The sequence below is a fragment of the Carya illinoinensis genome, chromosome 5 (assembly GCF_018687715.1).
Source record: "Carya illinoinensis cultivar Pawnee chromosome 5, C.illinoinensisPawnee_v1, whole genome shotgun sequence".
In the NCBI taxonomy this organism is placed as follows: domain Eukaryota; kingdom Viridiplantae; phylum Streptophyta; class Magnoliopsida; order Fagales; family Juglandaceae; genus Carya; species Carya illinoinensis.
Genome location: NC_056756.1, coordinates 21,600,428 through 21,658,979, shown reverse-complemented (window position 1 = coordinate 21,658,979; position 58,552 = coordinate 21,600,428). Strand labels below are relative to the sequence as shown.

General features: G+C 38.3%; 1 protein-coding gene across 10 annotated transcripts; it reads right to left on the bottom strand.

Moving 5' to 3' along the window:
* Nucleotides 1–34,054: 34,054 nt before the first annotated feature.
* Nucleotides 34,055–37,392, bottom strand: LOC122309297. Of its 10 annotated transcripts, XR_006242398.1 has the most exons (6): nucleotides 36,956–37,391; nucleotides 36,783–36,823; nucleotides 36,297–36,372; nucleotides 35,126–35,297; nucleotides 34,514–34,546; nucleotides 34,055–34,301 (listed from the first exon to the last, which is right to left on the bottom strand). XR_006242398.1 is itself a non-coding variant. In XM_043122723.1 (3 exons), the coding sequence occupies exons 1-3, from the start codon at nucleotides 34,949–34,951 to the stop codon at nucleotides 34,113–34,115; spliced, it is 471 nt and encodes a 156-aa protein (XP_042978657.1). In that variant the 5' UTR covers nucleotides 34,952–35,119; the 3' UTR covers nucleotides 34,055–34,112. The 10 variants fall into 10 exon arrangements, 2 of the variants coding, with proteins under 2 accessions (XP_042978657.1, XP_042978658.1); XR_006242395.1 differs by having other exon boundaries at nucleotides 36,783–37,391; XR_006242397.1 differs by having other exon boundaries at nucleotides 34,055–34,231; nucleotides 36,783–37,391.
* Between the last annotated feature and the right edge of the window lie 21,160 nt (nucleotides 37,393–58,552).

Here is a 58,552-nt window from a genome sequence, read left to right as displayed (position 1 = left end):
TCATGGTTTTGAATCTTGGAGGTTGGTGAGCTATTTTTACACTGGTCTCACTCCTGAATGCAAACAGTTTGTTCAGACAATGTGCAATGGGGAGTTCTTCAGCAAGGAACCTGATGAAGCACTATCATTTTTTGACTACCTTGCTGAAAGCGCACAACAGTGGAACACTCGTACTGATCAAGTTCCATTAGCAGCACAACCATTGAGGGCTATTTCTGGAGGGGGTAGATATGAGCTTAAAGAAGACATTGATGTTCAAGCCCGAATAGCTGCATTGACTAGAAGACTAGAGGTCATGGAAATGGAAAAAGTGAAGGCTGTGAAAGTAGTAGAGGCATGTTCTATATGTGTTGATTCAAACCATAAGATCCAAGACTGCCCGATTATGCCAGTATTTCAAGAAGGTGGGTCTGAGCAGATGCAATCAACTAACTGGGTTAATAGAGCACAAAATCAGCCTTTCTCCAACACATATAATCCGGGGTGGAGGAATCACCCAAATTTCTCATGGAGAAATGATCAGCCTGGTCGGTCCCTACCACCTCAGCAGTAGCCATTTAATCAGGGTGCTCCTCAGCACCAGTATCCGCCATATCAGAATCCTCAGAGCTATCCTTATGTAACTCCTCTTGGATTTCAGCCTCATGTAGCTGCACAGAGTTCTCAGCCTTCATCATCTGCAAAGAAGACTCTAGATGACAGTATGGCTCAAATGGCCAATACACTTCAGTAATTCATGCAGATTCAGGCCACCACAAATAATCAGAACACTCAGGCCATAAATGAGTTGCAAGGCACTATTAATAAGATGAGCACAACCTTGAGCACCCAAGAGAAAGGGAAATTTCCAGCACAGCCTCAGCCTAATCCTCAAGTGTACAGGCAGCAACAACAGCAAGTGCATAATGTCTCAGGGGATGTTATTGAGACAGCGAAGGCAGTTCTTACTTTGAGAAGTGGGAAGGAAGTTCCCCAACCAGAGATGCCTATAGACACATAGGTAGTTGGTCCTACACCTGAAGATGTAACAGAGACTGATGAAGTTGAGAAAGAATCAGAGGTAGTGAGACCAGAGCTGAAGAAGCCTGTGAGTGTAGATGTTGAGACTAGTAAGGGATACCAACTTGTGGTTCCCTATCCTCAGAGATTGGCAGCTGGCCAAAACAGCAAGTATCACATGGAGATTCAAGAGATTTTCAAGCAAGTGAAGATCAATATTCCACTCTTGGATGCCATACAACAAGTGCCTTCATATGCAAAATTTTTGAAGGACTTGTGCACAGTGAAGAGGAAGCTGAATGTGAAGAAGAAAGCTTTCCTAACGGAGCAAGTTAGTGCATTGATATTGAGCGAGACTCCTCAGAAGTTTGGATATCCCGGTTCTCCCAACATTTGCATTATGATTGGTGAATCACGCATTGGGAGAGCTTTACTTGATTTGGGGAGTAGTGTGAACTTGCTACCGTTCTCAGTATATGAGCAGTTGGGATTGGGTGAGCTGAAAAAGACCTCCATCATGCTACAGTTGGCTGACAGATCAGTTAAGGTACCGAGGGGTATTGTAGAGGACGTGTTGGTCCAGGTGGACAAATTCTACTACCCAGTAGATTTTGTGGTTCTTGACATGCAGCAGCCGGTCTCCACTATTTACCAAGCTCCTGTCATTCTAGGAAGACCATTTCTAGCCACATCAAATGCATTGATCAATTGCAGAAGTGGAGTTTTGAAGCTTACCTTTGGGAACATGACACTTGAGTTGAACTTTTTCAATGCTTGCAAGATGCCATCACATTTTGATGACACAAGTGATTTGAATGCTGTGGAGAGTTTGACACCTACAGATTTTATTTGCTCAACTTCTCCCTTATCTGATGATGATTATATTTTTCAGACACCTGAATTTTTACTTGATGAGAAAATTGATCATATCAATGAAGATGACTTTGATTTTTTTGATTGTTTTGCAGATTCTTCATTACCACTTGAAGTACAGTTTGCGGGAGCAAGATGGAAACCCCAGTTTGAAGCTCTACCACCACCAGACATGCTTAAATCTTTAGAGGAAGAAATTTCCTAGTTGGAGCTGAAACCACTTCCTTAAGATTTAAAGTATGTGTTTCTTGGTCCTGAAGAAGACACTTTTCCAGTGGTGATTTCCTCAAAACTAAATCAGAAGGATGAAGCCCAGTTGATTGAAGTATTAAGGAAGCATTGAGGCGCAATTGGTTAGACAATAGCTGACATCAAAGGCATTGATGCCGCTATATGTACCCACAAAATCCATCTTGACGATGATGCTAGACCAGTTCATGATGCTCAACATAGGCTTAATCCTACCATGAAGGAAGTTGTGAAAGAGGAAGTGCTTAAGCTACTCGCAGTAGGTATCATTTACCCTATCTCAGACAGTAAGTGGGTAAGTCCAACTCAAGTGGTACTGAAAAAATCTGGTTTGACTATCATAAAAAATGATAAAAATGAGTTGATTCCAACTAGAATGGTTACTGGCTGGAGAATGTGCATTGACTATAGAAAACTTAATTCAGCCAGTAGGAAGGATCATTTTCCTTTACCATTCTTGGATCAAATTTTGGAAAGAGTAGCTGGTAATGCATATTATTGTTTCTTGGATGGCTATTTTGGTTATTATCAAATTGCTGTAACGCGTGAGGATCAGGAGAAAACCACTTTCACCTGTCCTTTTGGCACTTTTGCTTTTACTAGAATGCCTTTTGGTTTGTGTAATGTTCCAGCTACTTTTCAGAGATGCATGATGAGTATTTTTTCTGACATGATTGATGACATTTGTGAAATATTCATGGATGATTTCTCTGTTTTTGGAAAATCCTTTGAGAGTTGTTTGCATAATTTGGCACGTATTCTCCAGAGATGTGAGGAAAAAAATCTTTTACTTAATTGGGAGAAATGCCAATTTATGGTCACTCAGGGCATTGTATTAGGGCATATTGTTTCTTCTGAGGATATAAAGGTTGACAAGGCAAAGATTGAATTAATATCTAAACTTCCTATTCCTAGGACGGTTAGGGATATTCGTTCTTTTCTTGATCATGCTGGCTTTTATAGGCGGTTTATTCAAGGGTTTAGTTCTATTGCAAAACCTTTGTGCACTCTTTTACAAAATGATATTGAATTTGTTTGGACTGATTAGTGCCAAAAATCTTTTGATACCCTTAAGAAATCGCTTACCACTGCACCTATTGTGCAACCTCCGCAGTGGGACCTTCCCTTTGAGATTATGACAGATGCTAGTGACTATGCCTTAGGAGCTATTTTGGGGCAGCGGGTGGATAATAGGCCATTTGTGATTTATTATGCTAGTAGAACCTTGAATGATGCCCAGAAAAATTATACCACTACTGAAAAAGAATTGCTTGCAGTGGTTTTTACACTTGATAAATTTCGGACTTATATTCTTGGTTCTCCTGTTACTATTTTCACTGACCACTCTGCTCTTAAGTATTTGTTGGCTAAGAAAGATGCAAAACCACGCTTGATTTGCTGGATTCTATTACTTCAATAGTTCAACATCAACATTAAGGACAAGAAAGGAGTTGAAAACATGGTAGCTGACCACCTCTCTAGATTGTCATCATCTCCCTCTTCAAATGTCAGCCTTCCTCTTGATGATAGTTTCCCGGATGAGCAGCTGTTTGTGGTTAATAGAGCTCCCTGGTATGCTGACATAGTCAATTATCTGGTGACTGAGCGAATGCCTTCTGAATGGTCCACCCAAGATAAGCGTCGGTTTCTCTCTGAGATCAATGAATTGGATGAAGCTCGTCGGAATGCTTATGACAACGCTCAGATTGCAAAGGAACGCATGAAAATTCTGCATGATCAGAAAATTCATCCAAAGCATTTCACACTTGGCCAGGAAGTTCTTCTTTACAACTCTCGCTTGCACATTTTTCCTGGAAAGTTGAAATCCCGATGGAGTGGGCCATACATTGTAAAGACCATTCATCCTCATGGTGCGGTAGACATTGTCAATCCGAAGAATGGTAATAGCTTCACTGTTAACGGACAACGTTTAAAGTCATTTCTGAAAGTCTTTGATCCACATGAAGAGATCTTGCTTGTGCAAGACCCCAGGGAAGTGTTTTGATTTGCTTCTCCTTCTTTATAGTTTTCTTTACTTGCTTTGTTTTTATTTGTTCTTTTGCTTTGATTTTATATTTTATGTTGATTGTTTGTTTTGCTTGCTTAGTTCTGTGCACTTTCTTTTCTTTCGTTCGACTCATTGAGGACTATGTCTCTCACTAGTTGGGGGGTAGCATGTGTGCACAATTTAAAAAAAAAAGTATATATAAAAAATAAAAAAATAAGATTTGTGAAATTTGAGCATATTGGTGGAGTAGTTGAGCGGGATCATTTGTGAAGATTTATTTTCAAGCTTAAAACATAGAGCATGATTTTTGATGCATCATATTTTGTTGATATGTGGCTTGAAACACTAGGATGTTATGCTTATTGAGATGAAACTTGATAAAAGTTTTGTAGAACGAAAGGCAAATTTTGAAGGACATTTTGCACATGCTTACGCTTGTAGTGTTCCTTATTTACTATTCATTGATTTAACACTGGAGAAGTAAACTACAGGACTACCGAGCCATGCCAAAAAGAAAAAAAGGAAAAGAAAAGAAAAAAGGATTTGAAAAGAAAAGAAGAAAAGAAAAAAAAAAGAGAGAAAAGGAATAAAGGCAACTTAGTGAACTTTCCTAAGTATAAAGGGCTAGAAACAGTTACCCAAGACTTTGGGGGTTGAGTTTCCAATCTTTAAAAACAGAGCTGGCGTGAAAACTGCTAGACCCTTGGGCTTTGAGGTAGTTAGAATCAGCAATGCTTAATCCTAAGGTTGAAAAATCCTATGGCAAATCATGGCTAGTAATGAGGAACACACAACCGGTCTAGCTCCATACACACATTTGAGTTCTGAGACATTTGCCTTAATTCTATGTGAAAGATTGTTGAGATAGTCTTGGTGGGTATAACCCTTGGGGGTTGAGTAGTAACCTGTCACTTTTGTGAGAATTCAGAATTGTGTTTGATTGTTTTTATTTGAATTTCGATCTTTATGCAATATTCATCTCAATTAATTTTCACTATTTTGCTTAAGGATTAACAAAATGCTAGTTGGGGGGTGTGATTGAGCTGAATTATTGCATTTTTAATGCTTTTGGAACCAATATATATTAATTCTTTCATTACTTTATCATTGGTTTTATATGGAAAAATGAATAAATCAAAGTTGTGATTTTAATTGATTAAAAGCATGAATTTCTGCTCTAATTTTATCAACTGTTGATTAATATGGTTTACGGTACATATCGCTCGAGCGGCGGCTTCTGGCTGCTCGAGCGAAGTCAGGCAGATTCAAACGCTCGACTTCCATTCGACAGTGGGCTCGAGCGAGTTGCGGGAAAAGAGATCGCTCGAACGGAGTCATTTGGCCGCTTGAGCAAATTCAGGCAGAGTCGAATGCTCAATGTTCGCTCAACAGGCCGCTCAAGCGAACTTAGGCAGAGTTGAACGCTTGATGTTCGCTCGACACTCCACTCGAGCGAATATCGTATTTTACAGATCAGGGTTTATTCTGCCGTCAGAGTATATAAATGATTTTTTATATCTTATGGCCGACTCTGGGCTGGGAAAACTCGGTTTTGAGTAGAGAAACACTTAGAATTCATTATTTTCCATTGATTTTCATTCAGATTCGGATAGGAGGATTCATACAATCAATCATTCACGCAGCTACAAAATTTCCACTAGATCATTCACTTACATTGCAGCAGATTGAAGAACTCCTTGAGGGGTCCAATTGCCACTGCAGCTCAGCCTCCTCCACCGCTTCGAATCTTCAGCTCCATTCAATTGGCTTGATCTTTTCAATTCCCTACTTGCTATTTCATTTCAGTTTTGAGTTTCTGAATTATTTTGGAGAATTTTGATTTAAACGTTTGAGTAATTTATTTGTTATTCATTTAATTCTTGTTATTTATTTTTATTGTTTTTTTAAGCTTTCATTTTAATAGTGATTACAATTATGGTGGTTTAATTGAGAATTTGTGATTTGAATACAATGATGAACCCTAGAACATTGATTTTGGAGATTTTCAATTTTCAGTGCATGTTTTGTCAATTACTTCCTAATTTAGTTTAATTCTTAATTTAGTTTTATTAATTTCTGAGTTTAATCTATTAGTCCTTTACATTCCGATCCGACAATCAAAATCCAAAAATATGAATCTAGTCCAAGCCTAGTGTCCTCTCCCATCCATTACACATACCATCATTTTATTTTCTCTTTGTGAAGTTTTTCACCTTTTTCAAGGAGTTTGATTTCTAAGTAACTTTCCCTGAGGAGACAATCTAGGAATTTATCCCTAATTATTACATGACATCCTCCTGCACTTGGGATAGCTTTAGTGCTACTCATTTTTGAGTGAGTCACACGTTCACAAATGTAGCCATATTTGTAACTGTTGTACGTGATCCATGCAGAATGTTCCTAGCTTATTCTCTTCTCCTGCAAGCCATGTAGCTCACGTTCAAGCCTCACTCTTGATACTTGGAGTTCGGCTTTGGGTTTCTCTTAGACTTACATGGCCTATTAGTTACCAATTTGTAACATCATAGAAGGCTCATAATTCACCTAATCTGAATTTCAGCCTAAGTGCTACTCGACCGTTGCAGGAGTATCTGGGCGAGCCCAGCCTTACATATTGCTCGACCTCCTCTCACCAAGCGTGAGGGTCAATGAGGCAAGTTCCAACCTAAGTGCTGCTTGACCTCCGCATGACTATCTAGGCGAGCCTGGCCTTACATGCCACTAGGCCCATCTCACCAATCGCGGGGTCAACGAGGTTTCACAGCCTAAGTGCTACTCCACCTCTGTAGGATTATTTGGGTGATCCCGGCCTTATATGTTGCTCGACCCCTCGTTAAGTGTGAGGGTGAACAATGTAAGTTTCAGTCTAAGTGCTGCTCGACCTCAATAGGAGTATCTGGGTAAGCCTGGCCTTACATGCCACTCAAACCCCTCTTGCCAAGCACAAGGGTCAATGAGGCGAATTTCAGCCTAAGTGCTGCTCGACCTTCATAGGAGTATCTGGGCAAGCGTAGCCTTACATACTGCTCAGCCCCTTTCTCGCCAAGCACAAAGGTCAACAAGGTAAGGTCTGCCTTGAGTGCTTCTTGACCTCTGCCTAAGTGTCGAAGTCATCATGGCCTTACATATCATTTGGTCACCCCCATTCAATGGTTTGAGAAACTATCAAGGCGGGGGTGACTTAAAATGCTCTAACCTGCTCCCGCATCGTAGAAAGTCACTCACCCAGGAGGGAAAAAGAAAGCCAAGACTTTAGCACTGATAGTGCCATCTTAGGCTCAACACTTATCCTCTCCGCGGGGCAAGTAAAAGATATGTGCAAAGTACAAAGAGATGATAATGAAGTGAAGACAAAAGAACATGGGAATACAAGCAAGGAGAATACTTATTCATTAACAATCAAAGACTTTACAATGAGGAAGAGTACAAAATCCCTGCAGGGAACCTTACAAGAAGAAAAAATAGACATGTACATCTGAAAAAGGAAAATAATCCATCGTTAAGATCAAAGTCAATGGGGTCGACTAGAGGCTTACACCCTCTCGCACCATCCCAGAAGTATAAAAAAGATACGAGCCGGAGGGCCCTTTCACTCATCCGCCTCAAGACCCTTCAACTTCTGGATTTCCACCAGAAAAACTGTTGTCAAAGCAAATCATTTTCTAGTAGAAGTTGCAAACAGAGATCCCCGGAGCACGATCATCGCCACTATCAACGATGTCAACAATGTGTCAAGCTTAAGTAGGGCCCGATAGGGACCCTAGACCTAGACCAAGGCCCCCTTTTCCTCCTCCTTGGTTGGAGAAGGTACATCCAAACCTGAATGGTTTCGAGGCCGGAGAAATCTCCTACACCAACCAAACTTGAGAGAGAGGCCCTAGTTGACCCAATCAACAAATAGGTCATGATGTCCTAACGAAACATGGACTGCACGACATGTCTTGAGATAGAAAAGACCATCAAACAATGTGGCCATGAAGCCTAGGCCGCATCGCCTCTACAATGCAGCTCCAAGTGATGACAAGGAACAACACAACCTTCCAAAAAATTCCCTCTGAACACCACAAGGAGTCACCAAGCATCTGCTTCGATGCGAGCTTGTGGTAAGCCTTCATACAAGAAGCCTCACCCAGAGCCAGAAGGCTCATCAAAATTAGAATTCACATAATAGAACCCACACAAGGAAGACAGAAAGGCCCTAAACACTTGAAGATGAGGAAGGGAGATGTGATGATTACCAGCTAGGGAGGAAGGACTTTTATAGGCAATTCACAACGGTTCATTCCATTAGCTTTTGGGAACCTGTGTGATAAGTGTACGAAAGTGCACTCTAAATATTTTATTATTAGACTAGAATGCTAAAATGTAAATAGAAATCATAGGAATTAATTTATATTCTTGAATTTAATTTTAATTTATTTTGAGATATTTCTAAGCACATTTTTTTTTTTTATAATTTCAGAGTCCCTGAAAGAGTGGGTCTGTTTCAAGTGCATGCGGGACTTTATCATATTATCTGCCTTTTCCGCTTGAACAAAACTAAGGGAAGATTTGAATTTAATCAAATTTGAGAGCTGCTTTTAGGTGGATGACATCAACACAGCAATGCTAGTGGGCCCCTTTCATTCGGACTAAGGCTCATCATCATTATCTTATTTTTATTGTTTTGAATGAAAGGCAAGGAAAGGAGTTCACATGTGAGACACGGAGAAGCTTGCAATGGAATTACACACAAGGGAAGGAGTTGACGCGGGACCTGTCATCAATCGTTATTTTTTCTTTTGGTCTTTTGAATGAAAATGACAGTTTTTATCTTTTCTTTGTTGCGTTTAGATGTAATAGGAAGCAAGTCTTTTGGCTTGGCCTTTGGGGTCTGGGACAACAGATCTAATTAGAAAGAAAAGACCATTTTATTTGTACTTTTTTAGTTCTCCTATGATGTAATAGGAAGCAAGTCTTTTGGCTTGGCCTTTGAGGTCTGGGACAACAGATCTAATTAGAAAAGAAAGACCATTTTATTTGTACTTTTTTAGTTCTCCATAGGAGAACTAAATCTTGAGTAAAGCCTATAGTAGAGATTGATTCGTGAAAATACTTTGACTTGATCTCAATTCAAATCTCAATTCATAGATTAAGCTTTATTGTTTAAGATTCTAGGTTGAATTCTCTATTTTTTTGGATTTTTGTAAGTTTGAGACAATTATATTAAATCTTGCTATGATGTTTTGTGAGCTATAGGATTATGAATATATGATTGTGAGTTAAACAACTGTTTTTCCTGTCATTGATGTGGTCTTTTGCTGCACTATTGTTTGTGAACATAGTGTCATTTCTAGATCTGATATTCATTTTTATATATGAAAACTGTGGTTTATAAAGAGGGGAATAGATTCTAAAATTAAATTTGAGAAAGTACATAATGCCATATCTTTCAATTAGGAATTTGGTGCTATAATTTTTAATTGTGCATAGAGTTTGGATTGAAAAAGTCAAAGTATTGGATCCGATTGATTGAAGTCCAAAGCTTTACTTACCTTTTTATTCATGCCCTAATCTCATTTTAATTATGTGCTTTAGGTAGAATTTTCATATTCTTGTCATATTATCATTTAATTTTTTCCCTTAAGCTTACATCTTGTAGCATTTCTTCCGACTTCCTGTGGATCGACACCCTGAACTATATTATAACACTGCATAATAGATTGGGTGTAATCAGTGTGTATCCCATGACCCCCATCAAATCTAACTGAATTTCTCAACCGGTGTGACACAAATCTCACGACATGCGCTGCAAATGCCATGTGGCTCCATTAATGCGAGAAGAGTGTAACAGGTGAGCATTGATGTCTAACTACTCATAGCCTGTGGGGATTTGCATGCATCACATCAACTGCCAAACAAGCTTTGCTGAGAGGCCCGAGAGTACCACGTGTCAAAAGTGCAAAGTCCAAAGTGCAAGCTCCCCTCCCTTTTCCGAAAGGAGGGCATCTCGAAGCTAAGTACATGCAGCGAGTAGAAAGCCTCGAAAAGTCAGCCAACAAGAGGAAAAAAAGATGAGAAGTATAAGAAAACGGCCATAAAGCAAAGCAAAACAAGGCAAAGCACGGAGCAATACTGCAAGAAGCAAAAATATATACACAAGTGTAATAATGCATTGAACACCATTGTCCTTACAAATAAAAGACTGGAACAAAGGTATTTACATCTTGCCAAACACAAGGGGGAAATGCAAAATCAATCTAGGGAGCGTTGGGATCCAGCTCAGAGTCAACAGAGCCCAACTCAGGTGCATCCAGATCTGCTAAGTACCTAGCAGGGACGACCTCAACACCTTCAAGGCCGTCTCCTTCAAGGTTAGCCCCCCCAATGCTCTTAGGAGGATGACTTGCGGGAGCTTCTTCTGCAAGAGAAAAAGCATCCATGATCATTGTTTGGCCAATTTCGCCATCATGATTAAGGGTAGCAAGATCAGGATCGAGCTTCTTGAGATTGACAGTCCTCAAATGCACCTCCAACGCTCCTGAACTCTCTTTAGAATTTAAGATGACATAGTCCCACATCCTCTTAAGGCTTTCAAGGTACCCATACACCCAAGCCTTATCACGGATGTAGAGGGCATTCTCCAGTTGATCGTTTACGTGAGTGACAACCTCCTACACCTGGGTCAAGTCACTCTGAATGTCTTGGATGACTATATCCTGAGAGATGATCCTCCTCAAGGCTACTCCCAACTCCTTCAGCACCTCCTCTTCACTCGCCCGAGCCATCGATAGCATGCCTTCTTGATCATTCAAGGAGGCTAACAGGGATAAGAACTCCCTCTCCAACAGCTTGAATCACTAGGCATTAGACTCCCGAAGGCCTGTCAGTTCCTCATTCTCTACCTAAAGCAAGCTTAGTGACTTTTGAAACCGGCTCAGTGACTCTTGCGTCGACTCGGCCTGTGACGTCCCCATATTCCATTTGGGATCGGACGGACATCCGAAGCATCGGGACATGCAACACAAGGTTACCTGCTCCCGTTCGAGACATATAAGATGCAGTATTCCTAACATGCATCTAGCATTATGCAATATTCACAGTGGATAATTTTTTTTCTTGAGCAATACTATGCACCAAACTTATAATATCTCAAATAGTTAAAGCGTAATCCATGCATACTTAACAAAATAAACATCCATAATTACAGTACAAGTCTCAAAAGATTATAATCTCAAAACAATATAGACTGGGCTCCATAATTACATTGTCGAAATACACTATTGGGTTAGTTTGTCGAGTAACTCGACTAAAGATGCCAGAATACTATCCAAAAATCTAACTACGGAGGCTGCAAGTTCCGTGTTGCATCTACAGTGTCTAATCAACCTCCTCTAGTATGCCCATATCCTCTTCCTGCTCTGATCCAAACACATCACTTACCATTCAGGAGTGAATGGTAGTCGGGACTCCCACACAAGTTAATGATGCATACATGGTAGTAAAAGCATGAATATATAATTAAAGTCATAAGTAAGCATAACATAACTTGACATATAGCATGGCATATGTCATGCTATATGGATGGTGAGGCGAAGCACTATAGGCGTGCTGAGGCAAAGAGACTCCCCCTCCCCAGACCTGCGAGCAGATCCACAAAAGACACTGGAGAGGCAAGCCTTAGGTGCTGGATGTTGATCGCCCCTACCTGTTGGAGCGCGCGCGGGGGGGGGGGGGGGGGGGGGGGGGACGCAGGATCATTGCCAGCCCTGGTTGCCTCTGAACGGGGTTTCTTTCACATGCCCTCGAGAGGAAGGTTTAGGGAGTGCTTCTTTGGCAAGGCCGCAGGTGGTTAAATGGAAATGCCATGGCTGGTATGGATGGTGTGACGAATAGGAGGAAGATACACTGCGAGGTTATTACTAAGGTGAAGATTTGATAGTAGCATAATACAACTAAAATGATAAAATAAAGAGATATGAAAAACAACTTCAGTTTCAAGGATCCATCTAATAATTTAGAATATTATTTCTGATCAATTTACTTCAATTAAACTAGAATAATGATTCCGTTTAATTGGAAGATTTAGCATTTAAGGCCAATAAAATTAATCACTAAAGATTTGGCCTAAACAATTGATGATTAAAACATTCACAAATCCATTTGAATATCACAAGGATTCTTCAAGCATCCAATGTATCCAGAAATCACAATGGATCAAGATAAATATATAGATAGTCAAAGTTTCTAATAATAAAACCATTCAATCAATCAAACTCACAATAAAAACACTATTGTTGATTGGAAACAATATCTTAATCATTAGAGTTCATCTCTAACCTTAGTAAAATGCAAGAAAATTAAATGACATAAGTTAAATAAGTAAATTGAAATTAACAAGAGCTAGAGATGAGGCTACAGGCAGGGGAGGAATGGTGGACCGTGACAGTGGTGTCACTCAACTGTGCTGTCTCCCTCTCCCATGGCTAAGCTCTCTCAAAATAAAACAAAACTGAGAGAAAACTAAATTACAATATTACTCCTCTTCTCCTTTTAATTGTGCTCCTTTGGTTCCTTTATATAGACGTTCGTCCGATTTGTGTTTTTGTCTTTGTCTTCTTTTTAATTTGTGCCATAGCCCCCTGCATTCCATCTCTTTCTTCTGCATTCCAAAAGTGCTTTCTTCTGTACTTCCTCTCTCATTTTCCTCTAGCCCTGCATTCCGTGTCTTCCTTAAAAGCTGAAGTGCAGTAAAAGTCTATCAGCGTGCAGCTTGTGACATGTCCCCAATACCAAAAAGTAATGAAAGTTTTCTTTATTCCATGCGCCTATCTCTTGATCTTTTGGTCAGTTGGTGGTCCATTTTGTCCCCATGTATAAATGCAATTGCTGTGTGAAATGGGAAGTGTGGTCCCATTGGATTGAAGAGTTAATAGGTTGGTCTGCTGGTGTGTCAGGCGCATGGAATTGGTCCATTTCCATTGAGGTTACCAAGTAGCAACTTGTAGAGTCAAAAAGGTCTGGTTCTTTCATGTGTGATCTGACCAAAACCTGTTGTTGCGTGATCCAATTGGATGTGCAAGACGTAGAGGAAAGCATTCATTGAAGAGCCTACAGGGTCCACAAAACAACACCAAGAAAGCAATCTGCTGCTTTGCATGTGGTGGAGTCATTGACTGATCTGCTATTCTTCATGAAGTTGTCAAGTGTATGGAGATGAATCCGTAAGTCCAAATGTGTGTGGTCCACCTGCAAGCATGAAAAAGGAAAACCCAGAACAACGGAGAGAAATGCGTCTGCCCAGGAAGATAAACAAACTATGAGAGAAAAAAGTCTCTACAACGAGAATGAAGGAAACGAATATAAGAAAGAAAAAAATCTTAAGGGAAAGAAAATGAAAATGGGTCCACGTGTTGCGTGAGTGCTTGTAAAAATAAGAAGAAATAGAAATAAGAAAAATGAAAAAGAAAGATAATAATAGAATATCAAAATATATTGTGCATGTGAGGAAAGATTGCCCAATTAAATCACAGGTTATAAATTTAAGCATAAAACACGATATTAATCAATTTAAATCAAAACTTAGATTTATACCTATTAACCAATTTTTCTCATCTAAAACCAATAATAATGTCATGAACTAAGTAAAATATATTGGTTTTTAAATGTATAAAATATGCAATAATACAGCTCAATCACTCCCCAAGAAGTACCTCTAAGTGAACAAGAAGGGGGCGCTATCATGCCCACTTCTTAATGATGGCAATGCGGCAGAGCCCTTAGGGTGTGGCTGTTGGACACCCAACCTTATCGTTGGGGATGACGCCCCATTGGGCCCTGATCAGGAACTTAGTATAGCTAATTTTCCCAATGGGAACTCCCATCCTAGGCTAGAAATGAAGAAGAACTTGTCAGTCCAGTTCGCGATCTTGCGGTATCGATGCTCCAACACAACTAGGGTGCTTATCACCTTGAAACTGTAGATGTCCCCAACACTCCTCTTTACATTTTGGGTCACAAGGAATTCATGGTAGGTCAGGCCAGCATGCTCTGGGTCAAACTTCAATAGCAAGCCGCCATAGAATGTAGTAACAAATCAGAATCCGCCTAGCATTCAGATGGAGCTAGGCAAGAGCAAGCCTAAGATAGTGCAGAACTTCATAGACAGGGTGAGGAAAGGGTAACCTCAACCCGTAAGAGAACATGTCGGGAAAAAGAGCAACGTGTGACGCCAAACCATCAGCACCGACAGCCCCCTTGCAGAGCATAGGATTTTCAAAGAGCACTTGTTAGGTATGCGGTAAATGGAGATCAACGACTATAGAAAGTTGTGAGAGGCCTCTGAGTGACAGTAGCGACTAGTGTAGCCTAGCTTTGAAACACCGACCTTGGGCTAGTTTTGCCCATCAAAGTTTGCAAGTTCAGCAGACCTTCAGGCGGCCATTTGGAAGCAAGTAAGGTGAGGAAGACGAATAGAGAAAGAGAGACAATGGGGAGGCAAACATAGTGAAATGGGGATGTGGCGAGAGCAAGAAAGAATTTATATAAGAGGAGGGACAAGACACGTGGAAAATGGAGTATGGCCTATCTAATCAAGTGGCAGAAAGAGGTATAAAGACAAGACACGTGGAAGGATCAAAGGGCAATCGTGTCATCTCACCCTGGCCAACCAACTATAAAGCGATAAGTAGTGATAAGAAGATAGGAATGTAAGATAAATTCCCATTGGCCTAACCAATGAGAATTGGTGAGGTATTAGGGGGTTTTTCCCCAGGCCCAAAAGCCTAGTGGCCGAGCCTAATACCATGGGGCTTGTATCCACTGAGCCACTTGGTAACCCTTCCAAGGGCTCTCAACCAATACAAATTGGATTCAGGGCTTTAGAACGGAGGACAACCCACTACCCTAGAAGCATGGGAAATAATCCCTAGCAAAAAGAGAAGAAGAACATAATATCTTGATGGGATTGAACCCTAAGATGAAACAGAGGATCACGCTGCATTAAATGCACTCACCAGAGGATCACATCACATTAAATGTGTTCCTCAGAGGGCCATGCCGCATTAAATGAGTATGGTAGAAGGGACATCAGGAGGACACCCCTCCCTCTAACCATAGGGCATGGCTGCCTGACCCTCAAAGTAACGTATAAAAGGGAACCCCAAGTATCAAAAGGGGGTTACACTCTACACACTCGTTATACTTTCTGAATTCCCTACTTCTCTCTACTTTCCCGCATACTTTCTAAGAGCATTATTGACTTAGGCATCAGAGGCTCCCCCAACCTCCATTGATCTTTTCTCTAATTTCATAGGCCACAAGACTGAAGACCTGAACTACTGAGAACCTAGCCTAAAGGTGTATGAAACATGACGTTAACACGTGTTATGGTTTATGCATGGATCACTTGGTTCTCTAAGGTCTCTTGGCTATCTCTATTCATTTCCTATCACTATGGGTACTCAAATGTTATTATGGCATGCTTGGTTTCATACTTATACTATTCTAGGCTTAGGGCTTATGACTTGTAACATGCTTGGCTTTGTGTTTGTGACATACTCAGGTCTAAGGCTCATGAGATGCTTGGGTTAGGGGCATGTATCATGTAATAGTTGACTCTCTCTCTCTTCCTCCCTCCCTCCTACTTACACTAATATATCATAACACGCTTAGAGTTTTAGTGCATCTAGTGGAGTGAGAGTTAGGACAAACTGAGACCTTTAATAGATGGGGAGGCTCAAAGGTCTAGGGTTACAAACCCAAATTCTTCTTGGGTTGTTGTTGGTTTAGGGAGTGCTTTGCATGCTTTGATTGTTGGGACATACAATAAATGTGTGGTTAAGGGTTTTGGTGTCATGATGGTGGTGTTGGTTGTGGATGGTGGTGTGCTTAGGTATTGGGTGGTTTAACCCATGACACGTGTGTGAGTGCTCGGTTATGGAGTCATTAGCTTGTGATATATGTGTGCGTGCATGTTTGGGTAGGGGTGGTTAATTTTATGACCTACATGTGTGCGTCATGGTGTGAGGGAAAAACAAGAAAAACTTACCTACGGAGTGGAGTGGTGCACGACATGGGATGGCTTGGTGGTGGTGGCTTGTGAAGTGTGTATAGTGTGACGTGAAATGTAGAGAGTGCAAGGGGGTGGTGCGGCACCAAATTGAGGAGTGAAGTGTATATGTGATAAGTTTAGGGTCTTATAAATGGAGTTTGGGGGATGCTGTAATACTTGAGTCCTACTATATGGTTCCTTACGTCATTTTATTAATTCTTTAAGTTAAATATTTTAAGATAAATATTTTTATTAATTTATTATTTTATTTTAAGATTTCTGTGTCTTATTTTTATGTGGGTTCTTAAAATAAATGAAGGGTATGATTTTAAGACCTTACAATATTTTTCTCTTAAGCCCTCTAATTTTAACTATTCAAGAAGTGGCCCAAGCTTTCCCTACCATTGGATGGGTAGGTAAGGGAAATATCTCCTTGTATTTAATCTCCACCATTCATTTTCCCTAGCTTTTGAGACAAGCTTTGACTAAAAGTGATTTAATCCCTTATTTCTTTGAAACCGTCGGTCACTTTCCAAGCTTGTGAAACAAGACTTGGACCAAAAAGTGATTTAGTCCTTATCGCTTGAACCCGTCAGCTTCTAAGGCAAGAAAAGAAGAAAAATTTTCTCAAGCCCACAACCGTGCGACACTACCTTTCTTTCCCTCCTATTTCCTTTGTCCTTCCAATCTTAAGCCAAACAACTATTATTTCTTCTTCTCAAGAGGAAAATAGCAAGGTAAGAGTACCCTTAACCTTTCTCCTTTGTCTATTTCAAACCTAGCCACGGTTTAATCAAGTGAGTTTTCTTTTGTTGTTGATGTTTTGGTTTGGATTTCTAGCCAAGAGATTTGTGTGCTCTCTTGTTCCCTACACCGAACCCACCTCTTCTCTTCTCCATTTTCATGTTTTGGGAAGGATTCACCAAAGGTAAAAAACCTAGCTCGACCCATTTGATTCTAGTTTGATTTTTGAGGCCAACTAAACTATTTTTAGCTCGTATCTTACTTGTAGATAAATCCCTATGTTGTAGATACATGCTTTGTTTTGGCCTAAACTGAAATTGTTAAAGCAGTTCTTGCTATGTATTTTCCTATATTCGAAAATGCTATGTTGCTATTAAACTTGGTTTAATCATAGGTGATGATTTAAGTGAGGCTAGTTTACATATGTTGTTGCTATGAGTCTTGCAAGAAGATGATTAGTAATCTGTTTTTAGGGATGTTAGAGGTTCAGTTAGAGGCTTTGCTTGGGTTTTATAATTCTATATATTGCTTTTAAAAGGTGTTAAATGGGCAAAGCATAAGCTCGAGTGTTTAAAGGTTTTAATGTTGCTTAATGGGTAATTTTGATATACTTTATGCTACTCTAAGTTTAATGGGTTATGTATATAACCTATTTAAATATGGCTTGTGTGACTAAATTATAGCTTGGGGTGTTTGAGTTTAGGAGGTTAATTGTGCACGATATATCATGATATGCAAAGCTGTCCAAGTGCCCCTAAGCCCATGCCATGTCACGTTTTGATGTAAAATCACCCCATTTACATTGTTCCCCTTTTTATTTAAATTCTACTTTACCCAAGAGTCCAAAATATTGATAAGCTAACCTTTTTATAATGAGGGACCATGAGTTGATTTAAAATGGGCATGATTGCTAAGCTTGTTTAGCCTACTAGAGATGCCTAAATCTATTTTTAGCCATTGTTGAGAAAATTTCCAGATTTTTATCTTGTAATGTCCATAACCCAAAGTGAGCTTGAACCAAAGGGACCTTGCCTTAAGCCTATGAATTCTTAACTACTCTTCATGTAAGTTTTTAAAATAGCCTTTCATGGATTGCTAGCATGTCTTAATGTTTAATTTATTGTTATTGTAAGTTGAGGTGAGGAGTAGTCATTGGGTTAACACTAAGGGTGGAAAGGGGTGTTAGGTTATAACGTCGTAGCTTTCTCTTTAAAAAGGGAGGCCTAAAGGATATTGGATGAGTATTAACATGCTTATTATTTATTGGAATAGGACCTATTGACGTTGGAAGTACTGAGACGTATTGAGGTAAGTAGCTATGACCATGCTCTTACACAAAGTTCTCTCGTGAAAGAATCTCTCTCTCTCTCTCTCTCTCTCTCTCTCTGCAAATGTCCTTCTAAAGAAAGGGTAAATAAATCTATATTGTGTACAAGCCTTTCTTGGTAGCCCCTATTAAGCACCCTATCGATTATAATTGTGTATATGTGTATATGGTAATGCATGCACGTAGGTTCTAGGTCATGAGATTTCATACATGCTCTCTCAAATAACTAATGCCTTACTTATATGTAAGCATGATATGAAATGCTCTTTTTCCAAAATAAAAACATATGCATCGAACTAAGAAAAGATAATGAAAATGTTTGATTGCAAAGAAAGAAAAGAAATGAAATGAAGGTTAATGTATGAACAAGCATGTGAACAGAAAGGGTACCAAAGGACTGGGTAGATTGCAATGCCAGGTAAGTAGTACTAATAGTGCACCCAGTGCTGCCCCCTGACTGAAAAGGATTCCTAACCTGTGGCCACAGGTAGAGTTCAGGTCCAAAAGACCACTAACCCCAACACACTAGACATAATAGTGTGCCGGCCAAAGTAAAGTGAAACATGAAAGTAAATGTTATGCATGAAAGTATTGCTTAAATTGTTTATGCATGAAAGCATCGTCAAAATCAGCAAATGTTTATGTATGCATGTTTTCAAAAGAAAAGATTAGATAATTAGTAAGTTAATAGCATGGTGTACTGCTTACAGAGTATTAGACTCACTTTGTATTTATATTTTAAACATCCAGGTATAGATGGATAGGCTAAGGAGCCAGGCACTACCGCGAAGGGAGGGGCCGATGCTTAGTAGTCCCTTGTTGGTTCTATAATACTCATCCTTGTGGTGGGTCCTTTATAAAATGATTTTATGAAAATAGAAGGGAATTACGGTTCCTTTCAAATTTCCTTTCCTTTCGTGCTAGGATACAAAAGACTCAATGTTTATAAATAAAAAGTATTTCTAAATTTAAAAGGTTACGGTGGAAAATATTAAATTTTATAATTAAGTCTCTCGTACAAAATAGTATGCCTAGGCTTTTGTGCTCTTCCCCTTGGGCTGTGTCCGTCCTAACACGTCACGCTCATCTTGTCCTGGGAGGGTACACATAAAAACTAAAATGAGTCAATGACTCATAAGCATTACTTCATACGGTTAAAATATAATAACATAGATTTTCATTCATGCATTCATCACTCTATACATATCATACTTAGACATTCAATTCATTTTAAAACGTTGCAAGGTGGGGTTTTTAAAAAAAAAAATACTTTTCTTTCAAAAACAGCTCCCCACGCCTTGCTGCCTTAATTTCTTCAAGGGCCTGTTCATGCATACATCTTTTCTTACATACATACGTTCTTTCTTATTGCTTTCATTGGCCATAACACACCGTTACATCCCGTGTGCTGGGGTTAGCAGTCTTTTGGACCTGATTCCGCCCATGGCCACCGGAATCCATTCCATTAGAGTGCAGCACTGGGTGCACTACTAGTACTGCTTACCCGGTATTACAATCAACCCAGTCTAGTCCTTTGATACCTTTTCCTTTCATTCATGTAGCCATTATGTATTTTCATACATTAAACATTTAGTCCTTTCCATTCATTTCAGTCCTTTCATTCCTTTACAGTTCTTTCAGTCCTTTCCTTCAATTCATTCATAAAAGCCATTTAAAAAGCATGGGCTTAAACATCATCTTTCATGGCATCATTTAAAATATCAGTTCATGCATCCTTTAAAACATCATTTTTCATATGGACATTTTAAACATTTTCTCCGCATGGTTTAAAGCATCTCTTAAAACATGCGTCCCAAGCCTCGCATTTCATTTCTTGAAAATACATACAATACTTACCACGTATAGCATCCATTCACATGTATACACTTACATACTTTGGGTGCATAAAAAGGAGCTGCCAAGCAGGGCCGTTACATACTTATACTTGAAAACTTATACTTAGAATTCTTTTTTAAAGCATCTTTCATGTCGTTTCATAAAGCATTGTAAAGGAAAAGCATTTCGTTTTCATTTTCTTATCTTTTAGAAAACTCTAGAAGAGTATGAACGTAATACTTACCTGGACTTTATGCCATACTCATTCCATGTAGTCCATTCATATGTGTGTCAGATGGCAACCTACATGCATACACATAACCTAACGTCATTATCTATCTATTGCATAAGCAACTATGCTAGAAATAGAACCATGCTTCACTTGAAACACTCTCCATCCATCCCTGGGTTCTTACGTACTAATTACTATGCTAAAACTTTTGGAGTCTTATCCTTTAAAGTGAATCTCCGTGATTTGCCTTAGGGTTAAGACACTAAGACCTTTGTCTTGTTTCTCTATCAGCCACATGTTGACGCATGACTCAGACTAACTAAGTCACGCATCCCAATCCTAGACGACATACCCATTACTACCTTCATGCATCCTAGCTCACACTAAACCCCCATGCCCATCCATACATGTCACACGGTTTAAAGCCAACTCTGGGGCTAAAACACCGCGTAACCATGCTGAGGATAGTTACCCATTACATATGGTAAATCCATTCGGCACATGTGTCTCACCAGATGCACATGTACCTTACCCTTTTTCACCTAAGATCAACTTATAGTCCAATGAACGCCTGCTTGTATAAATAAGCTCCATACTCCGATACCAACTTTTACAAGTTCATCCTGACACTTAACAAGAAAAGACTGCATCCACAATTACACCTCTTTCACGTCACGTAGCTCAAGATTAATCCCAAGTTACGGCACTACACCCGTCATGCTTCCGCTGTGCTACTCTTACACTTTTCTACCACTTTACGCATACTTCTGACCATAAATCAACTTCAAGGTGACACCCGTGACCTCAAACTACAGGCCACATCACAGCTATGTCAGGACATTGTTACACAGTTTCCAACGCTACAAAACACATTCTATGCTCCCCGACTACGCAACCATTCCATTCTTCACGACATGCCATATGGTGTATCGCTTCACCTTGTGGAGTACACTCCGCGTGTACTCCCTTCACACTTGCTATGCCACATCACCATTACGGCATAAACGCCATATGGTGCACCACTCCATCACATGGAGTACACTCAATGTGTACCCTTCCACAACACAATGCCGCATTATAACTACGGCACATGCTTCACACCCATACTCGACAGCACAGTCTACAATACTACACAGTTATGCCCAACACTTCATTACACAGCCACACTTCATAATACTAACAGCATAGTCCATAACCTACCAACTAACATAATAACAAGGATAAAGGATAGAGAGTTATATCATCAATGGGATACCACGTGCGTTGTAGCTACCCATCACGGTCAATGGCGTTGGAGGAGTCGTACCCATCATGGTGGCTGTCCACCACATAAGGTGGTGATTTGGGCTTAGGGATAGCTAGGCGTGGTCTTGGAAAGGCTCAAGGTGGCCTTGTGGTGGTTGGGGTGGCGGAGCATGGCAGCATCTCGCCGTGAACAGTGCACCTGAGAGAGTGAGGGTGCGTGTGAGTTAAGGGAGGGGTTGGAAGTTATGGCTAGGCATGGAGGAGCTTGAGAGAGGTGTGGTGGAGCTATGGTGGAGAGGTGGTGGCTGGACAGTGTCCCACGACAGCAAATCTAGCCTTGAGGTAGAGGAGAGGTCGTGAGAGAGTGTGGGAGAGTGAGAGAGATGGGGACTTCGGTTGGGCATGGAATTGGCTAGGGGAGGTCATGGTGGTCAGGGGATCATGGTGGTGGTGGTATGGTGGTGTGGGTAGCTGTGCACGGCGGCGCACGGTGGAGAACCCGTGCTTTAGTTTTGTGCGTGTGTGTGTGGTGCAATGGAGAAAGAGAGAGAGAGAGAGAGTTGCAGTCAAAGGACGATGTGGAGAGGGAGCCCATGAGGTTGTGAAGCTGTTGGAGGTGCTTTGGCTGTGTACGGCTGCGCTATGAGAAAGAAATGGGTTTTCATACCCATTCAATTGGAGGGAAGAGGAGAGAGAGTGGGTTGGCGGTGGGACTCACCATTGGTGGGGATGAACTCGCCAGGGGGGAGGGAAGCTACCGGTGGTGGAGGTTTGGTGGTGCTAGTTGGAGGAGATAAACCGTACAGTGGAGAGGAGAGAGAGAGAGAGAGAGAGAGAGAGAGATGAGAGAGAGAGAGAGAGAGAGAGAGAGAGAGAGAGAGAGAGAGAGAGCACATTGGGCTAGAGAGAGAGGAGAGAGAGAAAAGAGAAAAGTAAGGAGAAAAAGGAAGGGCCTTTCATTTTGGAATCTTCAAAACGATCTAACGGTGAGTTTAAATATTGATTTGAAAATGTGTAAACATTTTATTTAAATTAAAACACTGAGAGGAACTAAAATAGATATTATTTTATAAACTAAAGTTCATAAAATAATATTTCTTCATCATTAATTAAAATGATGAAATCTTGTTAATTATTTGAAGAGGATAAAACCATTTAAATTAATTTAGAGTTTTCAACATAAATTTAAATCTTGTAATATTTTTAAATGACTAAAATCATTTAAATTAAATAATTTTCCACAATTATAATATTTTTGGAGCTCTTCAAAAATATTATAATTGTTATTTAAAAACAAGCTTAGTCCGATAACACTGGAAATATCACATATAAATATTTCTAGAATATTTAAAAATATTCATAAGCTTTAAAATACTGAGCTTACTTTAAAATCCGATTGATATCTTTTAAAATGCCATCCAGACTTGGCACGTAAAACAAGACTCGTAATTATAGAAGAAAGAATGAGCGGGTTGTTACAAGTTCAGTTCTTTTGGTGATGGCTTATGGTTTATATGTTTTGTGTATGGGTCCCATGTGGGGACATTTATTTGAATTAACCTTTAGACAATGTACCTGTAATGCTCAACCTTGTGGTGGGTCATTTTCAAAATAATTTTAATAAAAATTGATGGGAATTATGGTTCCTTCTAAATTTTCTTTTCCTTTCATGCCAGGATACAAAAAACTCAATGTTATAAATAAAATTCATTTTTCTTAATTGAAAGATTACAGCGGAAAACATTAAATTTTATAATTAAAGTTTCTTGTACAAAATATCTTGCTTAGGCCTTCGTGCTCTTCCACTTGGGTTGTGCCCGTCCTGACCTGTCATGCTCATTTTGTCCCTGGGAGGGCATACATAAAAACTAAAATGAGTCGATGACTCGTAAGCACTTCTTCATACAGTTAAAATATAATAACATAGATTTTCAGTCATGCATTTATCATTCTATACATACATATCATACTTATCACGCATGGCCATTCAGTTTGTTTCAAAAAATGTTGCTTGGTTTTCTTTGAAAACATGCTTTCTTTCTTAAAATAGTTCCCCACGCATTGCTGCCTTCATTTCTTAAAGAGTCTATTCATGCATACGTCGTTTTTTTTAACATACATCCATGCATACATATATTCTTGCATTCATCTTTTCTTACTTACATACATTCATGCATACATCTTTTCATACTTACATGCATTATTCCTTATCACTTTCATGCATATGTTCTTTCTTATCACTTTCATTGGCCTTGTAGCACACTGTTAAACCCCGTGTGCTAGGGTTAGCGGTCTTTTGGACTTGATTCCACCCGTGGCCACTGGTTGGGAATCCATTCTGTCAGGGTGCAGTACTGGATACACTACCAGTACTACTTACCCGGCATTGCAATCTGTCCAGTCCAGTCCATTCATTTGGTACTGTTTCCATTCCACTCAGGTGGCCGTTACGTATTTTCATACATCATCCATTCAGTCTGTTCATTCCTTTATAGTCATTTCCTTTCCTTTACAATTTTTTAGTCCTTTACAGTTCTTACAATCCTTTCTTACAGTTCTTACAATTCTTCAGTTCTTACAATTCATAAAAATTCATTTTTAAAGAAAATGGTTTTCTTTCTTTTTTAAAAGAGTCATTTTAAAAATAGTTTTCTTTCAGTTCCATGGTTTTCTTTCTTTTCATTTAAAAATGTCTATTCGTGCATCTTTTAAAACTTCAGTTCATTTCCTTTCATGAACATACATACAATACGTACCACATATAACATCCATCCACATGCATACACGTACATACTTTCAGTGTGTGAAAAGGGGTTGCCAATGAGGGCCGCTACATACTTATACTTTAAAACTTATGCTTTGTTTTCTTTTTCTTTCGTAAACGGTGTCTCGTGAAGAAAAGTTTCATTTTCCTTTTAGAGAAAAGCTTTCATTTTCTTCTTCATTTATTTAAGGAAACTCTAGAAGAGTATGAACGCAATACTTACTTGGACTTCATGCCATACTCATTCCATATAGTCCATTCGTGTGCATGTCAGATGGCAACCTACATGCATACACATAACCCTACGTCATCATCTATCTAATGCATAAGCAACTATAGTAAAAATAGAACTATGTCTCACTTGGAACAATCTCCATCCATCGCTGGGCACTTACGTGCCATTTACTATGCTTAAACCTTCAGGGTCTTATTCTTTAAAGTGAACTTCCATGATTCACCTTAGGTTTAAGACACTAAGACTTCTGTCTCATTCTTCTATTTCCACATTTCTACACATGATTTCGACTGACAGAGTCATGCGTTTCAACCTTAGACTACTTACCCATTACTACCTTCACGTATCCTAACCAAACTAAATGCTCATTCCCATCCAGACTGGCTACATAAATTCAAGCCAACTCTGGGGCTAAAATACAATGTAACCATGCTGAGGACAGATTATCCATTATATATGGTAAACTTGTCCGACACACATGTCTTGTCAGAGACACCTGTATTTTATCCCCTTTTATCACCTAAGAGCAACTTATAATTCCAATGAAAGCCCGCTTGTATAAACAAGCTCCATACTTCGATACCAATTTGCTCAGACCCAGTCAATAGGACTCTTCCTACTTCTCGGCCCTGTACAAGTTCATCCCAACACTTGATAGGAGAGGATTGCATCCACAAATGCACCTCTGTTACTTCACATAGCTCAAGACCAATTCTCGAGTTACGACATGATGCCCATCATGCTTCCGCTGTACTCTCTGATACTTGTCTACCACAATGTGACTTCCATATACTCTCTGTTACTTCCATATACTCTCAGCCATAAGTCAACCACAATGTGACACTCGTCACCTCGGACTACAGGCCGCATCACCACTGCTTCAGAACACTGTTACACAGTTTTCGACACTAAACAAGAGAACTGTATCCACAAATGCACCTCTGTCACATCACTTAACTTGAGACAAATTCCTGAGTTACGATACGACACCCATCATGCGTCCATTGCACTCTCTGATACCTTTCCACCACGTCCATATACTCTTAACCATAAGTCAACCAAAAGGTGACACCCGTCACCTCGGACTATAGGCCACATCACCACTGCTTTGGGACACTATTACACAGCTCCCAACACTGCACCATACACTCCATGCTCCTCAACTATGCCATCCAAACCTTCATGGCACGCCATCTGGTATAACATGACATAGCACAGAGTACACTCACGTGAACTCTCTTCAATCCACGCTACGACAATGCATCGTTACATGACATGGAGTGCGCACCACTTCACAACATCACTTATTGTCACGACGCACATCACACGGTGCGTCGCTATTCAACACAAAGCACACGCCATGTGTACTCTCTTGCACTCACACCACACGTACTCCCTTCACAACAGTATGCCACATCACAACTACGACACACCTCACGTCCATACTTCACAGCACAGCCACAATACTACACAGCCAAGCCCAACACTTCACAAATATGCAACGAACTCCACAATTACTAACTACAAAGTCTACAGTCCAACCAACCAACTAATATAAACATAAATATCGAGAGATAGAGGGTTATAACATCAACGAGATAACCTTTGCATGGCTCGCTAACAGTCACAATCAAAGCATTAGAGGAGTCGTACGTGGTGGTAACACTGTGTACAGTGGTTGTCCACCACGTAAAGTGGTAGTTTGGGCTTGAGAATAGCTGGGCGTGGTCATGGAAAGGCTCAAGGTGGCCTCGTGGTGGTCAAAGGTGGCGGAGCACGGCGGTATGACGTCGTGAACAGTGCATCAGAAAGCAAGGGAGGTTGCTTGAGGTGGAGGAAGGCTATGGAACCTCATGGGAAGCTAGGGAGAGGTAGAGGAAGGTGTGGTGGAGCTGTGGTGATGAGGTGGTGGCTTGGCAATAGCTCACGGTGGCGGATCAGCCAATAATGGTGCAACCCATGCCTTTGAGAGTGAGGGAGAGTGAGAGCTGTACAAAGCTCCATTGGGCATGAACATTATCGGGGAAGTCATGGTGATGAGAGGAACAAGATGGTGGTGGTAAAACACCGTGGGTAGCCGTGTACGGCGGTGCACGGTGGTGCAACCGAACGTGTGGTTGTGGAGACCCATTAGAGAAAGAGAAAGAGGTAGGGAAAAGGAGGACATGGGGAGGAAGCCCTTGATGTGGTGAAGCCATTGGTGGTCCTTGATGGCCTTTTTGGCTGTGTATGGCGGCGCTAGGTGGAGGAAATGGGTGTGAAACCCATTTTAATGATGATGCCGTGGAGGGAGAAGGAGGGCACGTGGAGGCACACCGGTGGGAGGAAATGTTAGTTGGAGGGTGATGGTCAGTTGGTGACTGATGGTGAAGCCATAACTCCCGTGTACGGAGGCGTGGAGGTGGAGGATGGGTTTTTACCCATTTTGGTTAGAGAGGCCACGGGAGGAGAGAGAGAGAGAGAGAGAGAGAGAGAGAGAGAGAGAGAGAGAGAGAGAGAGAGAGAGAGAGAGAGAGAGAGAGAGAGAGAGTGAGTGAGTGAGTGAGCTTGCCGATAGGAGGGAATGTTGGCCAGCATGAGAGGAGTGATCGGCGACCAGCGGTGAAGCCAATGGTGGCCGGCGGTGGATAGGCTATGGAGATGAAGGCTGCGCACGGTGATGAAGAGAAAGAGCACGTCAGGCATGGGAAGAGAGAGAGGAGAGAGAAGAAGAAAGGAAAAAGTGAAGAGGAAAGGGTAGGGGCTTGGGTATTTAAACTAAGTCATTCGTTTCGAGATCCTCAAAATGATCTAACGATGAGTTTAAGTACTAATTTGAAAATGCGTAAGTGTTGAGTTTAAAATAAAACATTGAGAGGAATTAAGATAGAATATTATTTTATAAACTAAAATTTGTAAAATAATATTTTTTTCATCATTATTTAAAATGATGAAGTATCGTTAATTACTCAAAGAGAATAAAATCATTCAAATTAATTTAGAGTTTTCAACGTAAGGTTAAATCTCTTAATATATTAAAATAACTAAAATATTTAATTTAAGTAATTATCCACAATTATAATATTTTTAGAGCTCATTAAAATATTATAATTGCATTACTTTAAAAACAAACTTATCTAATAATATTGGAAATATCTCATATAATATTTCCAGAATATATTTAAAATATCTGTAAACTTTAAAATACCTATCTAGCTTTAAAATCCGCTTGATAACTTTGAAAACACACCATCGAGGTATAGCACGTAGGACTAGGCTTAGCAAATAGATCGAAGCTTAGCACGTAGAACGAGGTTGATACTTAAAGAAGAAGAAAGGAGCAGATATCACAGTACCTTCAGGTACGATGTAAAGTTTATAATAGGGTGATGATAATAGTGTAACTTCTATGATGGAGTGATGGTAACCCATCAAAATTTAACTTAACTTCCTTTTTACATGAACTGTAGGGACTGAGTCCCTTTTTAATTAAAACTAGTTATGTTAAATGGATGAATGATGGACTCTGAGAGTCCTTTATGAATGAATGTTAAATCGAATATATATTTGGTGTTCCCATTTTATTAGCTTAGAAATTTAGAGTACATGCGTGATGTATTTGAGTTCGTCACATATTATTTTGCTTTATTAGAGAAAAAAAGGCATAAAATAATAATATACAGAAATAATAGGGAAAGAGCAGGTACGAGGTTATGATTAAGCTGAAATATTGCATATATTATACATTTAGAACCAATATATTTTATTTATTTTATTACATTATTATTGGTTTTATATGAAAAAAATGTTAAGATGAATAAATCCGAGTTGTGATTTAAATTGGTTAATAGTATGATTTTATGCTTAATTTTATAACTTGTGATTTAATTGGACAATGTTCATTCATATGCACAACATAATTTTGATATTCTATTCTTCCTCTTTTATTTTTTTTCTTATTTTCATTTTTTTTTAGGTCCAAGGAATACAAAAATTAAAAAAGAGAAAAGTCAAAAAGGAATATGGATTATTCTTAAAGAATGAATTTTGGCTTGATATGAGATAAGCTTCATGCGGGACCCATGTTATTAGTCTTTTGGCATTTGGACTTCAAGAGACACATGGCAACCATTATTCTATTGAAGAGTTTTGACCTTGGACAGCAATTGAACTTTTTTCTCTCGAATTCAAAGGGCGCCGCACACTTTAGGAAGGCAAGGGGGGCATTTTCAAACCGCACAACATTTTTCTACTTGGGAGCATTTGAGCGCCGCAGCAACCTTAATTCTTCCAGGTAATTCAGCACCAGATGCACTTTTATTTCTCTGAGACATTTTTCAACGCCGCTGAAGAACTCCTTGAGGGGTCCAATTGCTGCTACAATCTAGCCTCCTCCACTGCTTTCAATTTTCATCACCACCCATCTGGCTTGCTTTTTTCATTCCATACATTTTATTTAATTTCAATTTGAAATTTATGGTGTACTCTTGATATATTTGGCTTAAAAGTTTGGACATTTTATTTGTTGTTTATTTTATTTTATCTCAGTTATTTTTCTTGTTTCTTTAACCTTTTGTTTAAATATGCATTACAATTAAATTTTAGATTGATTAAAGGTTAATTAGGACTTAAATAATTTTATTTTATTATTTAATTTTCAGATTAATTAAAATTATTTAGCGTACTTGAGTCTTTAATTGTTAATTTCAATTTGTTAGTCTTTTGCGTTCCATTTCGACACTAAAAAAAATCCAAAAGTATGAATCTAATCTATGACTAGTGCCCTTTTTTATTTCCATTGCACTCTTCTATTCATTGTACATACCACCACTTTTATTTGTGAAATTTTTCACCATTTTTTCCGAGTTTGGATTTAAGCAACTTTTTCCGATGAGATAATCTAGAAATTTTATTTCTAATTATTATATGACATCCTCCTGCACTTGGGATAGCCTTTGTGCTACTCATTTTTTAATCAGTCAAGTTTTTTGCGCCGTTGCTAGGGATAGTTGTCTAATTTAAATTTGAACTCGTTATTATTTCTTTTTTTCACTATCTTATCTCAGATTACACATTTCATTTGCCATCTACCATTCAGTTGCTTAAACCTTATATATGATATTTAGACTAATGTTTCATGTCATGGATGAGAGACAATTCAAATAGGTTGCTTAGAGTTACATCGAGCATTGAGAGTACTGTACATAGCTCAGAGATAGATAGCTCTTCTGTCTCTTCTATGAGCAAGGATATTGAAATTGAACAAACCATGGCTGCACCTACACCACGCACTCTTAAGGATTATTTGCAACCTACTCGCACCACTACGCCTTCATGCATTGTTTTACTCGTAAATGCACCTAATTTTTCTATTAAGCATGGTATGATGTCAGTGATACCTTAGCTCCATGGGATGGATTCTAAGAGTCCTTATCAGCATTTGACAGACTTTGAGTTGGTCTGTACTACTTTTATTACTAGGGCCATTACTGATGAATTTATTAGATGTCGTTTATTTCCTTTCTCTTTAAAGGATAAAGCGAAAATTTGGTTTAATTCTTTAAGGCTTAATTCTATCTCTAGTTCGTCTGATATGCAACGTGAATTCTTACAAAAAAAATTCTTTTTCAAAGAACTCAATTTTTACAAGAGCAAATCAGCCAATTCAATCAGAAACCTAATGAGACTTTTCAGGCCAGTTGAGAAAAATTTAAAGATTTGGTAAATATCTATCCGCATCATGGTTTCGAATCTTAGAGGTTGGTGAGCTACTTTTACACTGGTCTCACTCCAAAATGCAAGCAGTTTGTTCAGACGATGTGCAATAGGAAATTCTTTAGCAAGGAACCTAATGAAGCACTATCATTTTTTGACCATCTTGCTGAGAGCTTAAAATAGTGGAACACTCAGACTGATCGAGTGCCGTTAATAGCACAGCCAATAAGGGCTATTTCTGGTGGGGGGTAGATATGAGTTTAAGGAGGAAACTGGTGTTCAAGCCCGAATAGCTGCATTAATTAGAAGATTGGAGGTCATGGGAAATGGAAAAAAGTGAAGGCTGTGAAAGCAGTAGAGGCATGCTCTATATGTGCTTATTCAAACCATAAGATCTAGGACTCCCCAATTATGCCAGTATTTCAAGAAACTGGGTCTGAGCAGATGCAATCAGCTAACTGGGTTAACTGATTGCTAACTGGGTTAACAAAGTACAGAATCAGCCTTTTTCTAACACATATAATCCTGGGTGGAGGAATCACCCAAATTTCTCATGGAGAAATGACCAGTCTGGCTGGTCTCCACCATCTTCACAGTAGCCATTTCATCAAGGTGCTCCTCAGCACCAATGTCAGCCATATCAGAGTTCTCAGAGCTATCCTTTTGTAGCACCTCTTGGATTTCAATCTCATGTAGCTGCACAGAGTACTTAGCCTCAATCATTTGTAAAGAAGTCTCTAGATGACAGTTTGACACAAATGGCCAATACACTTCAGCAATTCATGCAGATTCAGGCCACCACAAACAATCAGAACACTCGAGCCATAAATGAGTTGCGTGGCATTATCAATAAGATAAGCACGACGTTGAGCACTCTAGAGAAAAGGAAATTTTCAGCACAGCCTCAACCTAATCTTCAAGTATACATGCAACAATAACAACAAATGCATAATGTCTCAGGGGACGTTATTGAGATAGCAAAGGTCGTTCTTACTTTAAGAAGTGGGAAGGAAGTTCCCCAACCTGAGATGACCATGGATAGACAGGTAGTTAGTTCTAAATTTGAAGATGTAACAGAGACTAATGAAGCTGAGAAAGAACCAGAGGAAGTGAGGCTAGATTCAAATAAGCCTGTGAGTGGAGAGGTTGAAACTAGTAGGGGTACCAACTTGTAGTTCCCTATCCTTAGAGATTGGTAGCTGGCTAAAAGAAAAAATATCACACTGAGATTCAGAATATTTTTAAGCAAGTAAAGATTAATATTCCACTCTTGGATACCATACAACAAGTGTCTTTGTATACAAAATTTTGGAAGGATTTGTGCACAGTAAAGAGGAAGCAGAATGTGAAGAAGAAAGCTTTCCTAACAGAGCAAGTTAGTGCACTGATATTGAGCGAGACTCCTCAGAATTTTGGAGATCCCGGCTCTCCCCATATTTCCATTATGATTGGTGAGTCACATATTGGGAGAGCTTTACTTGATCTGGGGAGTAGTGTAAACTTGCTATCATTCTCAGTGTATGAGCAGTTGGGATTGGGTGAGCTGAAAAAGACCTCCATCATGCTACAATTGGCTAACAGATCAGTTAAAGTGCCTAGGGGTATAGTTGAAGATGTGCTGATCCAGGTAGACAAATTTTATTACCTAGTGGATTTTGTAGTTCTTGACATGCAGCAGCCAACCTCCACTATTCACCATGCGCCTATCATCCTTAGACTCCCATTCCTTGCTACTTTGAATGCACTTATCATTGTCAAAGTGAAGTACTAAAGCTCATTGGAGATGAATGTGTTCAACGCCTGCAAGATGCCTAGTGGATGCGATGATTCAAATGTGCATGCTATTGATATGGTGTATGATTTTGACATTTCAGAGTTGTTCTCAGTATTTGATTCCGAGAGTACATTTGAAGATGGCTTTCCTGAGCAGTCTGAGGTTCTTGTTGAGACAATTCCTACATCATTAGAGTTGACAGAATCAGATGGGTAGTTGATAGAGATAAATGGGTTCTTTAGTTATCATATGTGAGTTACACAAGTATTTGACATAGGCCAATCTTTGAAGCTCTTGATTTACAGGAGACATGAAGTCATCAGAAGAAGAAATCCCAATACTAGAGTTGAAGCCACTACCCGAGAATTTGAACTATATTTTTCTAGGTCCAATTGAAGATACATTTCCAGTGGTCATTTCTTCTCAGCTTACTTCGAAGCAGGAAGTAGAATTATTAATAGTGCTGAGACATCATTGAGGAGTGATAGGCTAGACTATTGCAGACATCAAAAGTATTGACCCTTCAATTGTACCCACAATATTTTTCTAGAAGGAGATGTGAGACCAGTTCGTGATGCACAGCGGAGGTTAAATCCTACCATGGAGGACGTGGTGAAGAATGAAGTGATGAAATTGTTAATTGTGGGCAGTATCTATCCTATCTCCGACAGCAAGTGGGTAAGTCCAACACAAATAGTACAAAAAAAATCTAGTTTAATTGTTATTGAAAATGCTAATGGTGAGTTGATCCCGATTAGGAAGGTAACGGGTTGGAGAATGTGTATTGACTACCAAAAGTTGAATTCGGTCAATCGAAAAGATCACTTTCCATTACCTTTCCTAGATCAGATTTTAGAAAAAAGTAGCTGGTAATGCTTTTTATTGTTTTTTGGATGGCTTCTTTGGTTTTTATCAAATTGCCATCACCAGAGGATCAAAAGAAGACCACATTCGCTTACCCCTTTGGTACCTTTCCTTTTAGAAAAATGCCATTTCACTACAAAAAAAAGACAGATTTGCCAGCGTTGGTTATACGTCGGCAATTGTCCAAAAAAATGCCGCTAATTAATTCGCAGAGTTTTTCTAACGACGTAACCGTTCGCCGGTATTGGAGGGTCGCTATTTTCATTGTTCCGGCTTTTGCGCAAACGCCGGTATTTGTAAATCTCATTAGTGGTGTTTGTATCAATTTATCGTAACGCCACAATAATTAATATTAACTGCATTTCTCGAAATGCCGCCACTTTATCGTTGCCATCCTCTAGCATATACGCATCAATTAAATTGGCGGTATTTATTTAAATGCCACTAATAATACTTTGGCGGCGGCACATTAAATTTGTTAACGACGTTTATTCTACTGCCGCCACTTTTTTAAATCGCGGCGTTACGATAAATGCCGCTGCTAGTAATTTGCTGATTCATCATATAAATTGACTGCATTTATTTAAATGCCACTAATAGTATCTTGGCGGCGTCACATTGAATAATTTAGTGGCGTTTAACTAAATGCCGCCAATGACCTAATTTACAACGATTATCTAAACGCCGCCACAAGTAACTGCCCGCTCGTCATATAATGTGGCGGCATTTCTTTAAATGCCACTAATAGTACTTTGGCAAATTTATTAACGGCGTTTATCTAAACAACGTTAATTTTTAAAATAACGGCGTTAACATAAACACCAGCGCATTACGTTGCCAGCGCATCATATAAATTAACGGTGTTTATTTAAGTGTCACTAATAGTACGTTGACGGCACATTGAATTTATTAACGGCGCTTATCTAAATGCCACCATGAGTTTATTGCCACCACATTGCATAAATTAACAACGTAATGTAAACGCCCCCACTAGTTCATTGCTGGCGCATTTTTTAAATTAACGGTATTATTATAAACGCTGCTACAAAAATGTTGCCAGCACATTACATTAATTAACAACCTTCAGAACACACCAATAATATGATATACCACAATAAAAATATATAATAAATAAATTAATAATAAATATGATATAATGGATCATTATTCATATAATAAAAAAAAAAACACAAATCACATTACATGAAAGCTCTTATTCATGGATAATTATTTTACTTTACATTGTGTTTGTCGTTAGCTTTCTGACCATTTCTTTCATGGATAGTTCTTCTTCTTCTACCAGACCAACCCAAAACAAGCAAAGGACCACCAGGATTGATCCAATAACTCCACCAGCTGAAAGGTGAGAAGGCATGACATAAGAATTTCTCAAAGTGCGCCCATCATGGATTTGGAATTTTGAATGCTGTAATATAAAAAATTGCAATGCAACCATTAATATCTATCACATGAAAAGTGTAGTTGAGGTTAAAATATTTTAGGACGGAGAAGAATTTATACTTCTCAATATTTTAATATTCCTCAAATTATGTTACAACCAAGCATAATGAACTGTTTGCCGTTATATCATGTATACTATTGACTTCAAACAACTTTTTGAGATATAATTAGTCTCACCATTGTATACGTCTGGCAATCCTTTGAAGAATCCTGTTTTGACAGCCAAAACAAACCAATATATATAAAATTAGAAATCGAAGAATTTTAAAAAAGATAGAAATAGTTGAGATCATGTACAAGATCTCGACTACTACTTGAAAGTGTTGCATATTTTTTAAGCATGCATTCTTCTGAGTACATACGTACAATTATCGCATTGAATTTTATTCGCGTCATCGAGGTAGCAATTGTTGGGTCCGTCGCATTGACAAGAAACATGTAGCCAATTAAACTTAAAACCGCATAACAATTCGTTGCGAATCTCTTTGCAGGAAGCAGTTTTTGGATATATTGACGGCCTTCCCTCGATATTAGGGATATTTGCTCTATTCGACAAGATTCCTCCACTTGCCCTGGATATGGAAGTCTATCTAGATATTTAACATATCTATGCATATCATGGGAAGTCGATGAAGAGGTTGAAGAATATACTTCGGTGTTAAAGCAATAAGTTGAATTGTTCCAATAAAAGGATGTATTCACTTGCTTTTCACAGGCTCAAGAAAACCATAGTAATTAGTAATGGGAAATATGGTGAGTAAAAAAATGGATGCAACCAGCTTAAATTACCAGGGATAGAAGTCGAGAAATGATCTCTCTAAATACCCGAGTATACTATTCGAATTGTGCTACCCATTAATAACTATCGCAGGTTCTCCAAGTAACTTGAAAACCCCTCTCGATGAAGACTCTGTTTCCTGCTCTATGTCTGTGTTTTCCATTTCCAGCACACCTCAAAAAGCTGATTAATAATAATAAAAATTAGCATTGAGTGTAAATTAATATAGGATTGCATTGAATATTCTTACCAATTATTAATGTTTCTGGACAAACATAGCCTGTATATGTCTAATCAAGCATTTCCCTAATAGGCTAATAGCAGATGGTCTGTTTCACTACCTGCATGGACAGTTTTTTGTAATGCATCCTTTTCCTGTTTGTGTTTCATTTTTGTCATTTTTATATACTTAAATTTAAGTCATATACATCTATATATCAACAAATATGATTAGCAATTGCGAAATTTAAAATGACAAGTAATATTGTATCGGTCCAAATCTTCACACCAGGAACTGGTCCTTTCACCATCTACCACGACAAATTTAGTATGCTCAGAAAACTTCACACCTCGTTAGCTGATGTTTTTCCATAATCACAGCCCATAAGGTCCTTGGATCTCATTAGAATACCATAGAGCCCACAAACATCCATACTTAGCATTTACAACCATTCCCCACAGCCTCTCTCTCATTCTAGTAGTGCTAAAGCCACTTTACCAAAAGGATTCAAGAACACAAGTTCTGAACTCCTAACTCACCCTAAGGAGTCAGAGAATACTTTGGCAAAGCTTACCAAGTGAAACTTAAACTTTTCTCCTATCCCATCCCAAACGAAGTCCCTCTATAGCCTTTCTAGGTGGTTAGCTAAACTCGCTAGAAGCAAAAATAAGGACATGAAATACTTGGGCAAATTAGCAAGAGTACTCTTGAACAAAGAAATCCTATCACCCTTAGGCAGATCCACCCTGTTCCAACCAGCTAGTCTCCAGTCAACCTTTTCAATAACCCCATCCGAAATATAGCCTTGAAAATGTATGCTTTTATTGCAAGCTATACTAGCCAAGTATGAGAACAGATCAGGATTTGATATGCATATTCAGTGACATGCTAAAAGGGGTAAAGAGGAACGTAGGATGGTAAAGGTAAGGTTAGGCAAAGAGGAAATGAAAATAATATGCTACCTCCATGAGTCGAGGATTGAAAACCAATGCTCTCAATTCAGCATCTAAACTCTTCTCAACAAACCTTATAATTGAGCTGCATCAAATAATAAAGCAAATTGAGAAGCAGTAAAAGAAGCCCACATTCAGGAAAATAATAGAAGCGTAACTTTCAACTAATAATTGGTAAAACAAAACTGGTGCATTGAATTTGCTGGGGGCATGGTAAAGGCACTATGAAGCAGCACACTATTTTCTTCGTATAGCATAAGAAAAGATAGGATGCTCCTCTCCTTTGCTCTCAATACCAACTGAGTTCATGGTAGAAGTCACCGATCCCTAAGAAATCATGCAGGGGAGAGGAATCTGAAAATTTAAGGAGAGGGGTGAACCTACCAACGTGAACTTGAAGATGATACCACCCAATTCTCCAAAAGAAAATTACAGCAGTGAAAAATAGAGAGAAATTAAAATCTGTTGGAATCAGGATGAGAAGGGAAATCCTACCTTCATACGATGATGGCTTCAACGGCCATCCGTTCCCTCGACTTACATGAATTCGAATAAAACACGCATCAAAATAACCAAATAAACTCAAATATACAGCTAAGAAAGATGTGTTACTTTGAGAGAGAGAGAGAGAGAGAGAGAGAGAGAGAGGGCAAAAGATCATTCAGCACCTTGCAATTTGGTGCGAAAGCAAGAGCTATAGTCATCAACTCCACCGTCACTTCTCGTCACCGGCCACCAAGTCCTCCAACAACGAACAGAACAACTTATTCATGAGATCGAGAAAAAAATAAAATAAAGCATTTGGGAGAACAAATTGAAGATGGCCTAAACATGGACTCGCGACCTAGGTTTCCTATGATGGAGACCCAAATTAAAGGTCATGAGTAATTTCCATGGAATTAAGGAGATCCAAGAAAGGCATCGACATTCGGTCGCCAAGGTAGATGAATCAAGAAAAATGTTTGAGATCCAAGAAATGGAGAATAAAGCTAGAAACTACATGAAATCTGGAACTGTGCGAAGGAGAAACTACATGAGGCGCTAATTGGCAACGTACAAGAGGCGCTAATTGCATAACAGAGGGAAATTTGAATTTTCTAAAATTTTGAGGCAACGTATCAGGCGCCAACTTAACTTTTCACTAGTTTTTGTTTTGATAACAATATTTTAAGAGAAATTACAGAATATTCGTGCATGTATACCTTAATGTAAAATTACCTTTTCTCCACCTCTATTTCTAATTTCTTGATTATTTTTAACTCTTTCAATATTCCAATCCTATCTATAATTGAAACGTTAATATAATATTTTTTCATATTATATATAATTATATTATATAATATATATTATATAATATATATAATAATATATTATTATATATTATATATAAGATAATGTTATTATAATGTTATGTTAATATTAAAAATATATATAATAATGTTATTATAATCTTAAACATGAATATTTAATCGATCATATGCTTTAAATATATGCATTAACTACATTTTATCGCTTAATAAATTCTCAAAATATTCATTTTGATAATTATATTAGTGAATTAGTAATACTAATTTATATTAGTATATAATGTATATTAATTATAATTTATACTTTATGGTCTTATAATAACACTTTAATACTATTAGTAATATACTTTAAGTCTATATATAAATTATTATAGAAATCACTATAGTATTAGTTATACTACACTATATAGAGAAAAACTTCCCACCGGTCTATCTATTTCTCTCCAAATAACAGCCTCCCAATGAGAAAATGCTACGTATACGTCTCATTTTATTTCCACTATAACCGCACCATAGACTATTATTGCACTGCAAACATGCTTGACTAAAAAAAAAAAAAAAAAAAGAAAGCACCCCCACCAAGAAAGTATGATCCTTACCTTTTGTGTCCACTGAACTCGATGCAGTCCCTTCGTGCTTGGGTCTGGTCCTAAATGATGTATTTATGAACCAAATTGGGCAATTCATGAGACTAGGGACATGAAGGAACCAGAATCAGGTTTGAATCGGATCGTTTGCAATTTTTCTTTTTCTTGTTTGTTTTGAGGAATTAGTAGAATCGGTCAAGTGGGGGGCTGCGAAAGGTATTAATTGAATGGAACGTGTAAAAAGTGGGAGCATTGAGGAGTTTTCTTCTTTACCTTCCCATGGGGAGTTTGGGTGCAGATGAGAGCATGAGGAGAGAGCAATTGAGAGTTTCAAATTCAGCTTAGAGAGGCGTTGGAACTAGGTGTGGCGGTGGCTGAACTGGTCTGGCACCGGTGATGGAACTGGTTTGACAAATAGCAGAGGAATTTTGGACGATGGAACAAAGAGACAAAGATGATAGGTGAAATCAGCAGTATCTTTCGTCATAGCCACGGCCCACCATGCACGATACAGGGACCATCAGCAGAGGGCGCCAGAGAACAGCTCTCCACCATCAAACACACCGTATGTAAGATTCTCTAACTCATTATTCCCTTTAGCTGTACTAAAACCCGTACATGATGTCCCTGCAATTTAACCATTATTCTGAAAATCGTTATAATACAAACCCATATTAACTCTTGTTTAATTGTTATAATACAGCCCCAAAATCGTTACCGTATATGATGCACACTTCGATTGTCCATTCTTTTTTTTTTCTTTTTTGAACTCAGGTTATAATTTTTGTTTAAAAAAAAAGTTTTAATGTCTTTTTTTTAAAAAAAAAAAAAATTCCTGATTAAATCCGGTTATAATCCGGATATCCGGGTTTTAAGTCAAAATTTGAAAAAAAAAAAACCCGAATATCTAGATTAATTCGGTTATCCGCCCAGATTGAAATCCTAATTAATTTAAAGCAGAGAACCGCCCACTTTTAATAATTTGGATCCGGTTGCACATCCCTATTGCAAACATTCTTTCTCTCTTTCTTCAGCTCTGGCTTCCCTCCAACCAATTGGATTTACATATATACCAATCCAGACTTTCTAGTTGTTCTTAATTTTTAAAAAATAAAAAATAAAAAAGTATCTCTTCCAATTGGATTTACAACCTTAAAAGATCTTTTGAGACAAAATTTAAATTTCATCTCAAAAAATGTTATGATTCAAAATTTAATACGAACAACTATTTTATTGTTCCAATAGTAATTTTTAAAGATGAAATTTCTATCCATAATAAAATTTACTGTGAAAAAAATGCTGGAATCATTCCCTCTAACTATAGTCTTTCTTATTATATTTCCCCACCCTTCCCGCAGCTCTTCTCTTCCCTCTTTCTTTCCCGCGTTCCCCTTCTCTCCCGTGAGTGTGGATGTCAGGGCCACACAGGAAACTTTTCATTCTGTTCACAATCGTCTAGGTTGTTCTCTGAGTGTGGATGTCAGGGCCACACAGGGAACTTTTTATTGTATGGGGCTTGTGCGTTAGAAGATAAAAGTCTAATACAAAAGGTTGTTCACAATCGTCTAGGTTGTTCTCTCAAACGACACATATTTTGAACTACCGTTTGCGTTAGACTTTTATTAAATTTTTTGTATGCATCTTTGCTAAAATTATGGATGTTATAAACATGTATTGGATTATATGATATTTTGAACTAATTTTTTATCTTCTCCAATATGTCTTAAATTATTAAGTGAAATAAATCATTTTTATAAAATATATGTTATTTTTTACAAATAACCATTTCTTAAAACTAAACAAATGTGCTTTGCACGTTGCTCCCACCTACTATACATATATGTATGTATGTCACAGTTTTAATTTTTTTTAAATTATCTAGAAAATGAATGGTATTGGATGGGTTGCAAGTGATCATTACCCTTTGCTGGTTACTAGTAGATAACACTACAACAAATTTAACTTTTAAAGACAAAAATTTTTAGGGACAAATTTATTTTCGTCTTTAAAAAATCTTTTGAGACAAAATTTAAATTTCATTTCAAAAAACATTATGGTTGAAAATTTTATTCGAACAACCATTTTATTATTTGAACATTAATTTTTAAAGATGAAATATCCTTCCCTAATAAAATTTGCTGCGAAAAAAAAGCGGGAATCATTCCCTCCAAAAATAACACCGGAGAAATCAATTCTTATCCCACCCCTCTCCTTCTCTTTAATCTCCCACTCTCCAATCCCCATTCTCTCTCTCTCTCTCTCTCTCTCTCTCTCTCTCTCTCTCTCTCTCTCTCTCTCTCTCTCTCTCTCTCTCTCTCTCTCTCTCTATTGTCGATGCTCTAGGCATGGCCACCGTCGTCAACATTCAACCAACGACTACGGTAAGCTTTCATTCTTTTCTCTCATCCTTCCATTTCGTTTTTCACTTTCTCTCTATTTGTCTCATCAAACTCTATTATCGCTATTGATTTCGTGCACCACCATTGTCCTCCCTGTTCACCAAGTCACCTGCAGTAAGCTATCTTCTTTATCTAATTTTATTCAGTTTGTCCCTCAAAATAGCAGTCACTGCTTTGCTTTTGTGAAGTATTTTGCATTATTGAGTTACAAAATTTTGGAGTTTAGGGGTGTAAATGAGAGGATTAGCTAAGTGATTGAGGTACACGAAAGCTAAAATAGGAAAAGCTTAAATCTTGTGAGTTTATGTATCTCTTTCACATCATGAGTGGTTGTTCAACACCACCGTAACCTCCATAAGAGTTAGATTTGGGGATTATTTTTCAGTTAGGTTTGATTGTCTATCATTTAAAATATTGAAGTGCTATTATCACTTATGTCAATTTTAGTATGTTCGGTAGATTTTTTCTGTTTGGTTTCCATGAAAACAGAGGAGTTCAAATATATGAGCTTTAAATTCAAATGGAAATAAGAGTTTGGATGCAGCTTTCTTGTAAGAGTTTGGATGCAATTTAGTATGTTCGGGTTTTTATGTTGTTTTCTTTTCTCTGAATTGATAAAATCAGGTGACCATTCAAATAGATGTATCAGTCATTTATGCCCAGTTAAGGTCTTTGATTTTGATCATACAAACTATAGAAGAGTTTATAAATATGGAGTTTCTTGAGTTCGTAGTCTTTTTCCATAAATTGTTAGCCAATTGTTGTACTTGTCTCTGCTAATTGAAAACTTAAATTGTTTTGCTAGCTTTATGGGTTTGCATATGCTGGCCTTTAGGTGTTATTGGAACAGTTAACTTCCTCTGTGGAAGAACCTTTCTTTATGATCTAGTATGGAACCTTTCTTTATGATCTAGTATGGAACCTTTCTTTATGATCTAATATGGTTTGGTAGTAGAAGGTATGTGCATTGATGAAGTCATTTCCACTACGGCTTTTACATACAATGGATTAAATATTTGTCAGTTCATGAAGTATAATATTGCAAGATGTGGAAATGATGTTCTTGCTTCTGTTATCATGGACTGCGTAAAAGAAGAAAAATGAAAAAGATACATATTTATGCTTCCAAAGCATAATTGTGATTGAATATAAATATGTTTTCTATGTGTATGTGGCTTGGTCAATTTTTTTCCCTTTTTTTTTTTTGGGTTTTTTTTGTTGGGGGGGGGGTGTCCTTAATTACACTACAACAGTAAAACAATTGAACTCAGTGCAGCTGAGTTGCAGAAACTGCGAGTGAGTCTTCAAAAATTGCAACTTCAGAATTGGAACCTTGCTCAATTAAATAGCCAGATGTTAGTGGTGTGCCTGCTTTGCGTCTGAAACAAATCTTTTAATCTCATAGCTACAATTCTGGTTCTTAACGATTGTAACTGTCATTGCTGATTGTGCATGAACTTAATTTTGGAAGAGAAAGGGTAATTTGGTTTTGAACTCTCTACTCTTTCATGCAAATTGGTTGTGGGTTTATGCTTCTATTTTGTGTTTAAACTCCCAACATTGCTTATTTTAGATAAAAACACTTGGTCATGCGCTTGTATGCAAGGATGCCTTACTCAAAATGAAGGATACAAAACTGAAGGTTAGCTCTTAACCTTGTATTCTATAGTACTAGTCATAAACCCGTGTGATGCAGGCTGGAATAAGTAAATTGCTAGCACTATTTAGTCAAGCACATGAGGTGGAGATTGAAGGCCATTTTTTACAATTATCTGAAGAGGAGATGAAAGGTTTCTCTCAATAAGAGTGGAGGAATGATTGACAAGCAAGTGCTGCATATGTTCATTTGAACCTCACAAACATTTCCAAGCATACCCAGATATTAAGTAAATGAAGGTTTAGCATGAATTCAATGTAGGGGTTCCTACTTAATGTCACTCATTTCTGCACTGCAGTTGATGTATTATTTACTTCTCTTTATTATTGTGCTTAGTTTAAAGGTGAAATTCAGCCAATTAGTTCTAACTGGAGTTTTTCCTTGTTTATTGGCTTCTTTTGTTGTCTCTTGAGAGGTCAATTTCAGAAGTAACATTGGAGAAAATGTCCAGTTTATTTGGTTCCTTTTCAATCCTTCCTTCAAAGGGGGAAACTACAGGTATGAAAAAGAAGTTTGAACATATGATACGAAGTTTAATTAAAATTAGAATATCCCACTATGGATACATATTTCAGTCAGACACATGCATATATCAATACTAAGACGTTCCTATAAATCAATCTGACCGTAATTAAAACTAACTAAACAACCTACTGAGAAGCAACATCTATATATGGATATTTTCGGTATGGTGTGGAGCTTAGTGTCAGTACATATGCATAGTGGATTATTAAACTAAGTTCCATTATATATATGATCATGCCTTTTAACTGATTATAGATCCTGCCCTTCCCTTGTGCGTGAGTGTGGATGTCAGGGCCACACAGGGAACTTTTCATTCTGTTCACAATCGTCTAGGTTGTTCTCTAAAGAGAGCCCCATGCACTTTTGGTGGTTTTCTACAGGAGAAGATGAAGCTTTTCCGGGCCCATTACTTGGTCTTATCTCAATGTTTATTGGCTAAAGTTTTGAAGTCCATCTTATTCTTTGAATTCTTATTGGCTATCTGTCTATACAAAGGATTCCTTGTGGGGATAACTACTGGAGGGTTAGGCCTGCATGGGGAGGGGTCTGTACTATTTGTGTGTTTTTAAATTTCGAGTTGGACACTTTCGTTTTTATTGCCTCTATATTTCACAAATTCCAGTGGGACTCGGGAGCCTTAAAACTTTTTGTTTGTGGTCCTTTCTCGTTTGCTTTCTAGTCTCATCTCGTGTGGTGACTTTCACCTCTTTTTGGCTCTCTCCATTGACCCAAAGTATTCTCCACCAGTTGCTACACGCTTGTACTATCTGAGTAATTTTTACCTTGCTCTTGACTTTAGGAGTAATTTTTGCTGCATCTTCCCATCTCATTTAATGTCAATTTCTGTACTGCAGTTTGCTTATTGGTCACTTTATCAATTATATACATGTATATATATTTTTAGCAGAGATATTTTGAATTCTTTGTAGATTGGAGATTTGAGAATTCCATGGCTGCTGCAAATCCAAATGAAGAGGACCCAAAACTTGAAGATTCTAGCTCTCCACATGATGAAACCAAAGTCTACTGCCAAACCCGAGAGGACCATGATCAAAACAATGTCTCCAAAATCAAAATGATTCATATATTATAATTTTTTATTTTATAAAGCAATGTATAAATACAAAATAATGTAGTGAATTATATTGTGTGTTGAATATTTTATATATTTTCTTTTGCATGCATTTAGTTAAAATGGTAATTAGTTTCTAACTTTAGTTATTTTTTACATAAAGTTTTCTGTTTTGATATATTTTTATTATTATGCAAAAATTTAATAATATATAGGCTTTTCTATTTATTAAAAAAAGAAAAAGAAAAAAGAGAAAACTCTGGTTCAGTGTGAAACCTGGATTCCCGGTTTTAAAGAATTCGGATTCATCCAAGTTTCAACTCAGGTCATAACCCGGATTAGCCGGGCCAAACGCAGTCTAGGTTTGAAATTCAGTTTTCAGGTTGGGCATACTCGGGTACCTGGTCCGAAACTCGGGTGAATAGTCTTACTATTCTATAGTTCTATTTAACCTCCCTCCCTCCCTTCAGAATTGGAATGCAATATATGGCATTTACCGATAGGGCATTTCAGATATTCAACTAATTAAGATTTTGTGGATATTTTCATATCATTTAAATAAATATTTATTATTATTTATTTTACTATCAATAAATTTATAATAACTTTCATTATTGACGTTATATATTCTTATCGGTGTAACAATATAGACGCCAGTGCATTTATCAATTACTGGTGTTTCATTGATCAATTTTTGGCATTTTGTAAACGCTGCCAATGCTATATAATTATTACTAGCGTAACACTATAAACGTTGGAAAACTACTTATGTACCAGCGTAAAATTAATCAATAGCTGGCATTTGTTCAAACGATATAAATGCCGAAAAAATCAACATTTTACCAATGCAAACTTTATTAATTATCAGCGTTTTATGAAACGCCACTGACGCTATATATTATCATCGGCGTAATATTATAAACGTCGGCAAACACGATTAATATAACAGCGTATAATCAATAAATTAGTGGCGTTTATTTAAACGCCACAAACAATCTATATTATTACCGGCGTAACAATATAAATGCCGGGAAACTATTACTTTCCCGGCACATAATTACTATATTGGCGGCGTTGTTATAAACACCGCCAAAGTTATATATTAGTACCGGCGTAACAATTTAAATGCCGGGAATCTCAATAATTTACTAGCGGAAACATTAAGCGCCGGTAATTTTATATATCTATCGGCGCATAAACAAACGCCGCGCATATAAACGCCGCCAATTTTGCCTTTTTTTGTAGTGTTTGGTTTATGTAACGTACCTGCTACTTTTCAGCGCTATATGATGAGCATTTTTTCTGATATGCTTGATGACATCTGTGAGGTTTTTATGGATGATTTTTCTATATTTGGTAAATCTTTTGATGTCTGTTTAAAAAATCTTGCTGCTGTGTTGAAAAGATGTGAGGAGAAGAATTTATTACTGAATTGGGAGAAATGTTAGTTTATGGTCACTAGTGGTTTCGTACTTGGGCATTTAGTTTCTGAATGTGGAATAGAGGTTGACAGGCTTTAGCAGTATTGCAAAACCATTGTGTACTTTGTTACAAAATGATACTACTTTTGTTTGGACTGATGAGTGCCAGTATGCTTTTGAGACCTTGAAAGAACACTTAACAGTTGCACCTATTATGCAAACTTCTCGATGGGACTTGCCATTTGAGATTATGACCAATGCTAGTGATTTTGCTGTTGGTGCCGTTCTCGGCCAAAGAGTAGACAGCAAGCCTTCGGTCATTTATTATGCAATCGTACTTTGAATGATGTATAGAAAAATTACACCACCACCGATAAGGAGTTATTAGTTGTTGTGTTTGCTTTAGATAAATTCCGTTCTTACATTATTGGATCTCATGTTATCATTTTTACTGATCATTCTGCTCTTAAGTATTTGTTGGCAAAGAAGGATATTAAACCTAGGTTGATACGTTGGATTCTTTTGCTCCAAGAATTTGACATCACTATTCGAGATAAGAAGGGAGTTAAGAATGTAGTAGCTAATCACCTGTCACGACTGCAACTACCTGATGTGTCTAAATCCATTCCTCCCTTGAATGAAGATTTTCCTGAAAAGCATCTTTTTGCAATGTCACGTGCTCCATGGTTTGCGGACATTGTAAATTACCTGGTCGCTGACTGGATGCTGGAGCATTGGACAACTCAGGACAATTGTAAGTTCCTTGCAGAGGTAAAATTTTATTACTTCGACACTCCTTATCTTTTTAAATATTGTGCTAATCAGTTGGTGCGTTAATGTATTCCTGATTATGAGTTTACCTCTGTTTTTCACTTTTGCCATACTGGGGCTTGTGGAGGCCATTTTGCATATAAGAAAACTGTTGCTAAAATTTTGCAAAGTGGACTCTACTGGCCTACTATTTTTAAAGATGTGGAGTCTATTTGCAAGGCATGTGAGCCTTGTTAGAAACTTGAAAAAATCATATTACGTAACATGATGCCCCTTTCCCCTATTCTTACACTTGAGATATTTGATTGTTGGAGGATTGACTTTATGGGACCATTCCCAAATTTATTTGAGAATTCTTATATTTTAGTTGTTGTGGATTATGTTTCAAAATGGGTAGAGGTCATACCTTGTAGAACAAATGATCATAAGGTTGTCATCCGTTTCTTTAAAGAATTGTTTGCATGTTTTAGCATGCCCAAGACGATTATTAGTGATGGGGGTTCACATTTTTGTAACAAATCTTTTCAAAAACTTATGCAGAAATATGGAGTGACCCACAAAGTCTCTATTCCAGATCACCCTCAGATTAATGGTCAAGCTGAGTTGGCCAATAGAGAGATCAAATTTATTCTTGAAAAAACAGTTCGTCTTACTCAGAAGGACTGGTCTGAAAAACTGGTTGATGCTCTCTGGGCTTATAGGACTGCATTCAAAACTAACTTAGAGATGTCACCTTATAGATTGGTTTATGGTCGGGCTTGTCATTTACCTGTTGAGATTCAGCATCGTGCTTTATAGGCTATTAAGCAAATTAACTTTTCACTTAAGGCTGCCAAAAGTTTAAGAAAGTTGCAGATTTTGAAACTTGATGAAGCAAGGAGGGAGGCCTACGACAATTCTCACTTGGCAAAGGAGTGAATGAAGGCCTTGTATGACGAGAAGATCCATGACAAACATCTTGTCCCTGATCAGAAAGTGCTCCTTTATAATTCAAGGTTACATCTTTTTCCTGGGAAGCTAAAATCCTGAGAAAGTGGGTCATACATTGTGAAGGAGGTTCGTCCTCATGGGGCGATACACATCGTCAATCCGAAGAATGGCAATAGTTTCACTGTCAATGGACAACGTCTAAAACCATTTATGACTTCCTTTGATCCAAACGAAGAGGTCTTGCTTGTGCAAGACCCCAGGGAAGTTTTCTGATTTTGATTTATTTATTTACTTCTTCCCTTTACGGCTTTCTTTAATTGCATTTTATCTTTTATTTATATTTGTTGTTTTGCTTTCATTTTATATCACATGATTAGTTGTCCGTGTTGCTTACTTATCCTTGTGCACTTTGTTTTCTTTCATTTGATTCATTGAGGACCATCTCACTAGTTGGGTGGCAACGTGTGTGCACAGATTAAAAAAAAAAAATTGCATTAATATGATGTGCATTGATACATATATGATTAACACACACTTTATTTCTAACATTTTGTGAAATTTGAGCACCTTGGTAGAGGTTGAGCAGAATTAGTTTGTGAAGTTTTATTTTCAACTTTAAGCATATAGCATGATTTCTGATGCATTAATATCATATTGATATATGGTTTGAAACATCGGGCTGCTATACTTATTAAGATGAGACTTGGTAAGATTTATATAGAACGAAGGGAAAAGTTTGAAGAACATTTTGCACATACTTACACCTATAGTATTCATCATTTACTGTCCACTGATTTAACACAAGAGAAGCAAACTGCAAGACTACTGAGCCATGCTATAAAAAAAAAAGAAAAAAAAAAGAGAAAAAAAGGATTAAAAAAGAATCGAGAAAAAAGAAGAAGAATAAGATAAAGGTAGCTTAGTGAACTTTCTTAAGTAAAAGGCTAGAAATAGTTATCCTAACTTTGGGGGTTGAGTATTCAACCTTTAAACAAAGTTAGTGTGAAAACTGCTAGTCCCTTGGGCTTTAAGGTAATTAGAATCAGCAATGATTAATCTTAATGTTAAAAAATGCTATGACAAATCTTGGCTAGTAATGAGGAATACACAACCGTGTAGCTACACACACATAAGTTTTGAGACATTTTTTCCAATTCTATGTGAAGGATTGCTAAGACAGTCTTGGTGGGTAAAGCTCCTAGGGTTGAATAGTCATGGATCACCTTTTGTGAGAATTCAGAATTGTATTTGATTGCTTTTATTTGAATTTTGATATTTATGTAACGTTCATCTCAACTAAGTTTTACTATTTTGCTCAATGATTAGCAAAACGCTAGTTGAGGGGTGTGATTGAGCTGAAATATTGCATATCTTATACATTTAGAACCAATATATTTTATTTATTTTATTACATTATTATTGGTTTTATATGAAAAAATTATTAAGACGAATAAATCTGAGTTGTGATTTAAATTGGTTAATAGTAGGATTTTATGCTTAATTTTATAACTTGTTATTTAATTGGACAATATTCATTCATATGCACAACACAATTTTGATATTCTATTCTTCCTTTTTTATTTTTTTTCTTATTTCCATTTTTTTTTTTAGGTCCAAGGAATACAAAAATTAAAAATGAGAAAAGTCAAAAAGGCAAAAAGGTATACGAATTATTCTCAAAGAATAAATTTTGGCTTGGTATGAGATAAGCTTTATGCGGGATGCATGTTATTAGTCTTTTGACATTTGGACTTCAAGAGACACACGATAACCATTATTCTATTGAAGAGTTTTGACCTTGGATGGCAATTAAATTTTTTTCTCTCGTATTCAAGGGGCGCCGCACACTTTAGGAAGGCAAGGGGCATTTTCAAGACGCACAACATTTTTCTACTTGGGAGTATTTGAACACTACAGCAACCTTAATTCTTTTGGGGCTTTTTTCATTTGGGGCTACACTCCTTCTAGGCAATTCAGCACCGGATGCACTTTCATTTCTCTGGGGCATTTTTCAGCACAGTTGAAGAACTCTTTGAGGAGTTTAATTATTGTTATAGTCTAGCCTCTTCCACTGCTTTCAATTTTCATCACCACCCATCTGGCTTGCTCTTTTCATTCCATACTTTTTATTTAATTTCAATTTGAAATTTATGGTGTATTCTTGATATTTTTGGCTTAAAAGTTTGGACATTTTATTTGTTATTTATTTTATTTTATGTCAGTTATTTTTCTCGTTTCTTTAAACTTTTATTAAATATGCATTATAATTACATTTTAGATTGATTAAAGGTTAATTAGGACTTAAATAATTTCAGTTTATTATTTAATTTTCAGATAAATTAAAATCGTTTAGCGTAGTTGAATCTTTAATTATTAATTTCAATTTGTTAGTCTTTTACGTTCCATTTCGACACTAAAAAAAATCCAAAAGTATGAATCTAGTCTATGACTAGTGCCCTTTTTTATTTTCATTGCACTCTTCCATTCATTGTACATACCACCACTTTTGTTTGTGAAATTTTTCACCATTTTATACGAGTTTGGATTTAAGCAAGTTTTCCCGATGAGACGATCTAATTCCTAATTATTATACGACATCCTCCTACATTTGGGATAGTATTTGTGCTACTCATTTTTAGTGAATCAGGTTACGGCCTCACCCATGGTAGGACTGGCTTGTGACAAATGCAAGTCTAAGTAAAGAGTTCTAGTGTTTTGCCCTTGGAGAATCCGAAATACACTTGGTTTCTTAGTCATTTTAGGGTTTTTTTACTTGGGCTAGGTCAATCCTAGAGTTTTCAACTAGGGCTAGGACGTTTAGGGTTTTGGCTTAGACTAGGTCAATCCTAGGGTCTTTGGCTAGGGCTAAGAGATGCGATTTCCTTAGGAGTTTTGATTAGAATAAGATTTGTAACTAAACTAGAAGTTGTAACTAAACTGGGAGTTGTGTTTAAATTAGCAGTTATAGTTAAACTAGAAGTAGTGTTTGAATTAGGAATTATGCTTGGGTTAGGAGTTCTAACTAAAAAAAAAAAAAAACTTTTTACCAACTTGGAAGGCTTATCCCGTGTGGTCTTTAATGGGCTCGGGTCTAGTTATTGGGCTAACTCCAAATTTAATTTCTAAAACTAAAGTCCTAATTTTAGTGTAACCCTAACTTTTCTAATTTAGAAAACTTGGAGTTCAGGGTGTTACATGCTGCATTTGGAAAAATGCATCAACAATCATGAAAAGGGTGATTTATTTCTCAAGTTTTGTTTTGTTTCTTGTTTTTTTTTTTAACTTCATAAACTTTTTATTTGATACTCAACCATTACAGGATTTATCAAACGGGACATACTTTACAATCTCAATTGACCCCTTTTCCCATGCATGTTCAACACCATATGAAAGTGCAAGTTTGCTAGCCTATGTGCTACCCTAGTTGCCTCTCTAGAAACAAATTGAACTTTCTACAAAGGTCTTCCAACAAACATTTTTCTTGTATCCTCAATAAGTTTTCCATGCCATGTCCAGCTTTCATCATTACTGTTTGTTGCTTGGATGATAGTTTTTGCACCTCCTTCAAAAATTGCATTTGAGAAACTTAACCCATCACAAAGCTCCATTGCTCTTCTTAATGCATAAGCTTCGGCTACACAACATGGGATTGAGAGGTTGTAACTTGTTAATAAAGTCCATGACATGGTGTATTGATTTTACAATACACTGTGGCCACTTTTTCTAACTATAAAAGCATTGGCAGTGGCCTCGCAATGCAAGTCCAAGTTAAAAGCAAATGTGAGAAAAACTTCCTGCATTGACCTAGCTATAGTTGAAAAGTTTGACATATTAGCTACAGTATATGTTAGGACCTCTTCATATCTGGCAAGGGACTGTACATGGACCAAAATGTTATTTTAGTATTTCTCTACCTGCCGCTTACTCCTTCCCTCAATTTTTCTGTGTCTTCATCCCCAAATCCCTCCATTTCATATTTCTTTTCTTTCTTTCTTCCAAAGCTCCATTCTCAGTCTTCATCCCCTTATCTCCATTACCCTTTTCTTCTTCAACCCGTCGCTCTTCCCTAGCTTGCAAGCCCATTGCCAATGCTGTAAGCCAAACCAAAAAATCAAATGAGCGTTTGATAGAAGCCTTCCAAGCTCTACTTTCCCTCATTTCAAATATTTACAACTTCAGATTAACAAAAACAACATCGTCTATGAACAAAGAAATTGAGCACCGATAAATGGTTGTATACAAACCTAAAGATGATTATGATTACTTGTTCAAGCTGGTTTTGATTGGTGATTCTGGAGTGGGTATATCCAATTTGCTCTCGAGGTTTACTAGGAACGAGTTTAATCTGAATGCAAGTCTACTATTGGAGTAGAATTTGCCACCAAGAGTTTGAATATTGACGGGATGGTCATCAAGGCTCAGATTTGGGATACTGCTGGCCAAGAAAGGTGTGGGTTACTTTTTTTTTCCCTTTCTATATCAATATCTTGGGTTCTTTCATGTGGGCTTTGAATAGATTATCATGAAATTCATGGATTCATGATTTTTACTTGGAAGATTTTATACTTGTGCCTTGGGTTTTGATATCTATGTGTGAAACTTTGTTGTATTAGTGAGAGCAAGAAATTTGATACTTTCTGGTACTTACTTTGTGGTTTTTATTTGTGAAAAATCATGGGTTTTGAGGCCAAGAAGGCTAATTCTTTCCTCTCAGAATTTTCTGCTTATAACAACATGGATTTGCATTTTTATGTGCCATCCAATAGGTTTTAGGCCGAGAAATTTCCTTCTTATTATATATATATTACCTTAACCAAAAGCAAAAAGTACATATATTACCTTGATGTTTTTATTTTTGGGTTTGATTTTTTGAATGAAATATCCTGGAGTCTTGTAAAGAAACATAATTATGTTTCCCATGAACTGAAATATATATATATATATAAGAGTAATACTACATACAGTCGTGAAATATATAAACGCCGTGCAATCTTTTTGAAAAAGAGTGTAGTCCACGATTAAAAAGTTAATTTTTTTCATCCGTATTAATTCACTTTTTTCAAAGAGATTACGCGGCACTTGCACAACTACGCCTATAAATATCATTTCTCTATATATAAAGATAATCATATGAAGTGGAATATAATATTTTGTGTTGGCAATTTGTGGACTATGTTGCTGCCGTGTATTGCTCAATATTATGTTGGCAATGTGATAATATATATAATTGCAAATCTGGGCTGCTTTGCTTTAAGAAGTGTATTTGCCGTGTATTTGTATTTGCTTCAAGAAATATATTTGTATATATAATTGATAAAAATATATATTGATTTGTTTCAGAAAGTATATTTGTAAAATATCTAGCTAAAACTTGATACTATAGCCAAAAGAAGAAATTCTAACTCAACTTTAGATTAGTGTCACCACCTAGATTTTTCTAGAGAATTCCCTAACCTTCTAGAATCTCCTAGTCCTTTGTAATCTTGTAGAATTGTGTGGAGTATTCTAGAAGGCTATAGAACCTCTTAGGGAAGGGCATTATAGACAATTCTAGAGTAGTAATCTAGAAAGTTCTTTACCCTTGGATTGATGACAAGTGTCACAATCCTAACCATTCTTTGTACCAAGAGCTCCCTATAAATAGAGGGGCTCTCATTTGTGTAAATCACCAAGCAATAAGAGAAACAAGTTCTCTACAGCTTCTCTCTCTATCTTCTCTCTCTAGTTGTTCTCTATTGTCTTGAGTCATTTAGTAGGCTTACTTAGGAGCTTTGTGGAGAGAAAGCCTCCTAAGGCCGCATGGGACGTGTGAAAAAATTCTAAGTCCGTGACAGTTGGTATCAGAGCTATCCAGGTTGGGATGGCAGATCCAAGCGAGATCACCATGGAGCCCCAGGAGACACGAAAGAGCAAGAGGTCGAAAGATTCAAGCTCATCTATGGAGTCTCGTCTCGATGGCATCGAGAGGGTCATGGCCAAGATATTGGCCAAGATCGAGGAATGGGATCAGTCTCACAGGGAGGTGAGCACCCTTGACAACACTGTGACAAGGATGAAGGTGGCGGTAGCGGATGTCAGGGACCGACTTGACATCGTGGAGCAAGGTTTGGAGGAGCTAGGATTGGAGGGACAATCTGAATCACTCAAGGAGTCCATTCTGAGCACCATCAACCCCACCATCGAGGCACAGCATGTTGAGAACATTGCTTTCCAAGACCGGGTCTTGGGGGAGCTAACAAAACTCCAAGAGCAAATGGAGGAACACCGCGTCGATCTAGAGGAGACCAAGGCGGATTGGGCCATATGCAAGCGGGCAGTGGCCAATAGGGGCGCCGTCGGAGCTGGGATGATGGCGACACCAAGGGTGGATACCCCCAAACCAAAAGAGTTTGATGGCAAGCGGGATGCTAAAGAACTAGACAATTATATGTGGCACATGGAGTGCTACTTTGAAGCTTTGAACATGCAAGATGAGCATGTCAAGGTACGTACTGCCTCTCTCTACCTTACTAATCTTGCTGGTACTTGGTGGCGTCGTAAACATAGTGAGATAGAGAAGGGTACTTGCACTATTAACTCTTGGGAAGAGTTCAAGCGTGAACTCAAGAGGCAATTCTATCCTGAGAATGTGGCTATTCATGCGCGGAAGAGAATGAAGGAGTTAAAGCACACCTCTTCTATCCGCAACTATGTTGAGGAATTTTCTGCCCTCATGCTTCAAATCTCAAACATGAGTGAAGAATATCTCCTCTTCAACTTCATCGATGGTCTCAAGTCTTGGGTGGCTCAAGAGCTCAAGCGTCGTGGGGTCAACGACATCTCCACCGCCCTGACAGTGGCAGAAACCTTAGAAGAATTTGAGTATCATAAGAGTGACAACTCTTCAAAGCCCAAGTCTTCAAAGGATAATCACAGCAAGGGTGGGGGAGCGAAGGGGTTCAAGCCCCCACAGTACAAAGACCGAAGAGACAAGCCTTCAGCATCAAAGGAGGGCAAGAAGGACTACTCTAAAGATAAGAAGCCAAAGGATGCTTGTTTCCTTTGTGACGGACCACATTGGGCTAGAGATTGTCCCAAGAGGAAGGCCCTCAACGCTATGTTGGAGGAGAAGGAAGTTCAAGAGAAGTCGCACCTGGGGTGTCTACAACTTCTCAACTCCCTTAAGGCAAGCACAAAGCCAACCACTAAGGATGGATCTTTGATGTTTGTAGAGGTGCTCGTCAATGGGAAGAAGAGTCACGCCATGGTCGACTCAGGAGCTTCTCATAACTTCATTAAGAAGGAAGGTCCACACGGCTAGGGATTCCTCTTAAGAAGGGTCAAGGATGGCTGAAGACCATGAATTCTGAGGCCAAACCCCTTGATGGCGTAGCTCACGGGGTGGAGCTACAACTTGGCACTTGGAAAGGTACGGTGGATTTCTCGGTCGCTCCTATGGATGACTTCAACATCGTGTTGGGGATGGAATTCTTGAGACAGTTCAATGTAGTGCCTCTTCCCCACTACAACTCGGTGTGTATCTTAGAGGGCGGTCCATGCATGATACCCACCGTGTCCAAGCCAAACACCACCCAGCTTCTATCCGCCATGCAATTTAAGAAAGGATGGAAGAAGGGCGAGGTGTCTTACTTGGCTTCTATGGAGGAAGTTGAAGTGAAGATTTCCTCCCCTCCACCCAAGGAGATCCAAAAGGTCCTCAGGGACTATGAGGATGTCATACCTCCAGAGTTGCCCAAGCAACTACCACCTAGGAGAGAGGTGGATCATCAGATCGAGTTGGAACCCAGCGCCAAACCACCCGCCAAAGCCCCTTATCGCATGTCACCTCTAGAGCTTGAAGAACTAAGGAGGCAACTTAAGGAGCTACTTGATGCCGGATTCATCCAACCCTCCAAGGCACCATACGGGGCACCCGTGTTGTTTCAAAGGAAGCATGATGGGTCTTTGCGGCTGTGCATTGACTATCGGGCTCTAAACAAGGTAACCATAAAAAACAAGTACCCTATTCCTTTAATTGCTGATTTGTTTGATCAATTGGGCCATGCAAAATACTTCTCCAAGCTTGATCTAAGATCGGGATATTATCAAGTGAGGATTGCGGAAGGGGATGAAGCAAAGACAACTTGTGTAACTCGCTATGGAGCATACGAGTTCCTAGTGATACCCTTTGGCCTCACAAATGCTCCAGCCACCTTCTGTACGCTCATGAACAAGATCTTCCATCCCTATCTTGATCAATTCATGGTAGTCTATCTAGATGATATCGTCATCTATAGTTCTACTCTTGAGGAACATGTAGAGCATTTAAGGGTTGTTTTCCGTGTCTTAAAGGAAAACCAACTCTATGTCAAAAAGGAGAAGTGCTCATTTGCACTAAATGAAGTCCATTTCCTTGGCCACAAAATCCAAGGTGGAAAACTCAGCATGGAAGAGAGGAAAATTGAAGCCATTAAGAAGTGGGATCCTCCCACTAAGGTTACCGAGCTCCGTTCCTTCCTTGGGCTTGTCAACTATTATAGGAGATTTATAAAGGGATACTCCACAAGAGCATCCCCCCTCACCGACTTGCTCAAGAAGAACAAGACATGGGAGTGGTCATCAAGGTGTCAGGAAGCCTTTGACGATCTGAAGACAGCCGTCACGGAGGAACCGGTCTTGGCCCTACCAGATTGTACCAAGCCTTTTGAGGTACAATCAGATGCATCAGATTTTTCCATAGGGGGAGTTCTCATGCAAGAGGGGCATCCCATTGCATATGAGAGTCGCAAACTCCATGAGACTGAAAGGAGATACGCCGTACAAGAGAAGGAGATGACGGCTATCATTCACTGCCTCAGAGTTTGGCGACACTATCTGCTTGGCTCCCATTTTGTGTGAAGACAGATAATATTGCCACTGGTTACTTCCAAAGTCAGAAGAAACTAAGCCCAAAGCAAGCTAGGTGGCAAGACTTCTTGGCAGAATTTGACTTTGTCTTGGAGTACAAACCTGGGAAGGCCAACCTTGTTGCTGATGCACTAAGTAGGAAGGGTGAACTTTCTGCTATCACTCAAGCTCAAGGGGAGCTACTTGATGTGATCCGTGAAGGCATGGAGCATGATCCCTTAGCCAAGAACTCGGTAAGTATGGCTAAGGAGGGGAAAACTAAAAGATTCTGGGTAGAGGATGGTCTTCTCTACACCATAAGGCGGCGAATCTATGTTCCAAAGTGGAGAAACCTACGGAGGAACCTTATCAAGGAATGCCATGATTCCTTGTGGGCTGGACATCCGGGCCAACGACGTACTCGAGCTTTGCTGGAAGCTTCCTACTATTGGCCCCAATTGAGAGATGAGGTGGAACTCTACGTGAAGACTTGTCTTGTGTGTCAACAAGACAAGGTGGAGAATCAAAGTCCTGCAGGATTACTAGAACCACTACCCATTCCTTCTCATCCATGGGAGAGTGTGAGCATGGATTTTATAGTGGCTTTACCTAAATCCGAGGGTTGCGGTACCCTCATTGTGGTGGTAGATCGATTCTCCAAGTATGCCACCTTCATAGCGGCCCCTAAGGATTGCTCAGCTGAAGAAACTGCAAAGTTATTCTTCAAGCATGTGGTGAAGTATTGGGGCTTACCACAGAGCATCATTAGTGATCGGGACCCTCGCTTCACAAGAAAGTTCTGGTCAAGACTATTCAAGCTTATGGGGTCTGCCCTACATTTCTCTACCAACTTTCACCCTCAGACAGATGGGCAAACTGAGAGGGTGAATGCCTTGTTGGAGTTATACTTAAGGCACTTTGTAAGTGCCAACCAATCCGATTGGGCTAAGTTATTGGATGTCGCTCAATTCTCCTATAATTTACAAAGGAGTGAATCCACAAACAAAAGCCCATTTGAGATTGTAATGGGACAGCAACCACTTACTCCCCAGTCATTGGAGACAAGCTATGCGGGGAATTGTCCAACTAAGTCTTGAAACAAACAAATGGATGTGACCCGTTCCTACTTAGACAAAACAACCAAGAAGATGAAGAAGTGGGCTGATCAGAAGAGGCGGCACGCGGAATATCGTCTAGGCGACTTGGTGTTAGTAAAGATCTTGTCAAGCCAACACAAGTTCACAAGAAAGCTACACAAGGGGCTTGTACGACGTTATGAGGGACCATTCCCAATCATCAAGAAAATAGGGAAGGTCTCTTACAAGCTAGACTTACCCTCCAAGTTCAAGCTTCATCCGGTCTTCCATGTCAGCTGTTTGAAGCCTTACCATGGTGATGAAGAGGAGCCAACACGTGGAGAGTCTAAGCGTGCATCCTTGGGCATAACTACCACTTTTGATAAAGAAGTAGAAGAAATCTTGGTAGACCGTGTCATCAGGCAAAAGAGTCATAAGCCACGCCAAGAATACTTGATCAAGTGGAAGGGATTGCCTGAAAGTGAGACAACTTGGGAACCAAAGGAGTCATTGTGGCAATTTGAAGATCATATCCGAAGGTTCCATGAAGATACCGCGCCGAGGACGTCGCGAAGCTAGGTGGGGGAGAACGTCACCACCTAGATTTTTCTAGAGAATTCCCTAACCTTCTAGAATCTCCTAGTCCTTTGTAATCTTGTAGAATTGTGTGGAGTATTCTAGAAGGGTGTAGAACCTCTTAGGGAAGGGCATTATAGACAATTCTAGAGTAGTAATATAGAAAGTTCTTTACCCTTGGATTGATGACAAGTGTCACAATCCTAACCATTCTTTGTACCAAGAGCTCCCTATAAATAGAGGGGCTCTCATTTGTGTAAATCACCAAGCAATAAGAGAAACAAGTTCTCTACAGCTTCTCTCTCTATCTTCTCTCTCTAGTTGTTCTCTATTGTCTTGAGTCATTTAGTAGGCTTACTTAGGAGCTTTGTGGAGAGAAAGCCTCCTAAGGCCGCACGGGACGTGTGAAGAAATTCTAAGTCCGTGACATTAGGCCATTGCCAATACTGTCCATTTATATATTCTTATTTTATTTGCTCTTCAAAAGGTCATTACGCAGATTGGTTGACTTGGTTCTACTTGGCCACTGAGAATTCTCATATGAGAATTTTGAGTTTTAAAAAAGTTGAATTATTTATTATATTTTATATAGAAATTTAAAAAAGTTGTAATGATAAGATGAAAATTTTATGTTTAAAATAAACAATTCAAATGGTCGAAGAGTACCTAATACTTTCTCTTGGTCATTTCCTTTTTTCCACTTTCACCTTACCAAGCATCTTTCTTTTCGCTTGCTTTACTGTGTAGGGGTCGGAACGCCATTTTTTTTTTTTTTTGAAAGAAACCTCCTTTGTATTACTTATGAATCACTCATATACAAGTATTCCTGTGTAACAACACTTTGAACTTCTGGTGGACAACACTCCATCCAGATTTGTTCCTCATTGAAAGTAAAAGAAACTTTAACAAGTAGGTGTGCAACTTGATTACATTCCCTAAAAACATGTTGAACTTTCCACCTTTGTCTATTCTTGAGCACTCCCTTCATATCTTCTACCATTTGTCCATACCATTCCCAGCTCTCTTTCTCATTGTTTACAACATTCACAACAACTAAAGCATCCCCTTCAAAGATCACA

Excerpts from the sequence above, each read along its gene's own strand:
- LOC122309297 (XM_043122723.1), bottom strand. The coding sequence starts at position 34,951 with ATGCATAGATATGTTAAATATCTAGATAGACTTCCATATCCAGGGCAA. Across the intron at positions 34,547-34,702 it reads TAAAATTCAATGCGATAATT|GATTCTTCAAAGGATTGCCA; the intron begins GTACGTATGTAC and ends CTGTCAAAACAG. Across the intron at positions 34,302-34,513 it reads ATTGCCAGACGTATACAATG|CATTCAAAATTCCAAATCCA; the intron begins GTGAGACTAATT and ends TTTATATTACAG.